The sequence below is a fragment of the Eschrichtius robustus genome, chromosome 1, assembly GCF_028021215.1.
Source record: "Eschrichtius robustus isolate mEscRob2 chromosome 1, mEscRob2.pri, whole genome shotgun sequence".
Lineage (NCBI taxonomy): Eukaryota > Metazoa > Chordata > Mammalia > Artiodactyla > Eschrichtiidae > Eschrichtius > Eschrichtius robustus.
The window spans coordinates 94,246,972-94,319,060 of NC_090824.1; positions in this window are offsets into that span (position 1 = coordinate 94,246,972).

Genomic DNA, 72,089 nt, shown 5'->3' on the forward strand with positions numbered 1-72,089 from the left:
GTGCTTGGCATATAGCAGGCACTCAATAAATATGTATTGAATGAATAAATAAATGTCAACTTAAAAATTTTTAAAGATTCTTTTTTGCCTGATAATTTACTTCAGTAGAGGGAGAAATGTTTGTTTCTGCCATCCTTCTAATGAAATGGTCATACCTTCTGTTGTAAGCAGATCTTAACAACACAAGGAGAGTCAATCACAGCTGCGAATTAGTACAGGACGTTAAAAACAGGCAAAATTTTCTTTTCTGATATAATTACAGACTCCCAGGAAACTGCAAAAAATGTACATAAAGTCCCATGAAATTATTTTTAGTATATAATATATGGGCATCAAAAAGAATTTAAAAAAAATAAAAGTACAAAGACCAAAATAATGATTTTCTCAGAAGTGACAGAAAGCAGTAACCATTGTTGATATTTTAGTGCATTGCCTTCCACAATTATCTATGTGTAAGCATTTCTACAAGACTGAAATCAAATCATATGTGGTTAGTATCCATATTATGGCATGAGCATTTTCCTATTATATAGGTAGCTCTGAAATATGCCACTATAATACCTAACCAGTATCACTTCAAAAGAATTTATCATAAATAATTTAATCATTCTATTATTTTTGGGTAATTGATTTGTTCATAATTTTACTATTAACAATTATGCTTCAATTAACAGTTTGAAAAGTCATCTATGACAAAGTTTCTACTTCTTTAGGGTAGATTCCTTGATAATGAAATATCTGATAAATAATATGATTATTTTAAGTACTCCTAATTCAAACTGACAAATTTCTTTCCAGAAAACTTTAACCTATTTATTTTTATGCAAGCAGTTTATGAGAATGATTATATAAATTGATCCTTATCAAAAATTGATATTACACTTTTAAAAAAGCTTTGCTAATTTGATAAACAAAAAGTAGTGCTTTAGCTATTGTTACCTGGAAACCACACTACCAGTGGTGGAAATGGCCTTGTTCTGGAGCCAGCAAAATAGTGTATCTGGGTCCAGGTAGCCAAGGCGGATATGGAATTGCAGCACTATATGGAGATACCAGAGACCCCAGGCTTCCCTTCAGAGACAACTTCATCACACTTCTCTAAATATTCAGATCTTCAAAGGACAACACTAAAGAACATTCGAGGAAAATCAGACACCAAGAAGCCATCCTATGGCATTGGATGGGGTCAGCACACCAGGTAGAATAAAGATAGAAAGCTCATCTTGTGTAACCAGGTCTTTGTAAAGAACAGGTCTCAGCAATGAGGGGCACAACTGCATCCTAGGAACAAACACTCCAGGAAAAGGTGACCAAGTCAACCAGCCTTCCAAGAAAATCCATATACCTCCAGCTGCTCCAGGCTCTTGGGTTAGGACCCACCTATAACCAACTCAGCCTACTGACCTATTGTGGAGATTGCCTATGTCATCCACACAGGAATGGCATTCACAACTCAAGCCAGCCCAGCTCATTAGGCTTGCATGCAGGGATATTTTGGGGGTTATTTCTGGAATTGCCTCTGCCCCTTAAATCTCATGTAGAGACACCTTCATTCATTGTGCTAGGGCAAGATGCCATTCTCCGGTCAAATGAACCTCTGGGGCTTCAACTAGGAATTTCCTCAGGGTAGCTTCTCACATAAGGAGGAGCAATGTTTCTGTATCAAAATTGGCCTTTGAGTTCAGTATTTGTATATCCAAGCATTCCTCTCATACAAAACGGTGCCTTTCTACCTTCCTTTAACCCATCGCCAATTCCCCAGTTTCCCCCCAGCCCCAGTGAAGTCTGCTACCACAGTTTTGGGTACTTATTAATCCACCTTGTAAAACACTCCAACAATTAGGGAACCATATAGTTTAGTGAGCACTTACTGTGAGTTCTGTCAGAATACATCTATGTTTTAAATTTAACTTTCTTTACGTACCCTGGATATACTTATTGAGTTTATTAACACATACTTCTTAGTTCATAGAAAATTTATCATTAACTTAGGCAAGGCCTCTCCCTTACTTTTTAACTCTTTAACCCCAAAGCACAATGCTACCAGTCACTTAACAGGTTATATTTCACAAAGATCCTTAACAATGTACATATATAGAACTTCTGCTTTTGCTGTGAGGAATAACTGCCTTGCCCTCATGCCATAAACAATTAGAAATGACACAAAAATATACTAAATAACATTATTTGACTATAATTAATTCAGGGCAGAGATTCCTGAGAGAAACAAATGAAGTGGGTTCTACGATCATCCTTGTTTTGTACATGGAGGACCATTCCAGTCTGTGAAAGAAAGACAGGGAACTCAAGCAGAAAATGTCAGCCATACTGGGTTGAGAAGACAGAGATTAGAAGTGGGTGGAGAGACTAAGGTAGCTGGAATTTATGGGGTGTGGTGGAGTAGAGGAGAGATGGGAGATCAGCAGCGATAGCTTCAGAAATTGAACCCCCTGAGGCTGTTCCAGACCATAAATTGTATACATATGGTGAGACTTCAAGCAGCTAGGCAAAGGCAAAGAATTATAAGTTGAACAATTTCTAGAGGTCACAGTACAGTACAAACTGTACACTTAAAATCAGTGATTTGTATTGTTTATGAATTATAACTCAGTAAAGGTAATTTAGAAAAATAAACAATGTGTATTATCTTATAAAATATAAAATGGTGTTTCAGGTGTATGTTTCTAATGTAACTAAATGAAGTTGTGCTAGAAATCTCACATTTTTAATACTTTTTTTCATTCAATAATCTTTTCCAAAGATCTATCCATATCTCTGTTTATTATTTATTGCTTTTAGGTATTTAAATTTATGTGAATAAAATTATAATGATGTTTTTATTATATATTTTAAATTTGCAATTCATCTGCTTACGTTCCTCTTACCTTTCCTAATATTGTGTGTGTCTTCCTCTGGTTATAAAAAGAAATCTCAATTAAGTTTTGTCTTTTAGTCTTTGCCAAGAAACAACTTTTGTCTCTTAACAATCTTCTCTTGAATCTTTTGCTTTTTACCTGATTGATTTCTCCTCTTACTTTTATATTCTTTCTCATCATTTATTTTAGGTTTGCACCCATTTTTTACTTTCTTAGGCAAGACATGTAATTAATAAATTTTATCCTTAATTCTTTTTAATAGAAATGTTTTATGTTATAAATTGCTCTATAAATGCATACTGTTTCAGTGCATCCCATAGTTATGATATGTGGTATTTTCATTATTGTATTTTTAAAACTAATCATATTTAAAGTAAAAATAAAGTCGCTTTTACATTTGTCATTAATCTATAGTAAATAGCTAATCAAACCAAAAATTATCTTTGCACTTTCTATTGATAAATCATACATATAATGTTCCAATAAATGTTGATATTATAATGTAGTAATTAAAATTAAAATTAAAATATAAACAACTCACATGTAAGATTAACATATAAGTGATATTTACCAAAAACTTTTCTGAAAATATAGTTCCATCTATCTTTAATTTGAATAAAAGGGTAGTCTCTTAAGTAGTCAACAATTCTTAAATTTATAATAAAAGAGAAACACTCTAAACTTATCTTGATGAGCTTCTAAAAAAATTCAAGATTTTCTGGGTGTGATTCCAGAAGTACAAACAGTTGGTTTACTTAAAGGTTGAATTAAATTTGAAGAGAATCTCTTCTATTTTCAGGACATGAAGTTGATGGAAAAATCAAGCTCACAGAGAAAAAAAGGACTTCTTCCACCATATACCCCCACTTTTTAAAATGAAATCTAACCAAGGATGAGCATTATATTTAGGTGTTATAGCTCTTGACTCTATTTTTACATTTTTATTGATGTACTATATACACACTCTTGAGTTGTCTTTCTTTTAGACAGAACTCTTCTATTTATTTTTTACATTATGTATTGTTGGTGCGATGAGACATTCTGTGAGGTGTACATATGGCTATAAATGTTCCTCTGATGACTGATGTAACTGCATCCAACAGATTTTGATATGTGATGTTCTCATTATCACTCAGTCTGAAGTATTTTATATTTTTTCTGGAGAATTTTTTGACTCGAGTTATTTAGAAGGGAATTATTCAATTTCACCTGTTTCATTCTACTTTTTAAATATGGCTACCAGAAAATTTTATACATGAGTAATCTTAATTATTGATTCACACTACATACAAGCTTTATATTATGTTTTTATTAAAGAGTACTGTTCTATATTTTTACTAATTTTTAGACTGATTTATCAGTTTTAAGAGAGATATGTGTTTGGCTTGTATCAAGTTAAAGATTATTGCCTGTATTACTAGTTTTATGAATGTTTTCATCAGAAATATTGTTGAAACTTATCAAATTATTTCCCTGAATCTATTAAAATAATCATATTTTTCTTCTGTAGTCTAAAAGAGTGGTTAATTACATACAAAAATAGTAATATCTCATTGTTGATTTAAATTGGGTCTTTAATCAACAGTTAAATTGAAAGTTAAAGACAGAGTATGAGAATTCGGAGTAAGAAAAGTAAACTTCAAGATAGTAGGCAGTCAATGAAACCAAGGTTAGCAGTTGTTTCCATTTCCCTGAAAAAGAATGAACAGTCAACTAATAAGATTACTGAAAGATCACTAAAAAAGTTGTGCAACACAGAAGGCAAATCTAGAAAGATTGATTTTGCTGAGATTTTGTGGAGTAATCAAAAATAAAATTGTTTGAAGATATAGCAGAAAGTGACAAAATAAGAACTAAGCTTGATCATGCTCATTTATTTACCTCTAATCCAGAGGTCTGTTTCATGAGAGAGAAGAAAATCTACACCATGACAATTCTATCTTCTTCATCCTAAGTACCATCTACCCATTTCCTCACACACATACCCCAAAAGGAAAATTTCCCTTCACATCTCAGAAAAATAATTTGTACTAAAGAATTAATGGGGCTTCCCTGGTGGTGCAGTGGTTGAGAATCTGCCTGCCAATGCAGGGGACACGGGTTCGAGCCCTGGTCTGGGAAGATCCCACATGCCGCGGAGCAACTGGGCCCGTGAACCACAATTACTGAGCCTGCGCGTCTGGAGCCTGTGCTCCGCAACAAGAGAGGCCACGATAGTGAGAGGCCTGCGCACCGCGATGAAGAGTGGCCCCCGCTTGCCACAACTAGAGAAAGCCCTCACACAGAAACGAAGACCCAACACAGCCATAAATAAATAAATTAAAAAAAAAAAAAAAGAATTAATGGATGCAAGTACAATTGTTTATCATCCTAACATGGTATATTAATTATCAGACATTGCCTTTAATTTCAAAAAGCTATTACCATAAATATAAAGCAGAAAGCTCTGAAGGAAAAAAAGTTTTTTTTATGTCTTAATATTTTATCAAGTAAAGCCTCATGTGACCTTCAGGCAGAGAAAAAAGTCACATTTGGTAATTGAAGCCACGTTCCCATTTCTTGTAAATAGTGAACCATTATATTACTTCCCTATAACAACCCAATTCTCATTGGTATTTTACTAAGCTCTCTCCAAAACTGAGATGTTAATCAAGACATGGATGGGAAAATGATGTAAATCTTCATGTTCAACACCATGAATATCTGGTTTATTCCTGTGTAATGACTTAAATGATCTTACCCACAGGCTTTAGACCAAAATTAGTGTAATATACATTTTCAGGTCTAATGCATAGCAACCCAGTCTTTATTTGACATTAATGTTAGTGGTATAAAAAGCATTTAAACCAGTAATGGGATTTATAACTTTAATGAATAAATTCTCTATTCAATTACACTTCCATAGTCATTATGGAGTTCTTACTTTTATATTTATTTTCCCAAGCCTAATGATTAATTTGAATTTTGAAATATTAGATGATGATCCACAAGTAGTTTCCAAATGTATCATAATCTTTTTAAATTCCTGGCAGACTTCCCTGTTTATCCATTTGCGAGACTTGATGCCTCATGCATTTGAAATTACATAACCAAAGAGGGTGAGAAAAAACAAATATTGTACATAAAAGTTTCACTACATCTCTCAATTTTTGAAAGAACTAAATAATTATCTTACAACAAAACAAAATATGAACTGTCATGGCTTTCCTTATTTTTAATTTTTGTTATGGGCAATGGAAATAATTGATTTTTTCAATCACTTTTTACAGTAGAATATAATTATAAAATATAATACATCTAGAAATATGACATTTTGTGATTGACTTCTTCCATACTTACATGCAAAGAAAAAGTTCCTTCCTTGATCTACATCTGTACTATCTTTATAAATTTTAGAGCGATTATGTAATGGATTAAACTGAGTTAGAAATTATGCTAAGTGGCCTGTATTACATTACTGAAATTACATGTGCTAAAATTACATAGAAATGAAAATGCCCATTTCTCACAAAAATTCCTTTTTAAACCAAATTTATGTCCAGTCAGTAAGTCAGACTAAGCAGATATGTCACCACCACACATATATACCAAACATATAGAAATGTCAGATAAAATATGGAAAAATATTTACATTATAGAGCTAAGCTTGAAACAAAAAAGAAAAATATCTAGGCACCCAAAATGTTTTACAGATGATTTAGAAGAGAATTAAATTCCATGTAACAGAGGAGTTCAAGCTAAACACCTGCTGTACATGATTAAAGCCAGGATATCCCAAAGCATTTCTTTATACAAAAAATAAAGAGTAGGAAAACTCTACCTACTGATCCATAAAGGAAGCAAGGAAATTTGCCATCTTTCTGGAGCCATAGGTAGAAATAAAGAACACAGCAACAGCACTGAAGGTCCTTCCTGTGCCACATCCATGTGTGAGCCAAAACACACAATCCTTGTGCTGTGGAATCTCAAGACAAACATTTAACATAGAAATAGTCTGAAATCAATAAAATATATTAGGCCTGATAGCAGCAAATATGAAGTCAGCTCTTTAAGTCACTTTTATAACTTGGGCACTCCACGGAAAGTAAGTATCAGTGAATTTTAATTCATAATAAAAAAATCACAATCCACCGTTTGTGAAATACTAGATAGTTCTAAACCAGAACTACTAGATTATTTAAAAGTGACATTTAGACCAAGGCTTTTCTAAATGTTCAAACACAGTTTTAAAAATGAAATGGAAACCATAAGGCAAGAACAGGACAGTATGAGATAACAGAGTAGGTCTTTAAGTTAAACACTCAAAAAGACTAACATGTGTCACTAAAGATTGGGATCAGTTTCTGAATCTAGTCTGAAAAATCATAAAGGAATGGAGATTAGTGGACCTCCTGATGTGAAGGTTGCATTGAAGGTAAAGTGCTTTTCCATTTTAATATGCACTCTCAATGTCTTTCAGGGCCAAGAATGCATGAGCGATTCCTTTGGACTAGATGTCGGTCATGTGGAAGAGAGAACATTCCTGGAGGAATAAACTTATTTGGAATTGGAAAGCTGACATATAGCTAGGTAGCCAGGCATTTAAGAAAGAAACAGCAACAAACTCTAATCAGAATACATTCTCCCTAATGTAGGAAATACAGATGGGAGTTCCCTACAAATTAGGTGGGGGTGAAGGAAAGAAAAGAGAAAATATTTGAAGACCCATCAAAGTACTCAAAGAGAAAGATTTAGCCTTACAGATTTGCTCCTGCTTTATATTCCTGAAGGCTTACCCATAAGAGTTACATCAAGTCTTTCTTTAGCTGCTGGTTGATTTCAGCCAGTGGAAAAAACCCACAGGATATTTGGGGGTTTGGGCCAAGTGGGATGAAAGAGAACCTGGTTTATTTATTCTCTTAGTTCTCTCCCTGCTTGGGCTGTGGCTTGGCAGTGTCTGTATTCCTCCACCTCAGGCCTAAGCTGTTGATGGGTGACCTCAGGTATGGTGGTGGCTTTTCACTCTTCCTAACCATGGGGTGTTTCACCTTTCCTTTTAAAACACTCTCTTCATTAAACTCTTAGTAATCATCCCTTTTGGATGTGCCACCTGTTTCCTGCCAGGACCTTGAATGACACTGTAAGTCAGAACTTTCTTCATCTCTCTACATCTCCTAGCTACCCAACCTCCATCAACTCTGGAGGCCTCAGACACAAGATTAAAAAGCCAAGGAAAGCCCTGTAGAAATTCAAGGCAGAGGGAGAGAAGCAGACCGTATGTGCCCCATCTCAACCTTAGACTTTACTCCTGTACTTGGCCCAAGACAGAGGTGGAAAGAAGTTTCAGCTTTAAATCAAGTTTAGAGTTTTGACTATTACATGAAACTCTAATGATCCCAGACCTGAAAATTTAATTACCAAATTGAGACAGTATTTAGTGCTTCTAAGTAACCATATGATTCTTTATTAGCTAAGGGCACTTAGAAATGTCACAGACTACTTGAATTTTGCCTATTACTTGGGAAGAGTAAACATCCACAGTGTAAGTATAAAGGAATAGGGGAGACATATGAAGTGGCTTCATGATTAAATCCCACATATTCATGGTTATCCAATTTACTAATTACATATAGGAGCAAAACGTAGGTTGGAAGGATACACACCAAAACCTTTATGGTAGTGGCCCTTGGGGAAATGGTAGCCAAAGTTAGTTCAACATTATACATGTATCTACTTTATATCTTTTATCAAAAACCTTACATCTAAAGCAGCAATGTCAATCTTTTCAAAAAATTGTGGATGTGTGGTATATGAATGTTTATCATATTATTCTTGATACTTTTTCCTCTCTCTTTTAAAACTGGGCGTCAGTGTTAAATCCATATATCCTTCATCTTCACAAATTCTACTTTTGTTCAAGCCACAGAGGCATGTTGCTTTATTCGGCTAGCCTGAAAAATGGCCCTACTATTGATCATTTCTTAGTTTACAATCTGATTTGAAACTTCAAGGGTCCTCACAAAGGCAGGAATTCAAAACTCTATTGCAGTGATATAAATGCTAATGGGGAACTAAATGACATTGTTAACTACAGCTCATTTTGCAGTTATAATTCAGGGCAGCCAGACATGGGCCTGTAACTCAAGAACTTAATGGGAATCCCTGAAGCAGAACTACTGAACTGCCAAGTATGTCTGTAAGAACTAGACAAAACACACCCCAGCAAGACTCTTTCACTGAAATGACTTCTTAAATTTGGAAATTGACACTTGTCTACTTTTTGGCTACGGTTTAGAAAAAGATTTTTCCTTACTTCACAAACCACTCCAAACCCTTCAGTCAATATTAAATTACTATTTTCCTATTTTATTGAAAGCTGCATGAAAGCATTTTTGCTTTTTGACAAGACAGTCCCCATGCTTTGAGAATGATCGATGTGCACTGAACTTTGATATAACCTAAATTAAACTGGGCCATCAGTTGGCCAATACCAGCCAGATATCAAAACTTAAAGAAACTAAAACCAACAACTTACCCTCACAACAGAAAATCAAAAATCACAAACAAAACAGAAAAACAACAACCTAGTAGCATAATGTAGTTCTTGAAGCCTACTGATGAGATGCCAAAAGAGAAATTATGTTATATAAAAAAAGAGCAAAACTTTCCAAAAATTATATCTGCCTAATTCTAGTCTAAATCTCTCTCATAGAGAGGGGCATGGACAGATATACACTACCAAATGTAAAATAGATAGCTAGTGGGAAGCAGCCACATAGCACAGGGAGATCAGCTTGGTGCTTTGTGACCACCTAGAGAGGTGGGATAGGGAGGGTGGGAGGGAGGGAGATGCAAGAGGGAAGAGATATGGGAACATATGTATATGTATAACTGATTCACTTTGTTATAAAGCAGAAACTAACACACCATTATAAAGCAATTATACTCCAATGAAGATGTTAAAAAAATAATAATAATTAAAAAATAAATAAAATAAATCTCTCTCATAATATGGCACCTACTCCCCAAACTCTCTTCTTCTCACCATTACTCTCCATCTCTAAGCCACTCCTCTTACTCCACCCACCCCTTCTCACAACTATTTTGTCCTTCAGAAAGGATTCTCCCGTTCTTTCTACTCTAGAATGAAGGTATCCTCTTTTACTAATTATCTAGTCTCTTCTTATCCAATACCCCAGTCAGAACAATAAAATTCCAAGGGTTCAGCAGATCATAAAGAGTATTTTCCTAGGAAAACTTGGTAGAAGGGACACAGACTTGCCAGGTTTTGCAAATAAGAATATAGGTGACACAGTTAAATGTGAATTTCCAATAAAAACAATTTTTTTTAGTATAAGTATGCCCCAAAGAGATAGTTTGAAAATATTTATACTAAAAAATATATTTGTTGTTTATCTGGAATTAAAATTTAACTGATGGTCTGTAATTTATCTGTAACCCTTGCAGTGGGGATTTGTAGATATGTTTACATTATATTTTTGTCCTTGTGAAACCTATAAAACACGAAGATCAAAGTAACAACTCCTTCACCTCTGTATGTTGTGATATTAATTATCTATGATATGCTTACTTCAATTCATACAGCACCCTAGCTTGGTGAGGGTTAGTTTCCTAAACTTTTCACTGGCATTTCTTCATATGTTTGATGCCTGCAATGTAATTCTGCAAATCACTCCAGGAAAATACTGTCATTTTTTAACGCTCATTATCAACAAAAGGACATTTATAGAAGAGTATAAAGAATGTCATTCAGATAATCTCACCATGGACAGGAAAGGCTCTCATTATTGTCACTGCAGTCAAAACCTGCATTAATAATACTAGGGTCTACTCAGACCCTAAAAGAGAATAGCAAAAGAAGATAGAGGAACTCAACTTCTAAGATGCCTTGAAACTGAGGGCAAGCATCATTGATGTGGTCTAGAACATTCAGATTCAACTCCTGTGCTGAATTAGATGTATGATCCAATTTTCCTTCTTAATCTTTCTCAAAAAAAAAAAAAAACACCTCTCTTAGTTACTTAATAACCAAGGATTTTAAAGCAATTGACTTAAAGCTTCCTCCTTTAGTGGCTTTCATGCTAATGTACTTGGGACAAATTATTTAAGTTGTAAAGCAATAGACTTAGGACAAATTTGCTGTTGTTTCATGTCATTACTTGTTACACAGGCCATGTGCACTATTAATTAAAGTGGTAAAAACACATATTGGGGCAAATAGCATAGCACATTTAATTTTAGAAGTTGGATATACAAAGGTTGATTGAAAACTGGGTATGCTTTGACTTCTCTCGCTAATGATATATTAGCTAAAGGATGGATTTTTAAGGGAAAAAAAAAAGCAACAGGTTCATATCTGCAGAATTCATCGTTTTTAAAGCATATCCTAATGTTTGGGCCTTTGGTTTGATGAAAGAGGGAAATGAGTGTACTACTGAAAGTTCACCCATAGCACCAGCATATAGATAACTCTATGGGTTCATGGTGCTGTTTTACAGGATACAATGTACCATTTAAGATAGGAGCCAAAATATGGTTCTATTTTCTCCATACAAGCCAAGGTACCAAAAGAAGGACTGACTTTTCTTCCTATTACTCCTATTAACCCAGTTGAAGAATCTGAATCCTGTCTCTACAACCTTGAGCTCAGTGGATTTAGAGATCCTAAAGCCCAAGGGAAGAATGTTATTACCAAACACTACAATGGTTCAAGGGATTTGGATGCTGCAGCCACTACTGGCCATTTTAGTTTCTTTATAATGGTAAACCAACATTCAGAGAAGGGGGTCAATTTACTGGTCAGAGTGATTGATGATGATTACTAGGCCAACTGTATTGATGCTATGTGGTGAACACAAGGAATACTGTTTGGATCCCAGGGAATTCATAGTATTCCTTTTCCCAATAGTCAAAATAAATGGGAAACTGCAGCAACCCAGTAAAGACAAGACCATCAAGAACTCAGGTCCTGCAGGAGTGAAGTGCTCTGTCACCCAACAGGTAAGTATCACTGTTCAGTTGATATTCTGGCAGATGGGATGGGCAATATGGAATGAGTTTTGGAAGAGTATAGGTATTGTTGTGGAGGAGGAGTACCTCTCACCAGCTACAGAAATGGTAGCAATGGTCTATGTAGCAGCAGTTATGGTTTATGTTTAATGTTTTATGTTCCTTGATTTTTCCAGTCTATAAATGTTTCAGCTAAGATTTTCAGTTTTAGATGGAAGTATGACTAAACCGATATCATTCCATGATGATACAGTAATTGTTGTGACTTTGTATGCTCCCGGTGTTGGGTATGTAAATTTTTATCAGAATGAATTAAGGATGAGTGTACAATAAAGGTACCGGGGTGAAATGTGCTAGATAATTTCTTTTTGCCCTCCATATCTACTTTCTACTTTTCTCAATCTTGCTAGGGCTACATACTAACTTGAAAATCATAGGGAAGATACTCAACTTTTAAAATATCAAATTCAATGTGCTATTTTATACATATAAAAATACACATAGGGCTTCCCTGGTGGCGCAGTGGTTGAGAATCTGCCTGCCAATGCAGGGAACATGGGTTCGAGCCCTGGTCTGGGAGGATCCCACATGCCGTGGAGCGGCTGGGCCCGTGAGCCACAATTACTGAGCCTGCGTGTCTGGAGCCTGTGCTCCGCAACAAGAGAGGCCGCGATAGTGAGAGGCCCGCGCACAGCGATGAAGAGTGGCCCCCACTTGCCACAACTAGTGAAAGCCCTCGCACAGAAACGAAGACCCAACATAGCCATAAATTAAAAATAAATAAATAAATAAAAATTAAAAAAAAAAAAGTTAAAAAAAAATACACATAATATTTACATAAGGTTTATGACACACAAAAAGATAATATTTACATAAGCTTTAAAGCATAATTTTATTTATTTATTTATCTATTTATTTTTTAATTTTGGCCGTGCCACATGGCTTATGGGATCTCAGTTACCCGACCAGGGGTTGAACCCAGGCCACGGCAATGGAAGTGCAGAATCCTAACCACTAGAGCACAAGGTTAAAAGGAGCACATGTGAGCCATCTATACAAAGGAAAAAGTAGAATATTGCAAACATTCTTAATGTTGTACTTTTCATTCCTTTGTTTCTGGTTAACTTTTATAAACATTTGTTTTCTGATATATAAAAGAAATAACAACCTACCTATCATCAAATCTCATTGGTTCAGTCTTCAAAATACCTCTAGAATCTGGTCACATTTTGCTACCTCTACCACTAAAACCCGAGACTCCCAGACCAAGTCACCATGATCTCTTCTTTGAACTATTGCTATAACGTCCTAACTAGTCTCTCAGACTTGTCCTTTTGTCTCCCTGCCTTCTATTCATCCCATAGAAGGCAAAATGGTTCTTTTAAAATATAAGTCAAATGGTGTAACTCCTCTGCTCAAAAACCTGTACTAATCATTTCCCATCTCACTCAGAATAAAATCCTAACTTCTCACCACGGCTTAGAAGGTGCCACATGCTCATGTCATTGCCTCCTTCTCTAACCCCACCTTTTCCCACTCTCACTTCATCCACTCCACTTCAGCCACCCTGATCTTCTTTCCACTTCTCAAATTTCTCTGTTAACACTCTAACTTCTGTACTTACTATGCCTTATGATTAGAATGTTCTCTCACTTTTCCCCAAAGCTCATTCCCTCCCTTAGTTTAATTCTTGCTCTTTTCAAAAGCCATCTTCACAGAGAAACTTTTCAGATAACCCTACCCTATGGTACTCACTTATCTTATTGTCCCATCAACTCCTTATTTCTTTTCCCTATTTGCATTCTATGAACATATTATGTATTTGTTCGTAGTATATTCTCCACCTTTAAAATGTAAACACAACAAAGACAGGAACTTTACCTCTGCTGTTCACTGCCATGTTTCCAGCATGCAAAGCAGTGCCTACCCCAAGATACTGATACTTGATACCTCAGCCTCTGGGTGACTAACCCAGCCTGTTTGCTGGAAACAACCATATGTGGTTACTCCAGTGTACTAATATTATCATTGCCTAAGTGTACTCTGATGTTATAATGCAAAATTCTGGAAGGGCTTGATTACAGAGAATAAAATAAATAAGATACAAATTCAACTCTTATGCTAAAACTTTTATGACAGTCATGCAAAACCTATAAAAACATAGGAGATGAGTAAATACAATAAACAAAACATTGTGTCAACACATGTTTAATACACAAATGAATAACTGAAAAATGAATGCTTCTCTAGGCATTCAATTTGATGATAAAGCACCATGGGATGATAACATAGCTTTCTGAATGAGAAAAAGTTGACATATAAATATCAATAGCAAGATTAAAAAAATCTATGAGATGATGAACCTCTAAGTGATCACTAAACTATCAGTGGAAGAGATTTGAAAATAATGAAAGAAGTTCCTGAAGGTGTTTTCTTCATGTGTTTTTTACCTCAAAATACTGGGCATTTACAGGAAGGGCACCGAAGACAAAGGCAGAACAGACTACTTTGGTTTCTTTGAAGGTATAGGTTTACAATCAGATTTACACTTACTCTAAAAGAAAGCTTATCCCTGGAAGGAAGCCAGACAAACATGTCTAAAATAACTGAAGGTCTTTTAAGGACAGATTCCATAAATGATTTCTTTCAGATGTATCTATATATAAATAATTCCTCAGAAAGCAATTCTGCATAGATACAGATAATAGAGATGTTTGTCCTTTTTATAAAAATCTTCTGAGAATATTCAAATACTATAACAAAATATTCCTTTCATTTCAGCATAAGATTTCTCCTATTTTTGAATTCTTCACAGCGAAAAGTAAGAGCCGTGTTGTCAGCTAACACCATCAACATTTATTTTCACTTCTGCTAAGTGCAGCAAGGAAAAATAAAAATATAATAGCAATAAAAATCAAAAAAGCACGAGGAACAGAGCAAGAAGCAGGTTATGACTTAAGAAGCAGCGCACAATATATGTAAGGTTCTCAAAGAAAATAATTCTTAGATGATACTTTGCATACCTTAAAATGTGTGATCTTCATTTCGTATCTCTCCGCATATGAAGTATCTGTGATCTCCAGTGAACGACAGAGCTCAGTCAATTAACCAAATTATGACCAAGAAGCAAAATGTTTGTATGTCAGGTATACAACATCAACTTCTTAAACTATCCACAAAGTTGTGCAAATGCAACTGCAAACTTTTTTAAATGTGAAGGAGGCACAATTATTTTTTACTTCTGTCATAACATTTTTAATAAATGCCCTATCAGTATGAGCATCTTTGTCAGAGATTCTTCATGAATTTTCAGCATAAAATGGAGCATAAAAGTTACAGAGGGGTTATTAATCTATCAAGTAAACAGTAAATAGTGTTAATTTCACCCACATATACTGTCATGTAACAATCCATAAAAATTACCAAGAAATCCCAGACACTGTGCCAAATAAATTCTGACAAAATCTGCACCATGTCATAATGAAAGGATGTATATATGGAAGCCAATCCCAAGAGACCCTTGTTGGTATATTTATGGTGAATATTGTATAATGACAATCCCCATAAATTATTTTTATTCAAAACTCATGTCGTAGCCACTCAATAATAGATTTTGTATTACATATTGTTTACACTTCAAAAAAACAGGAAGATCTGAGTTGAATTATTCATTTTATTTGGGGATTATTTGTGTTTTGCTTTCAAGAAGTATTGACTATTTAACACAATTTTCTTATCTCTTATAATCACAAACATGTCAATAATTTTCATCCAAAAAATATATCCAAAGTCATAATATTCAACACATTAAAACAGGAAAGTAGGTCCTTATGTTTAGAGAAGAAAATAAGCAGAATTACATATGCTCAGATACCTCCTCCATCTCTTTCTGAGATTCAGAGCATTTATTTCCATGTATTAATCTCCTTGCTGTAGAGGGTTGAACATCATTACTTGATTTTTAGAATCTCAAGACGTAATCATATGGAGTCATTTCTTTGAGTTTGGCTTCTTTCAATGTTTAAGGGAGTCATTCACGTTGTTGCATGTATTGATGTTTAGTTCCTCTTTATTACTGAATGACATTTTATTTCATGAATATGCCATGATTTGTTTGTACATTCTCCTGTTATTGGACATTTAATTATTTATAGTTCTTGGCTATTATGAATAATGCTTACTTAAAATTATTGTACAAATATTTTTGTGGATAAATGCTTTATTTTTCTTGGATGCGTAACTGGGAATGGATTTCCCAGGTCTTAGGGAATTTTCTAGCATGATAGAAACATTAGTTAAAGGGGTGTATGTCTGTTTTATATTGAGTTGTGTGATTTTTTAATGTAATTTGAATATTAACTCCTTATTTGATATATCATTTGTGAATATTTTCTCCCATTCAGTAAAATGCAAATTAAAACAACACCTGACACTTATCAGAATGGCTATCATCGAAAACAATAAACAAGTGTTGACAAGGATGTGTAGGAAAGGGAACCCACATGCACTATCACTGGGAATGTAAATTTGTGCAGCCATTATGGAAAACAGTATGGAGGCTCCTCAAAAAACTAAAAATAGAGCTACCATGTGATCCAGCAACTTCACTCCTGAAATACATCCAAAGAAAAAGAAAACATTAATTCAAAAAGATACATGCACCCCAATGTTCATAGAAGCATTATTTACAGTAGTCAAGATATGGAAGCAACTTAAGTGTTCCTCAACAGATGAATGGGTAAAGAAGATGTGAGATATATATACATATAATGGAGTAGTACACAGCCATAAAAAAGAATGAGCTCTTGCCATTTGCAACAGCATGGAAGGACATAGACAGTATTATGCTAAATGAAATAAGTCAAACAGAGAAAGGCAAATACCATATGATTTCACTTATATGTGGAACCTAAAAACCAAAAGAAATGAACAAACAAAACAAAATAGAAACAGACTCATAGATACAAAGAACAAGCTGGTGATTACCACAGGGGATGGTGGGGGATGTTGGGCAAAATAGGTGAAGGGGATTAAGAGATACAAACTTCTAGTTGTAAAATAAATAAGTCATGGAGATGTAACACACAATGTAAAAAATACAGTCAATAACACTGTAATTATTTTGTATGGTGACGGATGGTTACTGAACTTGTCACGATGATCCTTTTGTAATGTATTCGATTGTCAGATCACTACGTTATCCACGTGAAACTAACATAATATTGTACATCAACTATACTTCAGTAAAAAAGGAGTGTGTTCATTTGTCAACATTCATCCAACTGTACACTTAAGATCTACAAATTTTACTGTATATCTTTAAAAAAATACTTGGAATGTATTTCCCATTATTTTACTTCCTATTAAGTTTATTTATAATACAAAAATTCAAGCATAACAAATTATCAGCCTTATTCATAGAATAACTTATGTTATTTAAAAACCTTTTATGTACATTATTAGAATCTCAAATTTTACTTGCAACTCTATTTGGTAGCTAGAGAAAATATTATCACTCACTGTAGACAAGGAAAGTGAGGCACCCAGAGAGTAAATGGCCTGACCAAGTTATGTAACAACAGATATTAGGAGATCTCAGAGTCCTTTGTCCAGTGGAGCCAACAATAATAACTATTTCTTGGAACTGTTTTCACGGAAATCTTTCTGCATCATGTTTAGAACATTTTTCCAAGTGAATAGATTTCAAAAAAGAGCTTCTAATTATAACCTAATGTACTGCTACTTCAAACTAGATGCAATGGTAGGAGATATTGCCCTTTAAAGATTTCCTAAATGTACTTGGAGTTAACTGCATTTACTCTCTCTTATTTGTTCACTGGGGTTGTGCTGGAACAGAAGAGCTTTTGCATTTGCACGCCCACTGTTGGTTCCATCACATGAAAATTTCAGAAGGCTGAGGAAGAATTGGTAGAAATTATTGAATTTACTAGACCAAAGAGAATGACAGCATTCCAGTAATAAAGCTGTGCTCAGAGCAGATACTCATCTTCAATGCAAACAGCTCTTCATGATATAATCTTTATGAATCAGCTACATTACTGTATGGCTACCATTTTTATGTCACGTGGACCTAAGAAAATCCATTATTTGTGTATCTTCCTCTCACATTTCTATACCCTTCTCCTCTACCCGCTGTATTGTTCAATGACTCACAAGGATAGCAGGCCATAATGAAGCAGATTACTTTCATGTCCAGACTCTGACCCAAGGCCATAATTAGCTTTTTTCTTTCAAATATATATATATATTATATATATATATAATATATATATATATATATATAATATATATATATATATAGTGAATTTTATGGGAAATAGATGAAACAGTGACTCCTCATCTCTTTTTATACCTTTATTAGTAACGGAGTAATAATGTGAAGATAGGCTTGGAAGTTCCATGTAATGTCCTCTAATTGGGGATAAAGATAATAAGGGATCAAAAACTGCAGAACAGAGGATGGTTCCAAGATTGGGAGAAAGGTTTGGTAGGAAGTTACACTGTTACTGAAGCCTAACACCATTTTAGCACACCCATATTAGTAAGGGTCAGACAAATTACTAGTTCAGAAATACTTATCTAAAACAGAGTATCTTTTCCCCTGCAGAAATTCAAGTACGGGTTTCCTACAGCTTTCCATTTTTTAAAGAAACTGGAAATCCAGATTTTTACGTAAAATCTCAAAGATCTTGGATGTTGGAAACTAATTCTGTTTACTTTAAACACTATTCAGGACACACAAGTCCATCAATGAGTCATATTCAGTTGAAAAGCCACCATCTTGTGTCTTCTGCTTCGATAATAGTTTAACTTCCTACCAACCCCTTCTCCCAATCTTGGAGCTATCTTCTGTTCTGCAGATAGTCCACCCCTAACCATCTTTAGCCACAGTTAGAGGACATAATAGGAAACTTCCAAGCCTATCTCCACATTATTATGCCAGTACTAATAACACTGAATTCCAAATGGGTATCTTTTGACTTTTCTTAAACCTTGACTCTCTCCCTTCCTTTTGGGACAAGGTGGCTGAACCTATCTTTCTTAGTTTTCCCCAACTTGACTAATCCATTGCATTTTGAACACTATGTCTGAGATGCACCTTGACTACTCTCGAACTCCACCAATACTGAATTTACTCTTAATTATAGTTGTCTCTCCCTTGTTTTTCATAAACAGACATCATAAACAGGTCTTTATATTAATCCTACTTAGCTGTCAGAGCTAAGCAGGGATTTTCCCAGAAAACAATAACAGAAAGTGGGAACAGCTAATAAATATCTGGAAAGAAATGAACTATTGATACAAATAAAATGTCATAAGTCTCTATACTTCATCCAGATATTTCAGAGAATGGTAGAATACTATTAGTAAATATCACATAGTACAGACTCTCCAAAAGTTGTCAAAACACTAACTTTTTCTCTAGTATAACTCTTTGCAGTTTGTAAAGTCAAGGTAGGTGAAGTGAATAACATAGTTTACATGGTAATTTTAATATTCCATTTTCCCATTTTCACCATTTTCATTTCTCCAGCCCAACTTCTGGCTAACCAAGTTCTCTTACCCTTTTTCTCCCAGGTCATTGGGTAATATCCCAAACCATTTTTCAAACCAATGATCCTTTTCTTTCCATCAAAGTGTGCTTTACAATGATGTATTCCCTTAGATCCTTCACTACACTTGCTCTTTTTCTTCTCTCAACTATGCAATATTCTGTCCCTATCCTTTGTTCTAGGTTGATGACTTCACTTCTTATATCATGTAAAATATAAAACCAACCAAAATTAAATAACCTCAGCATCCCACCAACAAGCCCACCCACCTACCTGTACTTGTTGCTCATATAATCTTCCTTCCTGTTTTAATATATAAGCCACTCTTGATTTTAGCTAATGCCAACCTCCCTCTCTATGGACTGTATACCATTCTCTCAGTCTCTAGTGCCTACCTAAGTTCTTTGCTCCCTCAATTACCCTCTAACTTCTGCATAACCAATGTTTACCCACATAATAAACTTTTTAATCAAAATACAAACATAGCCAGCTTACCCTTCCCACTCCCCAAATGTAAAATAGCTAGTTAGTGGGAAGCAGCCGCATAGCACAGGGAGATCAGCTCAGTGCTTTGTGTCCACCTAGAGGGGTGGGATAGGGAGGGTGGGAGGAAGACACAAGAGGGAGGAGATATGGGGATACATGTATATGTAGAGCTGATTCACTTTGTTATACAGCAGAAACTAACACACCATTGTAAAGCAATTATACTCCAATAAAGATGTTAAAAAAAAATACAAACATACTAAAATATTTCTATCTAAAAATAATCCTCTTTATGTTAGGTCCTTTTCCAATTGAGGCTACATTTTTTGTTCCCATTTATTTTAATAGGTCCCCAAATTGTCCATATATGCCTACTCTCTTCGCTTAATTCACATGCCATTTAGCCTTTCTTTGCTACTACTCCACTGAAACAATTCTTGTCATACTCAAAATGACTCCATCTTACCGTATACAATGGTCAATTTTTAGGCGTCAATCTATTTACTTTATCAAAATCATTTGACATATTTAGTCACTCCTTTCTTGAAACAATTTCTTTACTTGGATTCCAGGACTCAACATTCTGGTTTTAGCCATACCTCACTGTCAATTTTTTGTTTTTGTTTTTGTTTTTGATTTTCAATGTCTCTTGTCCCAGAACTCTGCACATTAATAGTAGCAGAAGAATGATCTCCTTGGACTCTTACTTTTCTCTGTCTATAATCACAAACTAACACTGAATTGAGTTCTATGGATTCAAACACAATCAATATACTGATACATACCAAATTTGTATTTTTAGTCCTGACCATTTCTCTAAGCTCCAGAATAATATCCCAACCACTTATTAGACATCTTGTGCCATACATCTTCTACTTGCCCCTCCAGATTCACTTTTCAACCCTCTCTACTCTGGTCTCTACCCTGAAAATCTGATGTATATATAACGAGAGTCCTTATGACCTTTGACTTCCAGTCGCCTTCATTTATCATAAGGGAAATGCTAATTAAAATGACACTGGGATATAAATATGTATGAACCAAATTAGCCAAAATGAGACACACACACACACACACACACACACACACACACGCACACACACACACCCCAAGTGTAGATACAATGAAGATGTGAAGAAGTCAGAACTCTCTTACACTGATGATGTGGGGTACAAATTGATACAACCACTTGATAGTTTAAAATACAGAATAAATCTGGAAATATACAAACCTTAGGACTTTTAAAATTCATTCTTACATCAGAGCAGATATACAGAAAACAGAAAATTGTAGCTTTTTAAATCAAAAGCCATGGACTAGAATGTTCATAGCAGTACATTTGGTAATAGCCTCAAATTTTAAACTGCACAAATGTCTACAAAGCATAGGATGGATAAAATAAGTGTGGTATATTCACAAAATAAAATATCCTACAGTACTGAAAATAAATTAATTTTAACAATTTGCAGCAATATGAATCATTAGTATACACATAATATTAAGCAAAGGATCCAGACACATAAAAGTATATAATGTATGATTACATTTATATAAAGTACAGAAATAGGCAAAATTAAATATGCTGTTAGAAGCTAAAATGGCAGTTACCTTAATTAACAGAAGGGAATATTAATGCATCTTCTGGGGTAATGTTCTGTTTCTTGATCTGAGATATTATATATAGATATGCTCAGTTTGTAAAAATGTTAAAGGTTAAAAAATGAATATGAAAAAAAAGCGTTCAGCAAATATATTAGAGAGAATTATAAAACTTGTGAGAAGGATATTAAAGGAGAGATGAACAAATGGAGTTAACTGCCATGTTTAGTGATCAAACACTCATCATAAAATTATCAGTTTTTCCTAAATTGACCTATAAAATAGATGCAATCCCAATAGGCTCTTTAAAAATTAAACTTAAAACATAATTTTAAAATTTACATTGATAAGGGCCAATTATTAGCAAGATATACCTAAAGATGAAAAGATGTCAGGCATGTTCTAACAGCAGTTTTTAAGACAGTGTGTTATTAATACACAATGGACAAACTGGCCAAAGAAGCATCATAGAGATTTCAGAAATAGACTCAAATTTATATGGAAATTTGATTAAAAAAACAGAAAAATAATCACTGATAACTCAGGAAATGTTGATTCTTCAGTACTTGTTGCCAGGAAAAATTAGTTATCTTTGTAGAAAAAAATAAACTAATTCAATCACCACCTCAAGTCATAAAGTAGATCAATTCCAGATGGATGAAATAATAATGGAAGGAGAAATAAGCCTTTAGAAAGCATTATAAGATATCTTTAAGCTTTTAGGGGAGACAAAGATGTCTTTAAAAAGATTAAAAATGAAAAATATTGCTAAATTTGACCATATTAAATTTAAAAATAGTTCTTCACTAAAATAAATCATAATGAATATAAAGAGGTAAACTACAAATTGGGAGAAATCATATAATCTACAATATATTAGTTGGCAGAATATACACAGGAATTTTACATGTAAGTAAGAAAAAGATCAAAAAGAGAAAATATAAAAATGTATTTTAGGAAGCTTAAAGGAGGGGGAATGAAAAAGACACTGAAAATACACAGGAGGAGCTTCAAGATGGCAGAAGAGTAAGACGCGGAGATCACCTTCCTCACCACAAATACATCAGAAATGCATCTACATGTGGAACAACTCCTACAGAACACCTACTAAACACTGGCGGAAGACCTCAGACCTCCCAGAAGGCAAGAAACTCCCCACTTACCTGGGTAGGGTAAAAGAAAAAAGAAAAAACAGAGACACAGAATAGGGACGCGACCTGCACCAGTGGGAGGGAGCTGTGAAGGAGGAAAGGTTTCCACACACTAGGAAGCCCCTTCTCGGGCAGAGACTGCGGGTGGTGGAGGGGGGAAGCTTCGAAGTCACGGAGGAAAGCGCAGCAACAGGGGTGCGGAGGGCAAAGCAGAGAGAGTCCCGCACAGAGGAGCAGTGCCGACCAGCACTCACCAGCCCGGGAGGCTTGTCTGCTCACCCGCCGGGACGGGCGGGACCGGGAGCTGAGGCTCGGGCTTCGGAGGTCGGATCCCAGGGAGAGGACCGGGGTTGGTGGCGTGAACACAGCCTGAAGGGGGCTAGTGTGCCACAGCCAGCTGGGAGGGAGTCCGGGAAAAAGTCTGGAGCTGCTGAAGAGACAAGAGACTTTTTCTTGCCTCTTTGTTTCCTGGTGCGTGAGGAGTGGGGATTAAGAGCGCCACTTAAAGGAGCTCCAGAGATGGGCGCGAGCTGCGGCTATCAGCGCGGACCCCCGAGACAGGCATGAGACTCTACGGCTGCTACTGCAGCCACCAAGAAGTCTGTGTGTAAACACAGGTCATTATCCACACCTCCCCTCCTGGGAGCCTGTGCAGCCCGCCACTGTCAGGGTCCTGTGATCCAGGGACAACTTCCCCAGGAGAACACACGGCACGCCTCAGGCTGGTGCAACGTCATGCCGGCCTCTGCCACTGCAGGATCCGTACCCCTCCCTCCCCCTGGCCTGACTGAGCCAGAGCCCCCAGATCAGCTGCTCCTTTAACCCCGTCCTGTCTGAGTGAAGAACAGACGCCCTCAGGCGACCTACACGCAGAGGCAGGTCCAAATCCAAAGCTGAACCATGAGCTGGGCGAACAAAGACGAAAAAGAGAAATCTCTCCCAGCAGCCTCAGGAGCAGCAGATTAAATCTCCACAATCAACTTGATGTACCCTGCATCTGTGGAATACCTGAATAGACAACGAATCATCCCAAATTGAGGAGGTGGACTTTGGGAGCAACGATATATATATTTTTCTCCTCTTTCTCTTTTTTCGAGTGTGTATGTGAATGCTTCTGTGTGTGATTTTGTCTGTATAGCTTTGCTTTTACCATTTGTCCTAGGGTTCTGTCGGTCCAGTATTTTTGTTTTTTGTTTTATTACTTAAAAAGAACTTGTTTCCTAATAATTATTTTTTATTTTTTATTTTAGTAACTTTTATTTTATCTTCTTTCTTTCTTTCTTTTTTTTCTCCCTTTTATTCTGAGCCGTGTGGAGGACAGGCTCTTGGTGCTCCAGCCAGGCATCAGGGCTGTGCCACTGAGGTGGGAGAGGCAAGTTCAGGACACTGGTCCACAAGACACCTCCCAGCTCCACGTAATATCTAACGGCGAAAATCTGCCAGAGATCTCCTTCTCAGCGCCAAGACCCAGTTCCACTCAATGACCAGCAAGCTACAGTGCAGGACACCCTATGCCAAACAACTTGCAAGACAGGAACACAACCCCATACATTAGCACAGAGGCTGCCTAAAATCATAATAAGGCCACAGACAACCCAAAACACACCACCAGACGTGGACCTGCCCACCAAAAAGAAAAGATCCAGCCTAATCCACCAGAACACAGGCACTAGTCCCCTCCACCAGGAAGCCTACACAACCCACTGAACCAACCTTAGCCACTGGGGACAGACACCAAAAACTACGGAAACTACAAAGCTGCAGCCTGCAAAAAGGAGACCCAAACACAGTAAGTTAAGAAAAATGAGAAGACAGAGAAACACACAGCAGATGAAGGAGCAAGGCAAAAACCCAACAGACCTAACAAATGAAGAGGAAATAGGCAGTCTAGCTGAAAAAGAATTCAGAATAATGATAGTAAAGATGATTCCAAATCTTGGAAATAGAATGGGGAAAATACAAGAAACATTTAACAAGGACCTAGAAGAACTAAAGAGCAAACAAACAGTGATAAACAACACATTAAATGGAATTTAAAATGATCTAGAAGGGATCAATAGCAGAATAACTGAGACAGAAGAACAGATCAGTGACCTGGAAGATAAAATAGTGGAAATAACTACTGCAGAGCAGAATAAAGAAAAAAGAATGAAAAGAATTGAGGACAGTCTCAGAGACCTCTGGGACAACATTAAACGCAACAACATTCGAATTATAGGGGTTCCAGAAGAAGAAGAGAAAAAGAAAGGGACTGAGAAAATATTTGAAGAGATTATAGTTGAAAACTTCCCTAATATGGGAAAGGAAATAGTTAATCAAGTCCAGGAAGCACAGAGAGTCCCGTACAGGATAAATCCAAGAAGAAACACACCAAGACATATTAATCAAACTATTAAAAATTAAATACAAAGAACAAATACTAAAAGCAGCAAGGGAAAAACAACAGTAACACATAAGGGAATCCCCATAAAGTTAACAGCTGATCTTTCAGCAGAAACTCTGCAAGCCAGAAGGGAGTGGCAGGACATATTTAAAGTGATGAAAGGGAAAAAGCTACAACCAAGATTACTCTACCCAGCAAGGATCTCATTCAGCTTTGACGGAGAAATTAAAAGCTTTACAGACCAGAAAAAGAGAATTCAGCACTGCCAAACCAGCTTTACAACAAATGCTAAAGGAACTTCTCTAGGCAGGAAACACAAGAGAAGGGAGAGACCTACAATAATAAACCCAAAACAATTAAGAAAATGGTAATAGGAACATACATATCGATAATTACCTTAAATGTAAATGGATTAAATGCTCCAACCAAAAGACATACACTGGCTGAATGGATACAAAAACAAGACCCGTACATATGTTATCTACAAGAGACCCACTTCAGACCTAGGTACACATACAGACTGAAAGTGAGGGGATGGAAAAAGATATTCTATGCAAATGGAAATGAAAAGAAAGCTGGAGTAGCAATTCTCATATCAGACAAAATAGACTTTAAAACAAAGACTATTACAAGAGACAGAGAAGGACACTATATAATGATTAAGGGATCAATCCAAGAAGAAGACATAACAATTGTAAATATTTATGCACCCAACATAGGAGCACCTCAAAACATAAGGCAAATACTAACAGCCATAAAAGGGGAAATTGACAGTAACACAATCATAGTAGGGGACTTTAACACCCAACTTTCACGAATGGACAGATAATCCAAAATGAAAATAAATAAGGAAACACAAGCTTTAAATGATACATTAAACAAGATGGACTTAACTGATATTTATAGGACATTCCATCAAAAACAACAGAATACACATTCTTCTCAAGTGCTCATGGAACATTCTCCAGGATAGATCATACCTTGGGTCACAAATCAAGCCTTGGTAAATTTAAGAAAATTGAAATTGTATCAAGTATCTTTTCCGACCACAACGCTATGAGACTAGATATCAATTACAGGGAAAAATCTGTAAGGAATACAAACACATGGAGGCTAAACAACACACTACTTAATTACCAAGAGATAACTGAAGAAATCAAAGAGGAAATCAAAAAATACCTAGAAACAAATGACAATGAAAACACAATGACCCAAAACCTATAGGATGCAGCAAAAGCAGTTCTAAGAGGGAAGTTTATAGCTATACAAGCCTACCTTAAGAAACAAGAAACATCTCAGAAAACAAGCTAACCTTACACCTAAAGCAATTAGAGAAAGAAGAACAAAAAAACCACAAAGTTAGTGGAAGAAAGAAATCATAAAGATCAGATCAGAAATAAATGAAAACGAAATGAAGGAGACAATAGCAAAGATCAATAAAACTAAAAGCTGGTTCTTTGAGAAGATAAATAAAATTGATAAACCATTAGCCAGACTCATCAAGAAAAAAAGGGAGAAGACTCAAATCAATAGAATTAGAAATGAAAAAGGAGAAGTAACCACTGACACTGCAGAAATACAAAAATCATGAGCGATTACTACGAGCAGCTATATGCCAATAAAATGGACAATCTGGAAGAAATGGACAAATTCTTAGAAATGCACAACCTGCCGAGACTGAACCAGGAAGAAATAGAAAATATGAACAGACCAATCACAAGCACTGAAATTGAAACAGTGATTAAAAGTCTTCCAACAAACAAAAGCCCAGGACCAGATGGCTTCACAGGCGAATTCTATCAAACATTTAGAGAAGAGCTAACACCTATCCTTCTCAATCTCTTCCAAAATATAGCAGAGGGAGGAACACTCCCAAACTCATTCTATGAGGCCACCATCACTCTGATACCACAACCAGACAAAGATGTCACAAAGAAAGAAAACTACAGGCCAATATCACTGATGAACATACATGCAAAAATTCTCAACAAAATACTAGCGAACAGAATCCAACAGCACATTAAAAGGATCATACATTATGATCAAGTAGGGTTTATCCCAGGAATGCAAGGATTCTTCAATATACGCAAATCAATCAACGTGATACACCATATTAACAAATTGAAGGAGAAAAACCATATGATCATCTCAATAGATGCAGAGAAAGCTTTTGACAAAATTCAACACCCATTTATGATAAAAACTCTCCAGAAAGTAGGCATAGAGGGAACTTTCCTCAACATAATAAAGGCCATATATGACAAACCCACAGCCAACATCACCCTCAATGGTGAAAAAGTGAAACCATTTCCACTAAGGTCAGGAACAAGACAGGGTTGCCCACTCTCACCACTATTATTCAACATAGTTTTGGAAGTTTTAGCCACAGCAATCAGAGAAGAAAAAGAAATAAAAGGAATATAAATTGGAAAAGAAGAAGTAAAGCTGTCACTCTTTGCAACTGACATGATACTATACATAGAGAATCCTAAAGATGCTGCCAGAAAACTACTAGAGCTAATCAATGAATTTGGTAAAGTATCAGGATAAAAATTAATGCACAGAAATCTCTTGCATTCCTATACACTAAGGATGAAAAATCTGAAAGTGAAATTAAGAAAACACTCCCATTTACCACTGCAACAAAAAGAATAAAATATCTAGGAATAAACCTACCTAAGGAAACAAAAGACCTGTATACAGAAAATTATAAGACACTGATGAAAGAAATTAAAGATGATACAAATAGATGGAGAGATATACCACGTTCTTGGACTGGAAGAATGAACACTGTGAAAATGACTCTACTACCTAAAGCAATCTACAGATTCAATGCAATCCCTATCAAACCAGCACTGGCATTTTTCACGAAACTAGAACAAAAAATTTCACAATTTGTATGGAAACACAAAAGACCCCAAATAGCCAAAGCAATCTTGAGAAAGAAAAACGGAGCTGGAGGAATCAGGCTCCCTGACTTCAGACTATACTACAAAGCTACAGTAATCAAGACAGTATGGTACTGGCATAAAAACAGAAATATAGATCAATGGAACAGGATAGAAAGCCCAGAGACAAACCCACGCACATATGGTCACCTTATCTTTGATAAAGGAGGCACGAATATTCAGTGGAGAAAAGACAGCCTCTTCAATAATTGGTGCTGGGAAAACTGGATAGCTACATGTAAAAGAATGAAATTAGAACACTCCCTAACACCATACACAAAAATAAACTCAAAATGGATTAAAGACCTAAATGTAAGGCCAGACACCATCAAACTCTTAGAGGAAAACATAGGCAGAACACTCTATGACATAAATCACAGCAAGATCCTGTTTGACCCACCTCGTAGAGAAATGGAAATAAAAACAAAAATAAACAAATGGGACCTAATGAAACTTCAAAGGTTTTGCACAGCAAAGGAAACCATAAACAAGACCAAAAGACAACCCTCAGAATGGGAGAAAATATTTGCAAACGAATCAACTGACAAAGGATTAATCTCCAAAACATACAAGCAACTCATGTAGCTCAATATCAAAAAAACAAACAACCCAATCCAAAAATGGGTGAAAGACCTAAATAGACATTTCTCCAAAGAAGATATACAGTTTGCCAACAAACACATGAAAGAATGCTCAACATCATTAATCATTAGAGAAATGCAAATCAAAACTACAATGAGATATCATCTCACACCGGTCAGAATGGCCATCATCAAAAAATCTAGAAACAATAAATGCTGGAGAGGGTGTGGAGAAAAGGGAACCCTCTTGCACTGTTGGTGGGAATGTAAATTGATACAGCCACTATGGAGAACAGTATGGAGGTTCCTTAAAAAACTAAAAATAGAACTACCATACGACCCAGTAATCCCACTAGTGGGCATATACCCTGAGAAAAGCATAATTCAAAAAGAGTCATGTACCACAATGTTCATTGCAGCTCTATTTACAATAGCCAGGACATGGAAGCAACCTAAGTGCCCATCAACAGATGAATGGATAAAGAAGATGTGGCACATATATACAATGGAATATTACTCAGCCATAAAAAGGAACGAAACTGAGTTATTTGTAGTGAGGTGGATGGACCTAGGGACTGTCATACAGAGTGAAGTAAGTCAGAAAGAGAAAAACAAATACCGTATGCTAACACGTATATATGGAATCTAAAAAAAAAAAATTTTTTTTAATTAAAAAAAGAAAATGGTCAGAAGGACCTAGGGGCAAGATGGGAGTAAAGATGCAGACCTACTAGAGAATGGACTTGAGGATACGGGGAGGGGGAAGTGTAAGCTGGGACAAAGTGAGAGAGTGGCATGGACATATATACACTATCAAATGTAAAATAGATAGCTAGTGGGAAGCAGCCACATAGCACAGGGAGAGCAGCTGGGTGGTTTGCGACCACCTAGAGGGGTGGGATAGGGAGGGTTGGAGGGAGGGAGATGCAAGAGGGAAGAGATATGGGGACATATGTATATGTATAACTGATTCACTTTGTTATAAAGCAGAAAGTGACACACCATTGTAAAGCAATTATACTCTAATAAAGATGTTAAAACAAACAAACAAACAAAAAAAACAGATACACACACACACAAAAATGTATTTTAAGGAAGAAAAAAAATTAATGGATATATATATATATATATATATATATATATATATATATATATATGAGCAATGATCAACCTCCTTAAGTATCAGGTAAATGTGAATTAAAATCACAATGATACTCAATATATTGGCAATAAGTAAACAAATGTGGATAAGGATACTGACTACTCAAGTTGTAGGACAATATGAACTCTCATTCACTATTTATAATAATAGAAATTTGTGTAATATCTTTAGAAAATTATTTGGAATTACCTTATAAATATGAAGATGAGTTTAATCTTCATTTAAAAATTCCATACCTATGTACATTCCTTGGACAAATATGTTTATGTGCTACAGGAAGTATGTTCATATCTGCACTATTCTTAATAGCTAAAAGGGGAAATAATCCAATGCCTATCAATAGTATAATAGGTACATTGCTGTGCATTCATACAAAGAAATACAATGCAGCAATAAAAAAGAATGATCCACAGATGCACATGTCATCATGGGTGATTCTCAGAGGTATAACAAAGCATACAAAATACAAGCCACAGAAGAGTATGTCCTATATATTCACTCATACAAAGTGAAAGAAACAGGCAAAATTTCAAAAATATTGTCTTGAAACATGATGTATATGGTATACCAATGAAGAAAAGCAATGGGAGGATGGAGAGGGATCTGTTCGTGGAGGAGCCACGTGGAACTTCCGTACTAGTCACTTTCTTGTCTTTCTCACGCTGATGTTTGAAAAACAGTGTTAACTTTATTATATTTTAAATTATTCATCTACTTTACACTTTATGTCCACCTTTACATCTTGGATATATCACTAAATAAAAACAAATATGAAACGACAATCTTTAAAGTTTCTATGGAGATTCCCATTTGAAGATAATGATAAAACACTTGACAATCTCTACTTCTCTTTTTGGAATTTTCCAAGGGTAATAAGAAGAATTTTTTTTTTTTAAATTACAATTACACACTCCATTAGCTATGTGTAAGGGATACAGATAAAAAACTCAAAGCCTCATAGAGGAGGAAGTTCTCCCACACGCAATAGAAACAGGCAGACATGTTCTTGGGAGAACGAGAAGAGCAAACACTGAAGCTAATGATAACAGACAAATCAGCAAACTATACTTCTCACAGCTGAAAGCCACATCCTAAGGCATAAACCATAAAATCTCTCTTTGTAAGAGCAGAAAAAGGGCACATATGCTGCAATCTGAAATTTTCCTGGATGATTAAACTCTGAGAAACACAGAAAATAGGGCTAAGTAAAAGTCAGATAGACTAGCCATGTTTTCATGAAGTTGTCTGCCTCGGTGGCTTCAAGGGAGAAGGAAGCCATTGCATTGAGAAATATCCCCAAACCACCCATAACCTTTAGGTGGCAAGAAGTAAAGACCAAATAATCTCACACACAAAACCCTGGGAAATAAAGGAAATTCCAGTAAGCTACCCTTCCTTTGAACAAACATTTAGGAAATACCTGATATAAGGGAAAAAACACTCACCTGTGATTTAAATGATTAATCAAAAAGGAAATAGCAGAAAATCTGCACAACTGTACTACAAGAAAAGGAGGAAAGTCTAGAAGAAGATGAAAACTGTGGCCAAATATCACCCTGAGTTCAAAAAAAATAAATAAATCAACCAAACCAATGCTTCTCTGAAACAAAGCACAAGCTCACGAAGTGCGTAAGTTCAGGGAAGTGACTGCCAACAGCAAGCAGAGCTTAACAGTGAATATTCAATGTTCAGGATAGAAGTATAAGGCAAATACAAAATAAAACCATTACAGAAATTAAGGTAAATCTGAAAGGACTGCAAGAAGAAAGAGACAATTTAAAAACATTAATTATCATAAATTAGAGAAATTTTGAAAAATAATGTAAACAAAATAGAACAATAACATAAAATAAAGAAAGGCTTAAAATAATTAAATGGAAAATACTGGATATAGAATAGAGAAAAAAGATGATACATTTATAAAACCAAGTACCCAAATTTGTAAAAGAATCCAAGATAATAATTTCATTGTTATATAACAAACTGCCCCAAAATATAGTGGCTTGAAACAGGAACTATTTTATTTGCTTAGATTCCTGAGAGAGGAGGGACTGTGCTTAACAGTTCTTTAGCTCTCTGTCCTGTCAACTGCAGTTGGCTAGTGTCTTAGCTGAATTAGAAGTTCCAAATACATATGACTCCTATTCTTGGCCTATCTTTCTACATGGCTAATTCAGGCTTCATCCCAAGGTAGTCTGACCTATTTCTGGTGGCTGGCTTAGAAATGACTTTCACCATTTCTAAGATGGGTAAAAGCAGAAGTTGTACAGCATCAGTCCCATCACATTCTGTTAGTCAAAAACAGACACAGAGCCAGCCCAGATTTAAAGGGAAAGATGATACTCCCATCACTCAGTTTTGGTGAGGTGTGGCAAAGGATCTATAGCCATATTTAATCTACTACTCTACAAGAATATAATTTAAGAAAACAATATTAAAAAAATAATGTCATATAATATGTTGAAAGTACATCCTGTGTTCCAGGAAAAACTGAACCTGAATAACTGCCGCCAAAATATAGGCTTATAATTTTCACAGATTCCAAATTATACAAATAGCTAACACTTACTAAAAATGTTACTCAGTAGCTATATGCCAGACATAAAGTTGCCAGATTTAGCAATAAAAACGTCTTGGGACATACACTAAATGTCTTGGGACATACTTCCACTAAAAAAAAAAAACTGTTGTTTATCTGAAGTTCAAAGTTTAACTAGACATTTTTTATTTTATCTGGCAACCTTTCTAAGCAGTAATTTAAGAAAAGTACTGGAGGTGGAACTCCAGCCAACCAAAAGATAATCGTAAAACTAGGGTAAAACATCTGGCAGTAAGCATTAAATATATTTAATAGAATGGCAAGAAAATAAAATATAGTGATTAGTTTATTAAAACAGTATGTAAACATATGCCCTGACTATGCAGAAAACACAACTAACAAACATTTGGGGGGGAAGCTGTGTGAAAAGTGAGTGGTAGCATAAATGTGCAGAGTTCTTCATTTTCTATACCAGGAATCAGAGTTTATAAGTTACAGGTGACTATTCAAGTAACAGAACTGTAAGCATAGTTAATAGCACAATGATAGACACTGAGAAAAAAATCATAATTAGCTAAAATCTCGCATTGGGGTAGAGTGAGGGAAAGAAGAGAAAAGGAATTACGCTAATTTTATCATTGCTTATAATAGGCATATCAGTCAAGGGGCCCAGCAGGAAAGAGATGGTATACTGAAAATAGGAAAGTTTGAGGTAGGTTTATTTGCAAAGGAATAATTTACAAAGTGTGGGTTTAATGAAATAACAAGGAATAGAGTAAGAACCAGGGTTCCTATCCCTAGCCCAGAAAGAATGAGGGAAGCAGTACAGAGTATTATTTAGAATCAGTCACCGTAAGAGGGACAGTGATGGTAGGTCAAGGGGCACAGCCATTCTCTCCTCCATCCTATTTCTTGCCAGGGTTCATCACTGGCTGAGCTCAACCAGAAGACAGAGGTCATGGAATTTACTGATATAATCCATAGGGTCAGACTCTGGACCAAAGAGCAAGTAAAAATATGGAAAGTGGATCTGGAGGGGCAAACAAGGTATGTGGTATCATAGATAATAAATATTGCTGAAGAAATAGACCCTATAGGGGATTATATGACATTATAGTTACAAAAAAAAACACTATGGCAAAAATAAATATATCAAAGGAGCTATACATTAAAAAACAAAACAGAGAAAGAGCCAAATCAGATTTTTACAAGCTATGAACAGCTATCTGAAAATAATTTAAGATAACTTAAACACATATGCTATGTCAGTAAATGAAAATGGCTTATATTCACTTAGTAAAAGAAAAAGGTATTCGCATTACCTTACAAATAAAAAATACTGTTTACATCATTCTTTAAGACACAATCTAAAGCAAAGTGATTTGGGAAAGTAAATAAAAGAATTTGCAAAGAAATGTTAGTAAAATGCAAACAAAAAAGAACAGTGGGTATGCCCTTCATATCAGATAAAGATACATTCATTTGAAAACCATTAAGTAATCATAGAAAGGCACCTGCAACAATTTAAGGGTAAAATTTATGATGAAGAAGTAGCAGACATGGTTACCAAATAACAGAGCATCAACAGTCATAGTATAAGATTATAGGTGTTAAAAATAAGTGATAAGCAAAAAATAAATAAGCAAAATATTTTAATTCATTAATGTCAGTCTATAACAGAGAAAATGGATATTAAAAAAAAAACTATGAAAACAGATGACCTAAATGCACAATAATTTGTATGTCTATATAAAATGAGCTGGGAAGTGTTCACACCATTCCTATTTTCTGAGATGGTCTATTACTGGTATTTTTCATCCTTAAATATTTGATAGAATTTATAATCATAGTTATGTGGCCTTGGAGAAATATTTATATCTATCAAAACTTACTCTAAGGAAACAGAAAGTCAGAAAAGACAATCACAAAAAAAAAAAATGTGTCAAACAGTTACTCCCCAAAAGCATGAGGATAAGACAGTTTTAAGAAGAGATCTACAACATCTTTCAAGACCAGACAAGTTGATGCTATTTAAGTTTCCGAAGCACAGAAAGAGAAAGCATCCAGACTCTTTATGTGAAGTGAGGATAATTTAAAAACAACAGCAATAGCAACAAATATTGCAAGACAAAATAATGTAGACAAATACCACATGACAATTGGTAATAAATTCTAAGTAAATCATTAACAAACAGAAACCAGCATAATAAAAAACAAAAACAAAAACAAAAAACAAATACAAAACCAAGTGGGATTTTTTTTCTAGAAGTACAAAAATGGTTAGAAAGAAAAAGGAAATCTACTTACATAATTAAACGTATTAACAGTTCAAACAGGAAAATTCCCATATATCATTAACAGAAATCAGTAATATTAATCATCCATTCTTGATTGCAAAAATCTTAATAAAACAGGATGATTTTTATTAACATGATTATTAATAATCATGAATCCATGATTATTAACATGGATTATGTTAACTCCAAAGACAGCATACGCATAATGGGGAAACACTGAAAACATTCCCCAAAAATTCAGAAGCAAGGTAAGATGTCCATTGTCACTACTATTACTTAGCATTGTTCTTAGAGTACTATCATTGCAATTACAAAGCCAGGAAAAGAGAATGGTATGGAATTGCCTTTACTTTCAGTCACCAAAATTTTATATCGAAAAAGGGGAACTATAACTGAAAATCGATAACAAAAATAATTCCATAATATGAGTAGATACTAACTTAATGCACAGAAATCTATAACAGTCATGTATTAAGACAGCAACAGTTTAAAAGATATAATAAAATAAATGTCCATTTTCAATAGATAAAAAATGTTGAAATATATTAGGAATAAATGCATTAAGAAATATATAAGACCTATGTGGATTAAGCTTGAAATTTTTCCTGAGAGACTGAAGGTAAGACTAATGGAAACTCACAACATTGTTTTTTCAATGGGAAGGTTCAACATCATAAAAATAAAAGCTTTACATAAGACAATCTTTAAATTTGACAAAATCACAATTAAAATGCCAAAAGCATATGCAAGGTGATGCCAAGGTCATATGGAAACAAACAAGAATAGTCGAGAACACGAGAAAAGGAAGCATATTGAGAAATAATTAGCTCAAGCAGATATATAAACATATTACAAATATTAAGTAATAATGTTGGTTTTATTCTTATAAAATAGAGATGCATGAAAGGAATGGAATGAAAAATTGTAGAAACCGATACAAAAACAGACAGGAATATGATAAAGTAGGTATCTACATTAAAAGAAGAAAGTTGGATTATTTAATATACTATGTTAAAAATCTACATGGAAACAATAATTTTATCCAGATTAAATTCCAAATAAAGCAAACATTTACACATAAACATATAAATAAGAATTAAATAAATAAAACCATAGTAGTATTTGAAGAAACCATAAGAAAATTACAAAACTATGTATGTATGTATTTGATTGTACATGCATGACATATTTTTAGAAAAATATTTAAGAGACAGAAATATCGTTTGCCTATAGTAGGGAGAATTACTTGGCTGGGATCAAAGATGAATTGAAGACTGTTTGCTAAATACTTTTACGTAATGTTTGGATTTTCCACCATGTGTATGTATTACCTATTCAAAATCAAATATACACAATTTAGAATAATAAAAAAATAAAATGCACAAAGTGAGTAACAGTAATTCTTAATCCAAGAAATAATCCAAAGCATTAACATAAATATTTCATGCATATTATGGGAGGTGTTCCAACCCCTAAAATTATTGTCCCTATCTGCTTCCTCTGACAGATTTTAGTCTAAGAGTCCTGGTTTATAATGCCCTATTCAGTCCCTAAATTTTAAGGATATCTTCTGATTTTATTGAAAGATTAAAAAATTGTTTACAAGTGGTTTTTTTTATTTTCTCTGAATTACTGCAATTAAAAGTAAAAAAAAAAAAAACACAGACAGAGAAAAATTAATACATTTCATGGGTTATATTAAACTTTCCATGAGCATAGAGATTTTGGTGTTGAGAATTTTATTTCGGGAACTTAGGTCTGGATGAGAACCAAGTACCCACTGGCAGATGTATCTGATGATCTCGGCTGAGGTCCTATTAGAATGATCTGAGACTCCTTTGTGGATGGTTGCCTCTGATACAAAGCAGTCTTAAGTCAGGATAGATTTATGTGCATTGGCAGAGCCAAGTAACAAACGAAACATGTTCTCACAGTATGTCTGGCCTGAGCCTGTGTTATTAAATCCTGACTTTGATGAATCCCAGACCTTCAAGGAAGAGAAAATAAAGTCCAAAGACAGTTGCTTAATAAGAAATTACTGAATCAGCCTGGCCTAAGATGTTGTAGCAAGAGGAGCAACATTTAGTAAGTATGCAGAGAAACAGACAGAGGGAAAAACTAGAAAATAAAGGTTATACTTTTCCAACTTCCCCTCAATTTTGCTTTCATCACATTTTGGATATTATAGATATGTAGAATATTTTATCATTGAAATTGTATCTTTTATTAAATTCAGAGATGTTGCTATTAAAAATTATATAAGTACAAGAAGTATAATCTAGGACTGCTCTGGGCAAATCAACTTAGTTAGTTACCCAAAGTATGGCACTTATTCCAAAGCATTACAAGATTTTGTTTATGTACCTGTCTCCTCACTGGTATGTGGATTCCTTGAAGAGAAAGACAGTGTGGGTTATTCATCCTTATATCATCATTGGCCCATGCAATGTGTGCTACATGGCCAACATTGAATATTTTGTTGAGAGAGGGAAAAAATGAATGAATTAATTTGTGAATCGATGGATAAACACCAGGGACACCCCATCTTACTAATATGCTTCCCCAGTGTATTTTCAAATGATGTGATATAAAATTATTAGGTCAAACTATATAATTTTATTGTACACATATTATAAAAGTATATATTTTTCAAAAAGATGGTTTTGTGGTAATTCAAAGGGTTGAGACTGGAGTTTGGAATGTTCAGATCTAGAAAACATATTCAGTATGAAGTACTACTTAGTACTTTTAAGTATTCTTAGAGGCTTAGGCTTAGCCATGGGTGCTGATGAGCTTTATGTATACTGGTACAGTAATCTTAACTGAGCCCAGTAAAATGTTGATCAAGTGAAATGTTTGAACATAGAGTGGTAAAATTAGCTGGAAAGTATTTATGTCAACATCTAATAAAAATTATTCAGAAGCCTAACAGTTTGTTCTTCATACTTCCCTTAATAAAGGTATTCATAAAGACTTAGTTGTTACAGAACTAAAGATCATTGTTCAGAACAACCGTTTTAATTGCACATAATTGTAGACAGAAAACTAGGCTGAATGCATACTGACACAAGACAATGCCTAAATTTAAAGTATTACTTGGTTATTATCTCCACTTAAAATTAGAAACTGTGATGCCAATATCAGATAAGAACAGCGTAAGAGAGAATCCATAAATTCTAAATGAAATATTTTAGAACCTAAATGCAGCAACACATATAGGCTATACATTGAGATCAGTCCAGGAATTTGGTGATGGCATAATATTAAGAATTTATTAGAAGTGACAGCAATGAAAATGGTGGAGCAAGAACCTCAAAAAAATTCTCTACTTCACAAAAACAATAAAGGCATTGGCAAAAAAAAAAAAAAAAATTAGAATAAACTTCGGCATTCTCCAAATTAACCAAAGACTTACAGAAAATCAGGGAGCATTTATTCAAGAAAAACAGCTGACTCTCTGTAAGCAAGTTTACAGTATTTAATTTGCCCTATTCCCATCTTCCCTACCCCTTAAACTTTGTAGTATCTTTGAAAACCAACAGCCTGCAGTCACAGTAAAAATTAATAGCTTAGTAATCACTAGAGGGGGCCAGAAAAGGTTTGGAGCTCTTTCAAAGCCCCATTCACAGAGAATTTTTATTATTTGACTGGTCTGGTATTTCCTTGGAATATCTCACTTGCAAGGCTTTCTTTACTTAAAATGACCTAGAGATTGCATACAATAGGCTCACCAAAAAGCTTAAAAGAAAAAAGCATAAGATGTTAATAGGGGATTTGGAAAAGCTCTGATGTATTTCTGATAATCTAGAATGCCATGCATGTAGGGCTTTATGCATTCCCAGGGCTATGAACTAGTTCAGGAAAGATGTGAAAAGACCTCACACTCTCACTACTAGCTATCCTTGATCATCTGCACAAGCAGGAAGTGCAGGCTAAGGCAGAGTTTTAAACTCCCTGGCTGAGTGTTAAAGGAATTCACTAATACACACATAGAGCCCCTTGACAAACATTGGCAGAATTCTTGGTTCCAGGTATCTAAGAAATCTCTATGCAATCATTATCTGACCACTAAGCTAACTGAGCAGAAGCCTTAGTAACCACACATGACAAAGAATACAAACTTTACAGAATTAGTTCAGAAAAGTCACTAAACAAACAAACTACAACAAAAAGCAAAACCAATAACCCTGGTAAGAAAAATAATGTGATTTTCAGTTTCCTGTTTTCAATAAAAAGAAAAAAAAAATAAAACTATGTGGCATGGAAAGAAACAAGAAAATATGGCCCATGTGCAGGAAAAAAAAGCCAAAAACGGTCCCCGAGGAAGCCCAGAAATTGGAATTATTTGACAAAGGCTTTAAATGAGCTTTTCAAAATATGTTCAAAAAACTAGAGACCATATCTTAAGAAACAGAGGAACATATGAGAATAATGCATCACCAAATAGAGGATATCAATAAATAGATGAAACAGAAATGACAGAAATGAAAATTTCACTAGAGGAGCTCAACAACAGACTTCAGCTGGTACAGGAAAGGATCAGTTAACTGGGAGAAAGCTTAATTTATTATCCAGTCAAAGGAACAAAAGAAAAAATAGTAAACAAAATCAACAGAGCTTCAGAGACTCACAAAACACCATCAAGCATACCAAGCTCTAGAAGGAGAGAGAGGAAGAGGACAAATGAATATTGAAGAAATAATTAATGAATATGACCAAAATTTGATGTAAACATTAATCTGCATTGAGACAAAAGTCTCAATGAACTCAAAGTAGGATAAACTCAAAGAAACCCAAACCTAGACACATCATGACTAAGCAGTTTATAGTCAACTAGTGAGAATGTTGCAAATAGGTAGAGAAGCAATTCATCATATGCAACTGATCCTAAATAAGATTATAAGCTAATTTCTCATCAGAACCCATGAAGGTCAGAAGGCAATGGGAAAATAAAGTCAAAAGACTGAAAGAAAAAGACTGTTGACCACAAATTCTACATCAGGCAAAACTGTCCTTTAAAGATAAAGGAGAAATCAAAACATTCCCAGAAAAACAAAAACTGAGAGAGTTCATTAGTAGCATACCTGCTCTACCATAAATACTGAAGGGTGTCCTTCAGGCTGAAATAAAGGTCACTAGATAATAAGAAGAAATAAAGAGCACCAGTAAAGGTAACTATATAGGTAAATTTAAAAAAAAGTATAAATGTATTTTTGTTTGTAACTCTTTTCTCCTACCTAATTTAAAAGACTACTGCATAAAGCAATAATTATAAATTGGTGTTGGTAACATACAATTTAGTTTATATGACAATAATAGCACAAAGGAGTTGGGAGGGAATGGAGCTCATAGAGCAAAGGTGTAAAGAAAACCTACACAACTCCTCCTGTGTATTTCTTCTTATTCTCACACTAATATCACACTCACAACACTTCTAACACCAGGCATGTGGGGGTTTTATCCACACCAAGCAATTTTGCAACACCAGTTGTGTGCCCTACAATTTAACTCAATTCTGATGTTACCTACTTAGGGATAGCATCAGATCCCATAGGGTAAGGGCTCAGTTCCACAAGACTACCTTACCCCTTCAGATGCCAATTCCAAGGCCTGTTTGTCACCTATGCTTCTGAAAATCAGCTATAAATCAGAGGATCCCACGACTCCCTTGTCAGGTTCCATTAACTTACTAGCATGGCTCAAGGAACCAGGAAAACTACTTACTGTTTTATCAGTTTAATATAAAGGGAGATATTAAAGGATACAGATGAACCTCCAGATGAAAGACATGTGTAGAACAAAATATGTGGGAAGAGACAGAGTTTCTATGCCTTACGTGGGTATGCCATTTTCCCACCACCTCCATGTTCACCACCCTGGAAGCTCTCTGAACCCCATACATTCTGGGATTTTTATGGAGGCTTCATCATGAAGGCATGATCAATCATTAACTCCATTTCCAGCCCCTCTCCTCTCTCTGGAGAATGGGTTGAGGGACTAAAAATCCAAAGCTTCTAAGCATGGCTTTGTCTTTGTGGTGATGAGCCCTATACAGGAGCCATCCAGGAGCCCACCCAGAGTTGCCTTTTGCCATCAGAACAAAAGACATTCCTATCAACCAGGAAATTCCAAGGAATTTAGGAGCTCAGTGTCAGGAACCAGGGTCAAAGAGCAAATATTAGAAGAAAAGATGCTCCTAGTGTTCTTATTGCTTAGGAAATTACAAGGGTTTTAGAAGCTCTGTGTCAGAAACTAGGGGTAGAGACCAATATATAAATTTTCTGTTATTTCACAAAAGGTTTTTGTATATTATCAAATTTGAGCGGCTATCAATCTGACAGATTACTATACATCAAAATATTATTTGTAAATTCCAAATTGCAAAAAAAGAAAATGTAGTTTTTCTTCAGTTTTGTTAAACAACTCAAAAATAATGAAAAAAAATGACAAGGGAATAAAAATGGTACACCAGAAATGTCTATTTAACACAAAAGAAAGTAGTAATGAAGGAATAGAAGAAAAATGTGTAAGACATTAAAAAATAGGAAAATGACAGATATAAATCCTATCTTATCAGTAATTACATGAAATATAAATGGATTAATCCTCCCAATAAAAGATGAACAATGGCACAATGGATTTTAAAAAAATACAAGTTTACTTTCAACATAAATTGAAAGAAAAAGTTTGAAACTAAAAGGATGAAAAAAGATATATCATGCAAACAGTAACCAAGAGAGAGTTGGAGTGGCTAAACCAATATCAGATAAAATTGACTTTAGGACAAAAATTTTTACTAAAATATTATTACAACAAATTGTTAATTTATAATAATAATAAGGGTAAATTCATCAAGAAAACAGAACAATTATAAACAAATATGCACCTAAAATAGAGCCCAAAGAATACATAAAACATTAACTCACAGAATTAAAGGAAAAATAGAAAAAACAACTGGGATAGGTGAACAAGTCAATGATCCACTCTCAATAATGGATAGAACAACTACAAAGAAGCTCCAAAAGGAAAAACGAACACATGACCAACACTATAAACCAACTAAATCAAGCAGGTATGTATAGAACACTCCACATAAGAGCAGAAAACAAATCCTTCTTAAGTGCACATGGAACATTCTCTAGGATAGACAACATATTAGCCGACAAAACAAGTCTTAATAAATTTAAAAGGATTGAAATCATACAAATATAGTCTCCAACCACAACAAATGATATTAGAAATAAATAACAGAAGGAAATTTGTGATTTACAAATATGTTAAAATTAAACACACACTGCTAAATGATCAATGAGCTAATAAGAAATCACAAGGGAAATGAAAAAATACCTTGAGATTAATGAAACAAAAATACAGCATACCAACACTTATGGGATGCAGTAAATGAGAGCATAGAGGGGAATTTATAGCTGTAAACACCTATAGTAATAAAAGAAAAAAAGAAGATAAGAAATAATCTTCTACCTTAAGAAATTAGAAGCAGAGAGCAAATTATGCCCACAGTATGAAAAAGGAAAGAAATAATAAAGATTGGAGTGGAAACAAGTGAAATGGAGAATAGAAAAGCACTAGAGAAAATATACAAACCCAAAAGATGGTTCTATGAAAAGGCCAACAAAAATGGTGAAGCTGTAGCTAGATTGTCCAAGAGAAAAAGAGCAAAAAATCAAATTACTAAAATCAGGAACAAAAGAATGGACATTACTAGAAATAAATAAAATATTTCAAGGGAGCACAAATCCTTTACAAACTTTCATAAAAAGTAAAAATAGAAAATACTTCCCAACTCATTCTGTAAGATCAGTGAAGAGATGCAGAAAAAACATTTGACAGTATCAAACATACTTTTATAAACAAAAGAAAAACAAACACTCAAGAAACTAGGAACTGAGGGAACTTCCTCAATCAGATAATGCACCTCTACGAAAGCAAATAAAACAAAAAGCAACAACAACAACAACAAAACAAAACTAACATCATGCTTAGTGGTAAAAGACCCAAGTATTTTCACTACGATCAAGAAAAGATAAGGATGTCCACTCTCACCACGTTTATTCAGCATTATACTGTAGGTCCTGGACAACACAATTAGCAAGAAAAATAATTAAAAGGCATCCTGATTAAAAGGGACAAAATAAAGCTGTCTCTATTTGCAGTGGATATGACTTATAATATAGAAAATCCTAAGGAATCTAGTAGAAAACTAATAGAGCTAATAAATGAGTTCAATAAAATCATAGGTACAAGATAAATATACAAAAATCAACTGTATTTTCATACACTTGTAATGACTAATCTGAAAGTGAAATTAATGTAAAATCCATTTAAAATATACTGAAAATAATAAAATACTTAGGAATAAATTTTTAAAAGAAATGTAAGACTTGTGTTCTGAAAACTACAAAACATCATTGAAAGAAATTAAAAGAGGACCTAAATAAGTCAAAAGACATCCTGTGTTGGATGAGAATGACTTAATACTATTAATGTAACAATACTTCCCCAACTGGTCTACAACTTCAATGCACTTCCTCACAGAATACCAGTTCATTTCTTTATAGAAATTGACCAGCTTATTTTAACATTTATGTGAAATGTCAAGGGACCCAGAATAGACAGAACAATCTTGAAAAAGAACAGTAGGAGGATTCTCACTTCTGATTTCAAACGTTACAAAAAGCTATGGCAATGAGGATGTGTGGCACTGGCCAAACACTTACATATAGGTCAGTGGAGCAGAATTTAGAGTTCGGAAATAATCCTAGACATTACGGTCACTTGATTTTTTACTAGCATGCCAAGATCATTCAATGCGGAAAAACGGTCTTCTGAATAAATGATGATAGAACAATAGGAATGCCACAAGCAAAGGAATTAAACTGGATCCCTATCTCAAACTATATACAAAAATTAAAATCAAAATGAATCAAAGACCTAAACGTACAAGTTATAACTATAAAATTTTTAGAATAAAACGTCATGGTAAATATTTGTGGCCTTGAATAAGTAATTGTGTCTTAGATGTAATGCCAAAGCACAAGTAACCAAAGGAAAAAAAAAAAATAAGCTGGGTGTTACCGAAATTAAAATCTTTTGTGCTACAAAGGACACTATCAAGAAATTGAAAAGGTAACCCACGGAATGAGAAAAATTATTTGTAAGTCATAAATCTGATAAGGGACTTATGTCTAGAACAAAGATACAAAGGACTCTCATGACTCAACAATAAACCACAAATAACCCAATTATTCAATAAAAATGTTCTAAGGATTTGAATAGTAATAAAAGATAAACAAATGGCCAATAAACACATGAAATGGTTCTCAGCATCATCAATCATCAGGGAAATATAGTTCAAAACCACAACATGATACCACCTCACACCCACTAGAATGGCTATAATCAAAAGACAAGCAATAACAAGTGTTGATAAGATTGTGAAAATATTAGAACTCTCACACATATCTGCTGAAAATGTAACATAATGCAGCCACTTTGGAAAAGTTTGGCAGTACCTCAAAAAATTAAACATAGCGTTAACATGTGACTCATCCATTTCACTCCTCAGTACATAACCAAGAGAAAAAAAATATACATATATATATATGTATGTATATATATCCACACAAAAACTTATACATGAGATGTCATTGTACATTTGTCCAAACCCATAGAATGTACAACACCAAGAGTGAACCCTAAGTGAAACTATGGACTTTGGATGATTATGATGTGTCAATATGGGTTCATCCTTGGTAAAAAATGTACCATTCTAGTGAGTGATATTGATAATGGGGGAGGCCATGCATGTATGGTGGGCAGTGAGTATATGAGAAATATCTGTACCTTCAATTCAATTTTGTTGTGAAACAAACTGCATTAAAAAAGTAAAGTCTTAATTTTTTAAAAAAAATTACACTTTACATGAATATTATGGCAATATTATTCATAATAGCCAAAATGTGGAAATAACTCAAATGTCCTTTAACTAATTAATGGACAAATAAAATATGGTATATCCACAGAATGAACTATTATTCAGCAAATAAAAGGAATAACATACTAAGTGAAGTAAGTTAGAAAGAGAGACAAATGCCATATGATATCACTTATATGTGGAATATAAAATATGACACGAATTAACTTATCTACAAAACAGAAACAGACTCACAGACATAGAGAACAGACTTGTGGTTTCCAAAGGGGAGGGGAGGTAGGGGAGGTATGGATTGGGAGTTTGGGATTAGCAGATGCAAACTATTATATATAGAATGGATTAAAAACAAGGTCCTACTGTATAGCACAGGAAACTATATTCAATATCCTGTAATAAACCATACTGGAAAAGAATATGAAAAAGAATTTTTTTAAAAAAGGAATAAAGTATTGATACAACATGGGTGAATCTTGAAAACATTATGTTAAATGAAGGAAGCCAGTCACAGAAGGCCACAGTTGTATGATTCTATTTACTTGAAATGTCCAGAATAAGCAAATCCATACAAATGGAAAGTAGATGTCATGGTGAAGGCTGGGAGGGGAGCTGGCAGGGAGTGAAAGGGTATGTGCTTTCTGAGCTGATAAAAATGTTCTTGAATTCAATAGTGATGATGGTTGTAAATTATTGTGAATATACTGAAAACCACTCAACTGTATACTTTAAATGGTTGAATTTTATAGTATGTAATTTATATCTCATTAAAACATAAGAATTTATTAATGTGAATCACTAGAGATGAAATAAAAATTACAAGTTATCTCAATGAGAAATAAATATTTGATGAAATTTAATATAGTAATAATTTTTAAAATTAGTAATAAACTAATAACAGAATGTCTCACTTAAATTGATAAATAGCATTCAGTAACATAGCAAATAACATAAAAATAAACTTTTATCACTAAAATTTTAAAAGTCTGACACTTAATAAAATATCACACACATACCAGCTGTTAGAAACATGTGACCAAGTAACATGGAACAAAGGGAGGTTGGGACACCATAAAAATAAACTTCAAGTAGCCTAAATATTAAAAGTTACAACTTGAGCTTACTTATAATTAGTATGTCAAATGAAACAAATTACATGGTAGAAAATTGTGCCCAAGGACTCATAACAAGACTATCAAATGTGAATTTTAGAACTTAAATTACTATAACTGAAGATGAGAATGTAGTATACAGGTTTTAAAACAATGAAATGTAGCAGATGAAAGAGTTAATTGATTGATTCAACAGATTATATCCAGATTGAAGCACAGAGATAGAAGAGTATGACCAATTAACCAGAAGAAGGTAATAGACTTGGGAGCCATGTGAGAAGCTCTAAAATACCTATAAAAGGAGTTCCAATAATTAGTGATGTTGAGTATCTTTTCATGTGCCTCTTGGCCATCTGTGATTTGTGATGACCTAGAGGGTTGGGATAGGGAGGATGCGAGGGAGACTCAAGAGGGAGCGTATATGGGGACATGTGTATGTATATGGCTGATTTGCTTTGTTGTGCAACAGAAACTAACACAGTATTATGAAGCAATTATACTCCAATAAAGATCTATTTAAAAAAATAAATTTAATTAAAAAAAAAAAGGAGTTCCAAAAGAAGAGAAAAGAATGAATGGGGTAAAAACAATAGTTGAAACAACACTGGCCAAAAATCTTCCAAAATTGAAGAAAAACAAGACACTTAGAGTAGCTCAATGAATCATAACAAAGAAAAGTACAAAGAAAAGCATACCTAGACAAAGCAGAGTCAGACTACTTAAAACTAAAGACAGAAGAAAATCTTACAAGCAACCAGAAAGTAAAAACAGGTGCATTGCCTTCACAGAGTAACAAGAAACTCACAGCTTACTTTCCAACAAAAATGATGGAAACCAGAAAAATAAAAAAAGTGTCTTTAAGGTGCTGAATGAAAACAACTGCCAAACTAGAATTCTATATGCAGTGGCAATGTTCTTCAAAAATGAGGCCACATGAAGATGCTATTGAGAAAAAAGAAAAACTGAAAGAATCCCTCACCTGCTGAATCTTACTAAAAGACTTACTCAAGGCACAAACAGAATTCTTCTGGGAGGAGATAAATGATGCCCAATGGAAGTACAAAAAAAATGAATGCAGATTTTTAATGGTATATATATGGTTAAATATAAGTAAATGTTGACTATATTAAATATAATGTTAATTTTGTGGGATTAAAAATTTATGTAGAATTAGAATATGTGCCCCCAAAGCACAAAAGTTGTAGGCAAATAAATAGACCTGTGTTGTAAAGGTTCTTGTTTTGTCAGTAAAGTTGTAAATTCTCCAATTTATTTTAAGTTTAAATAAGTGAAGGATGTATGTTGTAATCTAATGCGTAACCATTGAAAGAATTATAAAAGAATGCATAACTACAATGTCAATAGAGAAGAAATAGAGAATTTTAAAGAATAATTGATTAATCCTAAAACTGGGAAAAGAAAAATACAGCAACACAATATAGAAGTAGCAAAGAGGAAACCATATGATAACAGATTTAACTCCAAATATATGTACAATTATATGTGAATGAATTAAATTCTCAAATAAAATATGACTTTGTATTGCATATGAGACACAGCATAAATTTAACACAAAAACGTTACAATAATGCAAAAATGTATTGCATGAAAACATTAACCAAATAAAAGCTAGTACAGCTAGTACAGCTAGTATTAGACACAGGAGACATTGAGACATAAACATTATTAGATATAAAAATTATTTTCAAAATAATAAGGGATCAATCTTTCAGAAAGGTATTCTAAATCTGTAAGTTCTTGATAATTTAAAGTCAGAAGTTAAAAAATAAATAGGAAGATCTAAAGTCACAGGGAAAGATTTTAACGCTGATTTCTTAGTAATTAATAAAACTAAAAAACAAAAAAAACCTGTAGGTGATTAGAAAATTAGAAAATTTGAATAACACAATTTAAAAATTCAACTAAATTTACATATATAGAATACTGGACCCAACAAAGGCCAGAGTACACATCCATGCACATAGACTATTTACCAAATATAACCATGTACTTAAACATAAAGAAATCCTCAAAGATACTCTTTGATCAAAGTAGAATTAAGCTAGAAACCTGTAACAAAAAGATGTCTGGAAAACCCTTAAATGTTTAGCATTTAAGCCTTATACTTCTCCATAACACAATAGCTAAAGTAGATAACATGAATGGCATTAGCAATTATTATAACTGAATGATAACTGAAGTATTACATGAAAAAATCCTTGATTTATACAGCTAAATCAGCTTAGAAAAAAATTAGAGATTAAAATTCATATAAAAGAAATAAGGCCTGGAAATCAATATAAGTATTCATTTTAAAAAGTTAGTGAATACCAGAAAATCACATTCAAAGAAAGTTGATAAATAGAAATAACAAAATAACAGCAGCTATTAATGAACAAGAAAACAAAGGTAGAATAGGGAAATAAACAGTGATAAATGTTGGGTCTTTGAGATGAGAAATACAATTGATAAGCCTCCAACAAGGGTAATGAAGAAAAAGAGAAATCACATAAATATCAAGAATGAAAAATGGGACATTAATGCAGATTCTACAGATATTAAAAAGATAATAAAAGTAAACTCTGAAGAAATTCAGCCAATAAATACCTGAATAGTCTATTTTACTAAATAAATCAAAATAGTATTTAAAATGTTCCTACAAATAAAGCCTAAGGCCCAGATGGCTTCCTTTCAAGTTCTTTCAAAGTTTTAAAAATGAAATAACATCAATTTTCTAAAAACTTAGAGTATAAAAAAATAAAGGAAACATTCCTAATTTCATTTTATGTAGCCTAAATGAACTTGATGTCAAAACCTGAAAAGAACATGACAAGAAACAAAAATGTAAAAATAATGTTCTCATTAACATAGACATGAACTCTACTCCAAGTAATAGTAAACTGAATTTTATAATTTATTAAAAAATACAACCGATTTATTCCCTGAGTGGTAGCTTGGTTCAACATTTAAAAACAATAATAATTAATGCATTCACTGTGCTAACACAAAAAAAGAAAAACAATTATGAAATCATTTTAACATGCCGTAAAGTTTTTCTTCAATTTAGTCATCTGTTTATAATAGAAACTCTTAGCAAACTATGTAAAAAGTCATTGAACTACATACTTATGATTTGTATACATCTTGTATATATGTTAAACTTGATAAGTTTATATTCTAAATAAACAGGTGAATAAATTTGAACATCTGAATGACCAAATTCTCCCTACTTATTTTCTTGCTTCTTTAGTATATTAGGTTATTTTATCCAATTATTCACTTCCTCTCTCTATTTGAATTATGAGAACCATGAGTCTTTGAAGTACCTCCAAATATTGTGGGTAAAGTATATTGCCCTGTCCCATTGATGTTTGGCTTGCCCGCGTGACTGCTTTGACAATTGCAATGTTAAGGAGCTCTACTCAAACAGAGGCTTTACATATGTTGTGTGGTTTAGTTTAGCCCCTCATGCTTCTGCCACAAGTCATGAGAAGGTCATGTCCCGGATATCACTGGCTCAAAGAGAATAAGAAGACAGTCCTGAATCCAAATGTCAGCCAGAAGCTGACTTCAGCTAATCCCAACCAAAACTAGCAGAACTATAGCCTGCTTGCACACCCATGAAAAGGAAATCAATGCTTGTCATGGTGAACCACTGAGTTTTGAATTGTTTTAATGCAGCACTATTTCAGCTGAAACCTGACGAATACAGCTTTCAAAGATTTAGTAGACCCATGGGTAATTCTTAATTTGCATCTGTAATTCATGAGGCCTTTGTGAAATTAAGCTAGAGGTCATGAAAAGACTGGAAAGTCAAATAATACTGGGCAGTTAAAGTAAGATAACCATATTTAAAAGTAATTAATATTTATTGTGTACCATTGTTCTATAATTTTTCACAATATTTTAGTGCATTAATACATAGAAGTACATGTGTGATTATACTGTATGTGTGGTGCTCGTTGGTGGTGGAGGGAACATTTTCTTTCAACAGAATAATCCAACACTGCCTTTCCCCTACCCTGCAGTGAATGCTAGAAACATCGGTAGGGTTCTTATTTACTTCTGGTGACGTTTCTGACTATTCCTCTCTTGTGCTAGCGTGGATGAAGACTGTAAGCAAGTGCATGGGGAACCTGAGAACAGACAAAAGAATTGGTTCTGCAATTTTTTTTGAAGCATTTGGAACATCACAAGGTGAATTCTTGGTTTGCACACACACATATGCACACATATCTGTGACTCTGTCATAGCCCTCAGTCTAATTGCACAAATGTTCCCATTTATATATCTTTCACATGTAGCAAAAGGTGCCACATGCTAGTTTCTTCCTCAGAATCATATGCCCCAGAACTGCTATGCAGGTATATTTTTATTACCTCCTCCTCTCACTACTGCCAGTAGCAAATGAGGTAGTAAATCCATTCTAGGCTTTCACACTCAAGTCCCTTAACATTTTGCAAGGCCAGAACACAGATGGGTACTATTTTTAATTTAAAAGCACAGTCAGATGTTAAAAAGAAAAAGAGCTATCCCTCTAAAAAACTAAGATCAATAAATATATTCTTTTAAAAACTGCTCAATTTTAATTTGTCCTAACTTAAAATAACCAGTCTTATTTTTAAATATCTTAATTGTGATTGCCTACAATCTTGTCTTATTTTACTGCTAATATCTACACTAGATGCCTAAGAGGTATAAAGAAATGAAAAGGTCTCTTATACTGTTTAATAGACATAAGTATATAAATGTTTTTCACATCCTTAAACACTGGAAACTCTGCAAATCAAACTTCATTTCTTGTAGTTGTGAATAATTATGACACTCACTCATCCAATCACAGTACTCAAGCACAGTATATCCCTTGTATTCTTTTGGTTCTATATTTTTCTCTACTCAGAAGATGACAGTAGGCATAATTTAAGGGTTTTTTTTAAATTACAAAATCCAATCAGACTTAACTAAGATTTATGCTTTTTTTTTCAAATTAACATTTTATTTTAAGATACTTGTAGATGCACATACAATTGTAAAAAATCATACAGAGAACCAACGTACACTTTATGCAGCTCCCTTCCACCTCAAAAAGCATCTTGCAAAACCATAATACACTATCACAATCAGCATATTGACAGTGATACAGTCAAGACACAGAAGATTTCCATCACCACAAGGAACCCTCCTGTTGCTTTTTATAGCCACCCCCACCTTCTTCCCACAGCCACTTTCTCCTTAACCTGTGGCAAACATTAATGTGCTCTCCATTTCTATAATTCTGTCATTTAAATAATGTTATATAAATAGAATCATGAAGTATGTAACTCTCTGGGATTAGCTTTTTCACTCACCATAATTCTTGGAAGAATCAACCAGGCTGTTGCATGTATCAGTAGTCTGCTCCTTTTTATTCTAAAATAGTATTTCATAGGGTAGATGATCATAGTCTGATTAAGCATTCACCCATTGAAAGATATGTGTTTTTTTTCCCCCAATTTTGGCAATTATGAATAAAGCTTTAAAAATTTTTCATGTACAGATTTTTGTGTAAATACGTGTCTTTATTTCTCTGGGATACATGCGTGGAAATATAGATGCTGGGTCATATAGTAATTGCATATTTTGTTTAACAAAAAAATCTAACAAGCTATTTTCCAGAGTGAAACCAGCCTTTCATCCCTGGAATAAACATAACATAGATGTCATAAACAATCTTCAGATTCTATTTGTTAATATTTTGTCAAAGATTTTTACAAGTATATGTATGAGGAATATTAGTCAGTAGTTTTCATTTTTTGTACTGTCTTTGCCTGGTTTTGATATCAAGGTAGTACTATAGCATCTAAAAATTAGCTGGGAAGTCTTTCTTCTATTTTCTGAAAGACATTATGCAGAATTTGTTTCACTTCTTTTTAAACATTTGGTAGATTTCTGTAATGAAACCATCTGGGCTTGAAGATTTCTTTTTTGGTAGTTTTCAAATTACAAATTAAATTCCTTAACAGTTATAAGGCAATTTAAGTGATCTATTTCATAATGGTGAGTTATGGTAATTTGTGTTTTTAGAGGATTTGGGCCATCTAATTTGTGAAGTTTATATACATAGAGTTGTTTGTAGTATTTTCTTTTTATTCTTTTGATGTCTACAGTCTGTAGTGATCCCCTCTTTTATTCCTGACACTGGTAATTTCTGTCTTCTCTCTTCTTCTTTGGAAGTCTTGTTAGAGATTTATCAATTGTATTATTGTTTTCAAAAAACAAGTGTTATTTCATTGCTTTTCTCTATTGTTTTTTATGTTTTTAATTACATTGATTTCTACTCTTTTGTCCATTATTTCCTTCCTTCTGCTAACTTCAGTTTTAGTTTGTGCTTCAATTTCTATGTTCTTTAGATAGCATCTTAGATTATTAATTTGAGCCTTTTCCTCTTTTCTAATGTGTGCATTTAGAGCTATAAATTTCCCTCTCAGCACAGCTTTAGCTTGGTCTTGCGAATTTTGATATATTGTATATTCATTTTCATTCAGTTCTTTATCTTTTTAATTTCCTTTAAGATTTCCTCTTTTTCCCACAGATTATTTAGAAGTATATTGTTTACTTTCCAAACGTTTGGGGATTTCATCTTTCTGACATTGATTTCTAGTTATTTTTCTACTGTGGGCAGAGAACCCAGAATAGGATATCAATTCTTTCAAATTAGCTGAAGTTTGTTTTATGGTCCTGTACATGGTCTATCTTGGTATGTGTTCTGTGAGCACTTGAAAAAATGTGTATTCTGCTGTTGTTAGGTGCAGTGTTCTATAAATATTAATTAGATCTTGTTACTTGATGATATTTTTCAGTTGTTCTGTATAATTCTTTGAGTCAAGTTGTTCTATCAAATGCTAAGAAAGGGGTGTTGAAGTTTCCAATGATAATTGTGAATTTGCCTTTTTCTTCCTTTAATCCTGTCTGTTTTTATTTCACATATTTGTGGCTCTGTTGTTTGATACATGCACATTTAGAATTGTTACATCTTCTTTGTAGATTGACTCTTTTATCATTATATAATATCTCTCTGTCTCTGATAACTTTGCTCTGAAGTAGGCTTTATTTTATACTAATATAGTTACTGATGCTTTCCTCTGATTAATGTTTACATGATATAATTTTTCCACTTTTTTACTTTCAACCTACCTATATCATTATATCTGAAGTGGGTTTCTTATAGAAGGCATATAGTTGAGTCACATTTTTAATCCACCCTGCCAACATCTTTCAACTGGTATATTAAGACCATTCAAATCTAATCTAATGATTGATATGTTAATGTTGCCTGCCATTTTATTTAAGTTTCTTGTTTGTTTTCTCTGCTTTCATTTATTTATTTAATTATTTATTTACTTATTTTTGGCTGTGTTGGGTCTTTGTTGCTGCGTGTGGGCTTTCTCTAGTTGCGTCGAGCGGGGGCTACTCTTCATTGAGGTTCATGGGCTTCTCATTGCGGTGGCTTCTCCTGTTGAGGAGCACAGGCTCTAGGCACACAGGCTTCAGTAGTTGTGGGACATGGGCTCAGTAGTTGTGGCTAGCAGGCTCTAGGGCATAGGCTCCGTAGTTGCGGCACATGGGCTTAGTTGTTCTGTGGCATGTGGGATCTTCCTGGACCAGGGATCAAACCCATGTCCCCTGCATTGGCAGGTGGATTCTTAACCACTGTGCCACCAGGGAAGTCCCTCTCTGCTTTCATTTAATGTTCACTTTTTCCTACTATCCTCTAGGTTATATGAACATTTTTTAGGACTCCATTTTAATTATACACAGTGTTTCTGAGAGTATCTCTTCATATAAAATTTTTAGTGATCATTCCTGGTATTACATTATATATACATGATTTACCATAGCCTACTGGTGTTTTCATTGACCAGTTTGAGTGAAGTATAGAAACCTTATCACTTTTTCTGTCTCTTTCTCTCCCCCATTTGTAATAAAATTGCTATTAATATTTCTTCTACATACATTTATAGTGACACAACAGAGCTTCATAATTTTTGCTTCAATCTTCAAACATAATATAGAAAACCCAAGAGAAGGAAAGTCTATTGGATTTACTGACATTTTGCTGGTCAAGTTCTTTCTTCCTTCCAAAATTTTTTCTTTTATCATTTCCTTTATATTTACAGAAAATCCTTTAGCCATTAGATCTGTTGGCAACAAATTATCTTAGTTTTTTCTTTTTTTTTTTTAAATCAAAAAATGTCCAGATTTCCCATTCATTCCTGAAAAATGCTTTCATTGGGTTTAGGATCTATGTTGGCAGGGTTTTTTTTTTTTTCCAGCAACTGAAAAATATTGTGCTACACCTTTCTGGACTCCGTGATTTCTCATGAGAAACCTATTATCATTTGAATTGCCTTCCCTATACCTAAAGTGGCAATTTTCTCTGCATTTATCAAGGTATTTTCTTTTGTCCATCGTTTTCAGGAATTTAATTTTAATATGTTTTGCATGGATTTATTTGGGTTAATACTTTCTGGAATTTTCTCAGCCTCTTGAATCTTTTTACATCTCTTGACAAATTTGGACATTTTTCAGCCATTATTTCCTCAAGTATCTTTTTAGCCCTGCACTCTACCTCCTCTCTTTCCAGGACTCAGCTTCTTTGTTGAGACTTTCTATTTCATTGCTGAAGTTTTCTATATCTTTTTTGTTTCAAATGTGTTTGCTTATTGAAGTTTTTCATAATGACTGCATTAAAATCTTCGTAAGTTATTTCTAAAATCTCTGTCTTGTCACTGTTGACAACTATTGCTTGCCTTTTCTCATTCAGTTTGAAATCTGCCTGGTTCTTGGAATGATAAGTTATTTTTTAAATTGAAATCTAGACATTTTCATTTTCATATTATGTTATGAGAATTTGGGTCTTGTGTAAATCTTCTGTTTTAACTAGTATTTTCTGACACAGCACATGCAGGGAAAGTGAGGACACCAGTTCTTTACTGCCAGGTGAAGTTGGAAGGCCAAGTTCCCCACTTGGCCACTGTTGACCCTGAAGATCAGGGATTCCTTGTTGCTAATGAGCAGAAGGGTGATTTCTGATTATCCACATAGTCTCCACTGACATCATGTTAAGAGTGGTCTCATTACCAGTGGAAAATGGTGAAAGTTCCAACTCTTTTCTGATATGGAGGGGTGCCCTGCTTCCTTTCTCTTCTCAATAAACATGCTACAGGATTATGGACAATTCACACATACTTAAAACCAGTAACACCAATAAATATTGTACATTTACTTTGAATGTTATTGCTAACCAACTTAAACAGCTAAGAGAGTAAAAACATTATATTAGGTATTAATGCCATTGATATTACTCTTGCAGACAATTTTGTTGGATGTTTCAAATATGAACATAACACTATAGATTGTTATATATGAACCTTCTGGTAACCACAATCCCAAAATCTATAACAGATACACAAAATATAAAGAGAAAGGGACCCAAATATAACACTACAGAAAATCATCAAGCCACAAGGGAAGAGAACAGGAGGAAAAAAAAAAAGAGAGAAAAACTACAAAAGTAAAAAGAAACAAAAAATTAACAAAATGGCAATAAGTACATACATATCAATACTTAATTTAAATGTAAATGGACCAAATTCTCCAATCAAAAGACACAGGGTGGCTGAATAGATGTTTTCTTAAATGACTCTTCTATATCATGCCTACAAGAGACTCACTTCAGATCTAGAGACACACGTAGACTCAATGAAAGGGATGACAAAAGATTTTCCATGGAAATGGAAACAAAAAAGTTGGGATAGCAATACTTAAATCACACAAAATAAACTTGAGAAAAAAGACTGTAATAATAGACAAGCGGGCATTACATAATGATAAAGGGGTCAATCCAACAAGAGATATAAGCATATCCTCATCTTACTGTTCTTCATTTTGTTGCACCTCACAGATATTATGTTTTTTATAAACTGAAGATTTTTGGTACCTCTGTGTTAAGCAAGTCTATGGGCACCATTTTTCCAATAGCATTTGCTCATTTAATGTTTCTATGTAACATTCTGGTAATTCTCACAATATTTCAAACTTTTTCATTGTATTTGTTCATTTATATTTGCTGTAAATAAACTTTGATAGATAAGGAGTTTCTTCTTATTTATGAAGAAAAAAGTGGTTTCTTGGTTGGAATCTAATACTGGTGAAGATACTCTGAAGACTGTTGACATGACAACAAAGGATTTAGAATATTACGTAAACTTAGTTGAAAAAGCAGAGGTAGGGATTGAGATTATTGACTCCAATTTTGAAGGAAGGTCCATGTGGATAAAATGCTATCAAAAAGATTGCATGCTACAGAGAACTCATTCATGAAAGAAAGAATCAATGTGGCAAACTCCACTGTTGCCTTCTTTTAAGAAACTACCACAGCCATCCCAACCTTCAGCAACCTCCACCTTGATCAGTCAGCTGCCATTAACACTGAGGGAAGACCCTCCACCAGCAGAAATATTACAACTTGTTGTAGACTCCCATAATGGTTAGCATTTTTTATCAATAAAGTATTTTTAATAAAGATATGTACATTGTTTTTTTTACATATAATGCTATTGCACATTTAATAGACTGTAATATAGTTTAAACGTAATTTTAGATGCATTGGGAAACCAAGAAAATCTTCTGTTGCTTTATTATGATATTTACTTAATTATGGTGGTCTAGAAACAAAGCTGCAATATCTCAGATATATGCCTGTATAATGTTTGTTAACATTTACGCAACCAACATAGGAGGACCTAAATAGATAAAGCAAATATTGACAGAGAGAAAGGAAGAAATTGACAGTAATACGTAGGGGACTTTAACCCCCCACTTATATCAATAGGTATATCATCCACACAGAAAGTCATTCAGGAAACATTGGCCTTAAACAACCCATTAGATCAAATGGGCTTAATAAATGTACACAGAACATTCCACCCCAAAACAGTAGAATACACGTTCTTTTCAAGTGCACATGAAACATGCTCCAGGATAGAGCATATTTTAGGCCACAAAACATGGCTCAATAAATTTAAAAAGCCTGGATTCATATCAAGCATCTTTTCCAACCTCAGCAATATGAAACTAGAAATGGATTACAAGAAGAAAAGTAGAAAAAACCCCACAAAAACATGAAAGTTAAGTGGCATGTTAACAAATAACCAAAGGGTCAATAAAGAAATCAAAGAGGAATCAAAAAATACCTTAAGAGAAATAAAATTAGAAACACAACAATCCAAAATGCAGCAAAAGCAGTTCTGAGAGGGAAGATCATAGTGATACAGGCCTACCTCAAGAAACAAGAAAAAATTCAAATAAACAACCTAAACTTATATCTAAATAACTAGATAAAGAACAAACAAAGCCCAAAGTTAACATTTTAAAAAGGACATACTGAATGTCAGAAGAAAAATAATTGAAATAGAGAGTAGGAAACAATAGAAAAAAATCAATGAAACTAAGAACTACTTCTCTGAAGATAAACAAAATTGATAAACCTTTAGCAAGCTCATCAAGTAAAAAAAGAGGGCCCAAATAAACACAATCAGAAATGACAGAGAACTTACAACTGAAACTGCAGAATACAAAGGAACATAAGAGACTACAGTGAACAGTTATATGCCAACAAATTGGACAACCTAGAAGAAATGGATAAATTATAGACTCACACAAACTTCCAGACTGAATCATGGGAAAAATAAAACATCTGAATAGGCTAATTACTAGTAATGAAATTGAACCAGTAATCAAAAACTTCCAACAAACAAAAGTCTAGAACCAGATGGCTTCACAAGTGAATTCAATAAAAACTTTAAAGGGGAGTTAATACATATCCTTCATTAAAAATTCCCCAAAAATTGGGAAGGAAGAAACACTTTCCAATACATTTTGCAAAGCCAACATTATTCCTATACCAAAACCAGACAAACACACCACAAAACACACACACAAAAAATGACAATCCAAAATCCCTGATGAATATAGATGCAAAAATTCTCAACAAAATATTAGCAAACTGAATTCAAAAACACATTAAAAGGATCATACACCACAATCATGTATAGGTTATTCCAGGAATGCAAGAAAGATTCAACTTCTGCAAATCAATGAACGTGACACACAACATTAACAGAACAAAAGATAAAAATCATATAAATATCTCAACATGCATAGAAAGCATTTGACAATAGCCAATATCTATTTATTACACAAACTCTCAACAAAGTGGTATAGAGAGTACATACCTCAGCATAATCAAAGCTATATATGAAAAACACAGTTAACATCATACTCAATGATGAAAAGTGTTTTAAGATCAGGAACAAGCAAGGATGCCCACCACAGCCACTTTTATTCAACAGAGTATTGGAAGTCCTGGCCACAGCAATTAGGCAATAAATAAATAAATAACTGGAACTCAAATTGGAAAGGAAGAAGGAAAACCATCACTAATTGCAGATGACATGATTCCAAATATAGAAAGCTAAAGACTCCACAAACACACACACACAAAAAAACTATTAGAACTAATAAATGAATTCAGTAAAGTTGCAGGATACAAAAATGTATTGTGTTTCTATATATTAACAATGAACTATGAGAAAGAGATTTTTTTTTTAAATCCGATTTTAAGTTGCATCAAAAATAAATTTTAAAAAACTAGGAATAAATTTAACCAAGGTGGTAAAAGACTTGTGCTCTGAAAACTATAAGAGAATGATGAAAGAAACTGAAGACAACACAAGTAAGTAAAAAAAATACCATATTCATAGATTGGAAGAATTAATATTGTTAAAATGGCCATACTAACCAAAGCAATCTATAAATTCAGTGCAATACCTATCAAAAAAACTAACGGCATTTTTCATAGAATTGGAAAAAATAATTCCAAAATTTGTGTGAAAAAACAAAAACCTCACATAGACAAAAATATCTTGAGAAAGAAGAACAAAGATGGAGGTATCATGCCCTCTGTTTTCAAACCAAACTACAAAGCTACAGTAATCAAAATTCTATGATATTGGCAAAAAAACCAGACACTTAGATCAGCGAAACAGAATAGAGAACCTAGAAATAAACTCATGCATATATGGTCAATTGATATATGACAAAAGAGGCAAAAATATACAATGGAGAAAAGACAGCCTCTTCATGCAAAAGAATGACTGTCTTACACCAACACAAAAATAAATTCAAACTGGATTAAGGACTTGAATGTAGACCTGAAATCATAAAACTCCCAGAAGAAAATATAGGCTCTTTGACATTGCTCTTACTAATAATTTTACAGATCTGTCTCCTTAGTCAAGGGAAACAAAAGCAAAAATAAACAAATGGTACTATATCAAACTAAAAAGCTTTTGCATGAAAAGGAAACCAACAAAACAAAATGGCAACCTACTGAATGAAAGAAGATATTTGCAAATAATATATATCTGGTATGTGGTTAATATCCAAAATATATAAAGAACTTTTACAACTTGAATATCAAAAAAAAAACCCTGATTAAAAAATGGGCAGAGGGGGGCTTCCCTGGTGGTGCAGTGGTTAAGAATCCGCCTGCCAATGCAGGGCACACGGGTTCGAGCCCTGGTCTGGGAAGATCCCACATGCCACGGAGCAACTGGGCCCGTGAGCCACAATTACTGAGCCTGCGCCTCTGTAGCCTGTGCTCCGCAACAAGAGAGGCCGCGATGGTGAGAGACCCGCGCACCGCGATGAAGAGTGGCCCCCGCTTGCCACAACTAGAGAAAGTCCTCGCACAGAAACGAAGACACAACACAGCCATAAATTAATTAATTAATTAATTTTTATAAAAAAATTAAAAAAAAAAAATGGGCAGAGGACCTGAATAGACATTTCCCCAAAGAAGACATACAGATGGCCAATAGGCACATGAAAAAATGCCCAACATCACTAATCATTAAGGAAATGCAAATCAAAGCCACAATGAGATATCACTTCACACCTGTCAGAATGGTGATTCTCAAAAAGGCAAAAAATAACAATTGTTGGCAAGAATGTGGAGAAGAGGGAACCCTTGTGCACTGTTGGGGGGAATATAAAATGGCACAACCACTATGGAAACAGGAACATATGACTCATACATCAGGAAAAAAAGCAGAAACTGCCTGTGAAAGAATACAGCTGTCAGATTTAATAGACAAAAGCTTCACAGCATCCATTGTAAATATGTTCAAAGAAAATCATGATGAAAAAGTAAAGTAAGATATGAGGACAATGTCATATCAAATAGAGTGTATCAATAAAAAGACTGAAACTAAAAACAAAACACATGAAAATTCTGTAATTGAAATAAAACTATAGCCAATTGATTTTTGACAAAGGTGCCATGACCATTCAATGGGAAAAGAACAGTCTTTTCAATAAATGGTGCTGGAACAGGAAAGTCACATGCTGAGGAAAGAAGTTGTACCTCTACCTCTCACCATATACAAAAATTTACACAAAACGGATCAAAGACCAAAATGTAAGAGATGAAACTATAAAATTCTTAATAGAAAGCTTATGGGAAAATCTTTATAAACTTGGATTTGGCAATGGATTCTTAGATATGATACTAAAAGCACAGGCAACCAAAAAAAAAAAAACCATAAATAAATTAGACTTCATCAAAATTAAAAAGTGCTCCAAAGGGCACTATCAAGAAAGATAAAGTATATGGGGAATGGCCAATATGGCAGAGTAGAAAGACCGTGAGCTCATCTCCTCCCATGGGCACACCAAAATTTCAACTCTTTACAGAGCAACCATCAATGAGAAAAACATCAGTACTAACAGAAAAGATCTTCTACAATTAAAAACATAGAGAAAAAAAACCACAATAAGTGGGGTAGGAAGGGCAGAGATGGTGTATAGTCAGGATCAACATGCCCAGGTAGGCAACCCACAAGTGAGAGAATAATCATAATTGCAGAAGTTCTGCCCAAGGAGCAAGGGGTCCAAACCCCAGACCAAACTCCCAGCCCAGGGATCCTGCACAAGGAAAAAGTGCTCCTAGAATGTTTTTCTTTGAAGGTCACTGGGGCTTGCTTTTGGGAGAGCCAGAAAGCTATAGGAAACAAAAACTCCACTCTTAAAGGATACACACAAAACCTCACATGCTCCAAAATCCAGGCCAGAAGCAGTAATTTAAAAAGAGCCTGGATCAGACCCACTTGCTGATCTTGGAGAGCCTCTCAAAGAGGCAGGAGGCAACTGCATCTCACCCTGGGGACATAGATGCTGGTGGCAGCCATTCTGGGGAGCTCATTGTATGTATGTATACATATGTACACATACATACAAACAACCGCTAGCTCCTGGGGTTCAGCCAAATCCAAAGCTCAACCCCAGGAGCTAGGCGAACAGAGAAGAGGAAGGGACATTTCTCCCAGCAGCCTCAGGAACAGTGGATTAAACATCCACAGTCAGCATGATGCACCCCACATCTGTGGAATGCCTGAATAGACAACGATTCATACCAAAATTGAGGCGGTGGATTTTGGGAGCCACTGTAGACTTCGGGTTTGCTTTCTGCACCTAATTTGTTTCTGGTTTTAGGTTTATCTCAGATTAGTATTTAAAGCTTATTACCATTAGTAGATTTGTTTATTGATTTGGTTGCTCTCTTCCTTTTCTTTATATGTATATATATATTTTTTTTTTTTCTCTTTTTCTCTTTTTGTGAGTGTGTATGTGTATGCTTCTTTGTGTGATTTTGTCTGTATAACTTCGCTTTTGCCATTTGTCCTAGGGTTCTGTCTGTCAGGTTTTTTTTTGTTTTTTGTTTTTAGTGCTTTTTATCATTGGTGGATTTGTTTTTTGGTTTGGTTGCAATCTTCTTTCATTCTTTTTTTTTATTACTTTAAAAAAAATTTAATAATATTTGTTTATTTTTTATTTTAATAACTTAATTTTTTTTCTCTCTTTCTTTCTTTCTTTTCTTCTCCTTTTTCTTCTGAGCCATGTGGTTGACAGGGGGGTATTGGTGCTCTGGCCAGGTGTAAGGCCTGAGCCTCTGAGTGCGAGAGCCAAGGAAGATAAAAGAGTGGAAATAAATACTGCAGAGCAGAATAAAGAAAAAGGAATGAAAAGAACTGAGGACAGTTTCAGAGACCTCTGGGACAACGTTAAATGCACCACCATTTGAATTAAGGGTCCCAGAAGAAGAAGAGGGAAAAAAAAAAAGGGACTGAGAAAATATTTGAAGAGATTATAGTTGAAAACTTCACTAATATGGGAAAGGAAATAGTCAATCAAGTCCAGGAAGCACAGAGTCCCATACAGGATAAACCCAAGGAGAAACACGCCAAGACACATATTAATCAAAGTATCAAAAATTAAATATGAAGAAAATTAAAGGCAGCAAGGTAAAAGCAACAAATAACATACAATGGAATCCCCGTAAGGTTAACAGCTGATGTTTCAGCAGAAACTCTGCAAGCCAGAAGGGTGTGGCAGGTCATATTTAAAGTGATGAAAGGGAAAAAACTACAATCAAGTTTACTCTACCCAGCAAGGATCTCATTCAGATTCCACAGAGAAATTAAAACCTTTACAGACAAGCAAAAGTTAAGAGAATTCAGCACCACCAAACCAGCTTTACAACAAACGCTAAAGGAACTTCTCTAGGCAGGAAACACAAGAGAAGGAAAAGACTTACAATAACAAACCCAAAACAATTAAGAAAATGTTAATAGGAACATACATATAGATAACTACCTTAAATGTAAATGGATTAAATGCTCCAACCAAAAGACATACACTGGCTGAATGGATACAAAAACAAGACCTACATATGCTGCCAACAAGAGACTGACTTCAGACCTAGGGACACATACAGACCGAAAGTGAGGGGATGCAAAAAGATATTCCATGCAAATGGAAATCAAAAGAAAGCTGGACTAGCAATGCCCATATCAGACAAAATAGACAATAAAATAAAGACTATTACAAGAGACAAAGAAGGACACTACATAATGATCAAGGGGTCAATCCAAAAAGAAGATATAACAATTGTAAATATTTATGCACCCAACATAGGAGCACATCAATACATAAGGCACATACTAACAGCCATAAAAGGGGAAATCGACAGTAACACAATCATAATAGGGGACTTTAACACCCCACTTTCAACAATAGACAGATCATCCAAAACGAAAATAAATAAGGAAACACAAGCATTAAATGATACATTAATCAATATGGATTTAATTGATACATATAGGACACTCCATTGAAAAACAACAGAATAAACTTTCTTCTCAAGTGCTCATAGAACATTCTCCAGGATTGATCATATCTTAGGTCACCAATCAAGCCTTGGTAAATTTAAGAAAATTGAAATTGTATCAAGTATCTTTTCTGACCACAATGCTAGGAGACTAGGTATCAATTAAAGGAAAAAAACTGTAAAAAATACAAACACATGGCGGCTAAACAACATGATATTAAATGGATCATGAAGAAATCAAAGAGGAAATCAAAAAATACCCAGAAACAAATGATAATGAAAACACGATGAACCAAAACCTATGGGATGCAGCAAAAGCAGTTCTAAGAGGGAAGTTTATAGTAATACAATCCTACCTCAAGAAACAAGAAACGTCTAAAAGAAAAAACCTATTCTTACACCAAAAGCAATTAGAGAAAGAAAAAGAAAAAAACCCCAAAGTTAGCAGAAGGAAAGAAATAATAAAGATCAGATGAGAAATAAATGAAAAAGAAATGAAGGAGACAATAGCAAAGATCAATAGAACTAAAAGCTGGTTCTTTGAGAAGATAAACAAAAGTGATAAACCACTAGCCAGACTCATCAAAAAAAAAAAAAGGGAGAAGAGTCGAATCAACAGAATTAGAAATGAAAAAGGAGAAGTAACAACTGACACTGCAGAAATACAAAGGATCATGAAAGATTACTACCAGCAACTATATGCCAATAAGATGGACATCCTGGAAGAAATGGACAAATTCTTAGAAAAGCACACCATTCTGAGACTGAACCAGGAAGAAATAGAAAATATAAACAGACCAATCACAAGCCTGAAATTGAGACTGTGATTAAAAATCTTCCAACAAACAAAAGCCCAGGACCAGATGGCTTCCCAGGAGAATTCTATCAAACATTATAGAAGAGCTAACACCTAACCTTCTCAAACTCTTCCAAAATATAGCAGAGGGAGGAACACTCCCAAACTCTTTCTACGAGGCCACCATTACCCTGATACCAAAACCAGACAAATATGTCACAAAGAAAGAAAAGTACAGGCCAATATTACTGATGAACATAGATGCAAAAATCCTCAATAAAATACTAGCAAACAGAGTCCAACAGCACATCAAAAGGATCATACACCATGATCAGGTGGGGTTTATCCCAGGAATGCAAGAATTCTTCGATATATGCAAATCAATCAATGTGATACACCATATTAACAAACTGAAGAATAAAAACCATATGATCATCTCAGTAGAGGCAGAGAAAGCTTTTGACAAAATTCAACACCCATTTATGATAAAAACCCTACAGAAAGTGGGCATAGAGGGAACTTTCCTCAACATAATAAAGGCCATATATGACAAACCCAGAGCCAACATCGTCCTCAATGGTGAAAAACTGAAACCATTTCCACTAAGATCAGGAAGAAGACAAGGTTGCCCACTCTCACCACTGTTATTCAACATAGTTTTGGATGTTTTAGCCACAGCAATCAGAGAAGAAATATTGCATTGTATATATGTGCCACATCTTCTTTATCCATTCATCTGTCAATGGACACTTAGGTTGCTTCCATGTCCTGGCTATTGTAAACAGAGCTGCAATGAACATTGTGGTACATGATCATTTTGAATTATGGTTTTCTCAGGGTATATGCCCAGTAGTGGGACTACTGGGTCGTATGGTAGTTCTATTTTTAGTTTTTTACAGAACCTCCATACTGTTCTCCATAGTGGCTGTATCAATTTACATTCCCACCAACAGTGCAAGAGGGTTCCCTTTTCTCCATACCCTCTAAAGCATTTATTGTTTGTAGATTTTTTGATGATGGCCATTCTGACCAGTGTGAGATGATATCTCATTGTAGTTTTGATTTGCATTTCTCTAATGATTAATGATGTTGAGCATTCTTTCATGTGTTTGTTGGCAATGTGTATATCTTCTTTGGAGAAATATCTATTTAGGTCTTCTGCCCATTTTTGGATTGGGCTGTTTGTTTTTTTGATATTGAGCTGCATGAGCTGCTTGTAAATTCTGGAGATTAATCCTTTGTCAGTTGCTTCATTTGCAAATATTTTCTCCCATTCTGAGGGTTGTCTTTTCATCTTGTTTATGTTTTCCTTTGCTGTGCAAAAACTTTTAAGTTTCATTAGGTCCCATTTGTTTATTTTTGTTTTTATTTCCATTTCTATAGGAGGTGGGTCAAAATTAAACAACACTTTTGATCAGATGACTTAATCGATATATGAAAAACATTTCATCCAAAAACAGCTGAATATACGTTCTTTTGAAGCGCACATGGAATATTCTCTAAGATAGTTTACATGTTAGGCCACAAGACAAGTATCAATAAATTTAAGAAGACTGAAATCATATCAAGCATTTATTTTACCACAACAATTTGAAAACAGAAATTAATTACAAGTAGAAAAATGGAAAAAACACACAAACACATAGAGGCTAAACAACTTGCTACTAAACAATGAATGAGTCAACCCAGAAATCAAAAAGGAAATTAAAAATTACCTTGGCACAAATGAAAATGGAAACACAATGCTACAAAATCTGTGGGACAAAGCTTAAGTAGTTCATGGCTATATAAACCTACCTTAGGAAACAAGCAAACAAAAAAACCCCAAAATCTCAAATAAAGAATTTAACCTTATACATAAAAGAACTTGAAAAAGAACAAATGATGTCTGAAGTTAGAAGGAGGTAAATAATAAAGATCAGAGTGGAAATAAATGTAATAGAGCTAAAAGGAAACAATACAAAAGATCAATTAAACTAAGAGCTGGTTATTGAAAAGATAAATAAAATTGATAACCATTAAACCAGCCTCACCAAGAAAAAAAAAAGAAAGTGGACCCAATAAATAATATCAGAAACAAAAGAGAAGATACAACTGACACCACTCAAATACAAAGGATCACAAGAGATTACTATGAACAATTGTATACCAACAAATTGAACAACTTGGAAGAAATGGATGAATCCTAGAAACATAGAATCTTCCAATACTGAATCAGGAAGAAATAGAAAATGTGAACACACTGATCATTAGTAACAAAACTGAATCAGTAAACAAAACACTCCCCAAAAGAACAAAATTCCAGAACCAGACAGCTTCACAGGTGAATTATACCATAACTTTAAAGAAAAGTTAACACCTATCTTTCTCAAATTATTCCAAAAAATGAAGAGGGGGAAACACTTCCAAACTCATTTTACGAGACCAGCATTACCCTGATACTAAAATCAGATAAAAATGCTACAGGAAAAGAAAATTACAGGCCAATATCCCTGATGAACATAGATGCAAAAATCCCCAACAAATTATTAGCAATCTGAATCCAATAATACATTAAAAGAATCATACATCATGATCAAGTGGAATTTATTCCAGGGATGAATGATGGTTCAGTATCTGAAAATCAATCAGCATGATACACCACACTGCCAAATTGAAGAATAAAAGTCATATCATCTCAATAGACGCAGAAAAAGCATTTGACAAAATTTGACGTTCATTTATGATACATACTCTCAACAAAGTGGCTATAGAGGTTATGTACCAATACAGGCTATATACAAAAACAAAACCAAAAAAAAGCAGGTACGGTCAGGAACAAGACAAGGATGCCCACTATTACCACTTTTATTCAACATAGTATTGGAAGTCCTAGCCACAGCAGTCAGGCAAGAAAAAGAGATAAAACACATTCAAATTGGAAAGGAAGAATTAAAATTTTCACTATTTGCAGAAAACATGATATTATACATAGAAAAGTCTCAAGACTCCACCAAAAAAAAATTACAACTAATAAAATTAATTCACTAAAGTTGCACGATATAAAATCAATATATGAATATCTGTTGCATTTCTATACACTAATAATAACTATTGGAAAGAGAAATTAAGAATACAATCCCATTTACGAATGCATCAAAATGAATAAAATAATTAGGAATAAATTTAACCAAGGAATTTAAAGCCTATACCCTGAAAACTATAAGACATTGATGAAAGAAATGGAAGATGACACAAATAAATAAAAAAATATATACCATGCTCATGGATTGGAAGAATTAATATTGTTAAAACGTTCATACTACCCAAAGCAAACTACAGATTCAATACAATCTCTCTCAAAACACCAATGGCATTTTTTACAGAAATGGAACAAATAATCCTAAAATTTATATGAAATAACAAAAGACCCCAATAGCCAAAGAAATCTTAAAAAAAGAAAAAGAAAGCTGGAGGTATCATGCTCCCTGATTTCAAACTATACTACAAAGAGGTAGCAACCAAAATTATGTGATACTGGCACAAAAACAGACACACAGGTCAATGGAACCAAATAAAGGGCCCAAAATAAACCAATTCTTGTAAGGTCAATAATTTACAGCAAAGGAGCCAAGAATATTCAGTGGGGGAAAACTGGTGCTGGGAAAACTGAACAGATAAATGAAAAAGGATGAGATTATACCACTCTCTTACACCATATATAAAAATATACTCAAAATGGACTAAAGACTTAAATGTAAGACCTGAAACACTAAAACTCCTAGAAGAAAACATAAACAGTACACATTTTGCCATTGCTCTTAGCCATATTTTTCTGGGTCTGTCTCCTAAGGCTAGGGCAACAAAAGCAAAAATAAATAAATGGACTACATCAAACTACAAAGCTTTTGCACAGTGAAGGAAACTATCAACAAAACAAAAAGGCAACCTACTGAATGAGAGAAGATATTGGCAAATAATATACCTGATAAGGAGTTAATATTCAAAATATATAAAGAACTCACACAATTCAATATCTAGAAAAATTTTTCATTAAAAACATGAGCAGAGGATCTGAATAGACATTTTTCTAAGGAAGACATACAGATGGCCAACATGCTCAAAATCACTAATCATTAGGGAAATGCAAATCAAAACCACAGTGAGATATCACCTCACACCTGTTCAGTTTGCCTAGCATCAGAAAGACAACAAATAAGAAGTGCTGGTAAGGATGTAGAGAAAAGGGAACTCTCATGAACTGTGGGTGGGAATGTAAATTGGTATAGCCACTATGGTAAAAATGTATGAGGTTACACAAAATATTAAAATAGAACTACTAAATAATCTAGCAATTCCACTTCTGAATATTTATCCAAAGAAAATTAAAACATTAATTTGAAAAGATAGATACACCCCTATATTCACTGTGGCATTATTTACAATAGTCAAGATACAGAAGCTTGATAGATGAATGGATAAAGATGATGTGACATATATATATATAATGGAATATTAGTCATAAAAAAAGAATGAAATCTTGCTATTTGTGCCAACATGGATGGACCAAGAGAGCATTATGCTAAGTAAGATAAGTCAGAGAAAGACAAATACCATACGATTGCACTCATTATGTGGAACCTAGAAAGCAAACAAATGAACAAACCAAACAAAACAGAAAAACAGAAGTAGACTCGTAGATACAGAGAACAAACTGGCGATCACCAGAGGGGAATATACGAGGTTGGGAGAAAGAGTTGAAGGAATTAAGAAGTACAAACTTTCAGTTATAAATAAGTCAGAAGAATGTAATGTACAGCACAGGGAATATAGTCAATAATATTGTAATAATTTTGTTTGGTTACAGATGTTTCTTACACTTATTATGGTGATCAATTTATAATGTATATAAATGTTAAATCACTATGTTGTACACCTGAAACTAATATTGTATATCAACTAAACTTCAATAAAAAAGGAAAAACATAATATATGCAGGGAATAAATAAATAAAATTAAATTTTAATTATGTTTGATATTTTCAGTGTTTTATAACTCAAAATGAAAGATGGGGAATTATTATGAAGATGCCTGATTGTAAATAAATTACAGTACACGCAGACATACACATGTACCAACTTATATATCTATGGGAGATTTTAGCCACTTAAAAAATACAGAATTTGAAAAGTAAGGTAAAAGCACAATAATTTAAGCCGTGACATCCCAAAACTATATTTTCACTTGAGAGGTAATGTGTTTACTTGTGAATAAAATGGAAAAGAGATTATTAGGGACAATTTTTGAAGTTGATGCTGCTACACTGACTCTTGTGAGTGTTAGCCAACTTTTGAAGTTTATGTCTTTAATCAAATCTGCAACCATACAAAGTTGGCAAAAAATGTAGCTTTGAAATAACATTCTGAAAAAATGTAAATGTAAATGTTATCCAAGGAAAATGTGTTAGGAAGGGAAGAAGAAAAGTAATACTTGTTTATACTCATATTATGTGATCCTCAAAACAATATTCAATGAGTATTTTCTATTTTATTTCAAATTTGTGAAAAGTAAGGCTGAAAAGTAAGATAGATCCAAAGTGCATAGCTAGTAAATAGCTTAACAAGGATTCAAACACAATTTTATTATTTTAAAAATAATCTCAAAAATACACAAGTAGAAATTACACGCTACAGAAAAATAGAACCTAAATAATAAGAAAAATTTAAATAACCACTCCTAAGTACACAATGTAATCATGTTAAACATCTTAATGTATAGTGCTGACATTTTAACACACACATACATTTTTAATGAAAATGTAATTATACTCAAAAGCAGGTTTTTGAAACATATGTCAACAATATTTAAGGCAATATATCATATCAACAAATGCACTTTTAAAGCATCACTTTAAATATCTACGTAATAATCTAGTTTTGACTTACCATTTCTCCACTATTCCTTTACTGTAAATAATATTTTTATGAGCATCCTTAGAGTCATACAATTTCACTTCTGTTCCAGAAATTTATTATGAGGAAATATATAAAGACATAGGCAAGTTTATAATGTTTTTAATTCTTCGCATCAAGTTTTCTTCCATTTATATCAATTTTATATATTTTATCGTATTACATCAGTTTTTAGCAGCACACGAGAGTGTATTTTCCCCAAATCTTTACAAAGAATTGTCTTGAAATAATTGTTAGCAATTCATAAAAGAAATAAATATACTTTTTAGTTTGCATTTCCATTATCAGAAATAGTAAGATTTTAAAATGTTTCCTGGCCAATTGTATTTCTCCCTTGATAAATTGCTTGTCCATGTCCTTTGTATGTCTTCTACTAGGTTGATTCCTGTTTTCCTAATTAATCTATTACTACTTTATTTATCAAACTTATTTTTTTGTAACTTTGAATTATTTTCACTCATGTATTCAAATAACCAGTCTTTTTTCTGCATGGCTTCTACATTTGATGTGCTTCCTTGAAAATCTTTCCCCATACCCAGATTATATAAATATTCATCTGTATGTTCTTTTCTCTACGTTTTTTTCTATTTTACACTTTTAATTCATCTTGAATTTATTTCATCATGTGAGATAAAGAGACAATGCTATATTTAACAAATAGTTACCCAGTTGTCACATTTTAAATAATCCACCCTTTTGCCACTACTTAAAAATGTTCTTTTAGTTATATTCTTAATTTTTGCATCATTTAAATTTATAGGTCTATTTCAATGATTCCAGTTTTATAATGGGTAATGCCTGGATAGCCTAGTCCTTGAAGACCTTTGAGACCAGAGGTAAAGAGGTGCTTCTCTTACCCTAAGTGGACCAGAAAGAACCCATTTTACTTGGGTGCCAAAAGACTGTTAAAATAAGTCTATCTCTTTTCTTTCCCTCTGTCTCTTCTATCATGTGTATCTAAAGTGGTAGAACACCCTAACTACTAACTTCCATTTATAACTAGGAATCCTCCCCCTCTTTCCGTAGGGTAAAAAGCAATAGTAAAATACATATGTGTTTTACCCAAACTTTGAATGTCCTCATTTTCTATGAAATTACCCACAAGTTAAGGACATAAAGCTAACCTCTGAAACCAGAAAGTTAGTTATCAATCAAATACTCAACTTAAATACCATTTCCTCAGGGAAGAATTTCCAGACAATTTGATAAAATTAATTCTTCATGTGATTATTCAGTGTAAGACTTTTTCTATAAATTTTCATTTCCTTGAGTGCAGGACCCTTGTCTGTCTTGTTTCACTGTACCTAGTACCTCACATAATACCTGTACTACAAAGGATACACAATAACTATTTTGATTAATGGATGGATTATACTTTAGTGTTTGATTAGTTCTTTGCTTCCCTGAGAGGTTATTTAATTAAGTTCCCTTAAAATAACTAAGTGATTTTAATTGGAAACACCATGAATTTATAAATGTGTTTTTGGAAGAAGTGAAATCATTATAATCTTGAATCTTTCCACCTGGGAACATGGATATCACTTTTCATTAACTTAGGCTCACTGAATGTATGTCACAAAAAGTTTTGTTTTTCTCTTCATGTAGTTCGCTCACATTTGCAATTACATACACTCTTAAGTAACCCATAATTTGTTCTGCTATTCTGAATGAGAGTTTTTTTCTGTATGTTATCTAAGTATTTATTACAAATATATAAAAACAATAATTTTTACTTATTTATAAGGCAACTGGTCATCTAACTGAATTCTCTCAAGTTCTAATATTTATATAGTTTTTTCTCTTCATTTTCCCAGAAAGATAATCACATAATGTGCAAATGATGTTAATATTTGTATGTCTAACAACTGGTAGAGTAGTAAGCACTTAGAAAATATTGCTGGAAAATGTGTCATATGCATATGTTGGCTAAATATTTGTTGAACGAATTAACAAATGATGAATGCATTTTAAATCTCAAGTTCTAATATTTATACAGTTTTTTCTCTTTATTTTCCCAGAAAGATAATTGCACAATGTGCAAATGATGTTAATATTTGTATGTCTAACAAGTGGTACAGTAGTAAGCACTTAGAAAATATTGCTGAAAAATGTGTTTTATGGATATGTTGGCTACATATTTGTTGAATGAATTAACAAATGAATATATTTTAAAATATTCAAAAGAACTTTAAAAGTGTTCAAGAATTAGTGACACGAACTGAAAGTTCCTTTTACATGCTGTTATTTTGTATGTGTTTTATATCTTTGTTCTGCCTCGCTACATGTAAAAACCCTAGTTAAAAGTAACTGGAAGGAAAAATAAAGTAACTTAAGGGAAGTTCTGCTACCACATAGGATGCAAAACTCTTAAAGAAAGCATCACACTCTTCCTAACAATGAGAAACCT